The 72,089-nt window shown below is 37.9% G+C and overlaps 1 protein-coding gene and 2 non-coding genes across 3 annotated transcripts; 1 reads left to right on the forward strand and 2 right to left on the reverse strand.

Annotated features, from left to right (window-relative positions):
* Positions 1–18,752: 18,752 nt before the first annotated feature.
* On the forward strand, positions 18,753–18,860 carry LOC112711632 (small nucleolar RNA R71). Its single transcript, XR_003157560.1, has one exon. It is a non-coding gene; the product is annotated as a small nucleolar RNA R71 (small nucleolar RNA).
* A 21,267-nt stretch (positions 18,861–40,127) lies between these two features.
* Positions 40,128–40,577, reverse strand: LOC112723583 (uncharacterized). Its single transcript, XM_025775036.1, has one exon. It carries the CDS (start codon positions 40,575–40,577, stop codon positions 40,128–40,130), a length of 450 nt encoding a protein of 149 aa, XP_025630821.1.
* A 17,332-nt stretch (positions 40,578–57,909) lies between these two features.
* On the reverse strand, positions 57,910–58,017 carry LOC112715390 (small nucleolar RNA R71). The gene has a single exon (XR_003159668.1). It is a non-coding gene; the product is annotated as a small nucleolar RNA R71 (small nucleolar RNA).
* Positions 58,018–72,089: the final 14,072 nt, after the last annotated feature.

The raw sequence follows: 72,089 nt of genomic DNA on the forward strand, positions 1-72,089 counted from the left end.
AGTAGAAGAAAAGGAAAAGAGCCCATGGTGACCGAACCTCCAACCTATGATGCAAAGAAATTTAAATCTCAGTATCATGAAGAAAGATATCGTAGGCTTATGAAATCAAAGCATGTCATTCCTGATATGGGCTTCTACTTGAGGGGGGGAATATCCCATCATAAGGCAAATTACCAAGGAAAGGAGATGGGAACTTCTATGTGCACCTCTCACTGACATTAGTGCAGTTATGGTACGAGAATTTTATGCAAATGCTGTGAAAGAAAGTGCAGACAGCCCTCCTTATAAAAGCTTTGTCAGAGGTGTTGAAGTGGATTTTAGCACAGCCACAGTCATGAGAGTCCTCAGTTGAGGAAAATAACCTATGGAGAGCTTAGTTTCGAAGATAGAATGTAGGGAGAGAATGACCTTGATGAGATTCTACAGGGGATCTGTTTGGAAGGCACAGACTGGGAAAGAAACTCAAAGGGAGCCCCAAGCCACTTGAAAAGAATAGATCTCACTCCTAAGGCCAAGGAATGGTATGAGATAGTAAAGAGATCTATACTCCCTACGGAAAACACCTCATCGGTCACAGTCAAGCGAGCACTCTTGACATACTACATCCTACATGGAGGAAAAATCAACCTCTCACAACTCATAGCCGACAGTATTCAGGAGACGGCTGAAAGCACAAACAAATCAAGCAGGCTTGGTAATCCAAGCACCATTCTAAGGCTATGCAATAGGGCTGGGGTGCTCTTTGAAGATGAAGACACAGAGAGGGTAATAAGAGGAAAGGGAATCACAAAAAGAAGCATGGAAGGTGCTAGTGAAGATGATGATTTAGAGGAAGGAAGAACTCAAAGTAGAAGAAGAAGACCACAAGTGGAGGGGGATCAAGTTCCTGATGCATTGGACTTGAGTCAAATACAGAGAATAATTGAGGAAATGTCTCAACATTTCATGAGGCAGTAGGAGCAATCTTTGAAGGATAGAGAGGAAAGAGAGGCTTGGCAGTGATAAATGATGGATCAACAAGAGGCTTGGCAGCAGCAAATGATGGCCCAACAACAAGAATTTCAAACAAGAATTCTTGAAGAGCTGAAGGAATAATCAAAAGATTTTAATGAATCATATGATAAATTGTATTTGAATCAAGCTAAGTATGGGGAATATACTCACAACTTGTATCAGTGGAAGAATATACATCATACCATTGAAGAAAGTAGGCACACAAATAGAATAGAGTATGATGAGGATACACAAGCAAAGTTAGATTATTTGACCCATAGCATGCCAGCATTGAATCCACAAACCAAACCATTTGAGCAATGCCAAGAGTTAAGAGACCGTCAGAGGGCAAAGACCGAGATGCATTCATCATGGATGCATCAAAGATTGGAGGCAGCAGGACTCTCAGGTCTCATAGACTATATCTGGGATAGAAGGTGCCTTGGTGAAGAAGCTCAGGACTATTCCAAGCTCTGGAAGAGAAAGAAGAAGAAGGGAAAATCAAGCAACAACCAGGGACATAACAACTAAAAGGTGGTGAAGTTTTTTCATAATTTCAAATTAAATAAAAAAGATGTATGTCTGAAACATGATATGCCTCCAATTGCTCTTTGTTCTGCATTTTTATGTTTTGAGTAGTTAGCTTGAAAGTGATCTGCATAATAATTGTCATCCATCATTAGCTTGAGCTTTGTTTTGTTTTCTTTCTGCTTGAATAGAAGAAAAATGTTTGAATTAGAAAGTGAATATCCAATGTTGTAGAAGTGTGAATGAAAGTTGGTGGTGGTATTTGTTTGATTCAATTGTTAGCTCATAAAATAAATACTGCATAATGACACGTTCCTTGAAATATGAATTAGCTTGCTGCTATAAAGTCTGCTATTAATAGAAATCCCCTGAGAATGAATCAAAACAAAAAGAAAAGAAAAGGATAAAGCCAAGAATTGGCGAAGAAACAAACAATAAGGCTAGACACCAATAGCTTGGACCCTAGGACATATGCCTGTGGTGTTTATGTACTAGGATATACTTGGACAAGTACGAGGAGTATTTTGAAACTTGGCCACTTGAATCAACTGATTTGGGATTGCCAACCAAAAGTCCACCATCAAGAGCAACCTAGCTACAAAACACTTAGTGGTCCAAAGAGATGCTGGGCATCAATGATCCTAGGAAGAAAAGGTGAGCCATGTGTCTGTGGTGAAGGAATGTTGAGCAAAACTAAGCCTAAAGCTGCTGCAACATTTGCCACCAAGCCTTCAATGAATAATAAGCTCTTTAAGCAAATTAAGGAAAGAAAAATGAGCAAGGGAACAAGCAAAAGTGAAACATTATAGCAGCAACCTTAGTGAACCTTTGAGGAAACATATCTTATGTAACAACACTTAATAAATGAGCTATCATTGTCTGCATAAAACCCCATGAACCAAGTTCAACTATTTGCTAAATAAGGATATGCATACTTCTCTGTTTCATTCCATTTTCTCTTCTGTTTGATGCTTGCTTGGGGACAAGCAAGGTTTAAATTTGGTATTGTGATGACAAGTCATCATATGCTAGCTTTGCAAGCATTTTTCACTTGTTTCATTAGGATTTATGCATTTTCTTGCATTGTAAGTAAGTAATTTGGAGAGGAATTGCATGGTTTTATTGAATCAATCAACCATCCTTTATTTGACACAAAATCATGAGGTTTAAGCTAAAATTAATTGAGTTTTGAATGAATTTTAAATCTTGTGAATTTGGTGATACTTTGATTGGTTGTTTTGATTACTTGTAGGTGAAGAAAAGAAGAAAATAAGAAAGTGTAGCCTAAGAACCATGGCCCAAGGAAGAGAAAAGCGTGGCACATTGAAGAGGGAAAGCCATAGCACTCTCTCCAAGAGCTCAGAGCTCTCCAAAGGAGCGCTACTCAAGGCCAAGGAAGCAAAGCATAGATGTTGTGCTCTCCTTGTTAACCGAGCACCAAGGAAGCAAGGGAAGAAACTCAATGCTCGGTTAATGCCATTAACTTTATCAGGCTTGGCACAAAATAAATACAAGGTGCAATGTTGGTTAGTGAAGGCCACAAGGTTCGAACCATGCACCTAAGGGAAGGAGAGAGCGCTACTCACAAAGGAAAATAAGCCGAAATTGGCCAAAATGCACTCACAAGGAATCGAACTAGGGAACTCACACTACAAGGCTTGCAAAAGAAATTAGCTAGAGTGGTGTGGCAAGGATTCGAACTTGGGAGGTTCATGAAAGGCAAGAAAAAGGCACTACACTCCTTCACAAAGAAAATCAGTAACAAGGCTCCAAGGGGGTTCGAACCTGGAGCCTCATTAACAAGGAGAGGGATGTAGCGCTCTTGCCAATCACCTAGCGCTACCCTCCTTATTTTGCTAGCAACTTGACATGGCCAGGGAAGCTTGGCGCAACAATTTGACAAGGTCCAGGGAGAAATAGTGTGCGTACAAGACTTGGCAAGGCAGCATGGATGCTGCGCTCTTGCCAATCACCAAGCATTTCCCTGATGCGCGCCCAAGGAGTTGTGTCGCACAAAATTGGAAGGCTAGCAAAGGGAAATGCGGTGCTCTTGTCACCAACCAAGCACTCTACTGGGAGTGTGGCCCATGATAAAAAATTCAACCAAAATTCCAATTAAATTAAAATCTTCACCAAATTGAAAAGCCCACTCCAAATTCTAAAATCCAAAAATAGGAAGTGTATAAATAGAAGTTAGTTTGAGTTAGAAAAAAACTTTTGGGGGAGCCATTTTGTTATTTTCACTTTTGATCTTTTAGAGATTTTTATTTTGGGAGCTGAATTTTAGATTTTAGTTTTGGGGGATTGAGAATTGAATTCTCTTCTTCTTTGTTCTTACTTCTTCACTCTCTACTTTTTGTTTTTGAATCTCAGGTTGAGAATTGAAGGAATTCTATTTCAATCTCACCTTGAGATCTCTCTGTTTTATTTTTCTGCATAATTCAAGGATTTGTGATTTGGTTCTAAGTTTCTCTCTGATTTTCATCTTTACTGCTTCTTCAATTGTTCTTGGTTGGATCAAGGAAGGAATTGAGATCTAGACTTATTTTCTAGTCTCTTAACCCTTGAGATCTTTACTCTCTTAGTGAGAGTCTGCAATTTAAGTTTGGTTCATTTGCTGTTTGCTTCTTCAAGCAAGTTTACTCTTCTATTTGAGATCTATTTCAATTCAAGTCATCTTCTATTCTTCTACTGATTGCTGTTTACTGTCTTTTGTTTAAATTCTGCATTTCCAACTCCCTGACCCCTTTATGATTCAAGCAATTTACATTTCCTGTGATCTAAGTCACTGTCATTTACTTTACTTGTTCTTTAAGATTAAGCTCTTTAGTTCTTCTGCACTTTAAATTCTTGTCAACTTCCCCTCTCCCTTTACATTTCATGCAATCTAGCTTCTATCAGATACAAATCATTCAAATCAACTCTTGTCTGCTTGACTAAATCAGCCACTAAACTAAAATTGCTCAATTCTTCAATCCCTGTGGGATCGACCTCACTCAAGTGAGTTATTATTACTTGATGCGACCCGGTATACTTGTCGGTTAGATTCGTGTGTTGGAAATCTAATTTTCCAAAAATACACCATCAGTGTACTCTGAAGTCGCTTGATGCTAACAGCCGGGTTGGAACAACTTTAATTTTTTTTATCATCTTTACTCTTGATAATTTGTGTTAAATTTTCTTTTTCTATTCGTTAGTAAATACTGCTTTGTTTTGGAACAATATTATCCTTTTGTCCTCCTTTGTACTTGAACATACTATGCTGTTAGTATTTATTTTAGTTTTTTAGTTTTAGTTTGTATTACAACTATCTTTGGTTATAATGTCTTAACATTTATAGACCTGGTCTTATATTTTTAGGCTGGAACTTTTGTTGTACTAGCGAAAATAGCTAAAATAAATGCGGATGGTCCTTGGTGGTTGATAGAGGCCTAGAGTGGGTTCGGATTTTCACAAAATAGATTTTCGTTGCAAGTATAGCTCCAAACCAACAATTGACCCTAATCAAAATTTAATTCAAGATATTGTCACAATTTAATACAAAATTAGCCGAGAGTATTTAGACTCCCGGGTCGTCTTTCCTAGGAACTAGTGACAATAAGCGCACAATTTTGGTTGTGGAAAGCAAAGGGGGTTTTCAATAATGAAAGCAAATAATAAAGAGATAAAAGAACGAGACAAAATTTTAATTAACAAACTAATGAAGGAATTAAGGAACTATGTATGTAATATGGACAAGTAATGCTATAAAGTGTAGGAAAAATGGTTCAAAACATAAATGAAACATTGACTTGGAATGAGTTATGGAATCCCTTCTTTGCCATAACTACAACTATGATAGTTATGATGGATTAATCTCACTAAGTCAACCCTTAACATCGAAGACTAAGTCAAGTGAGCATAATTGTTATTAATCCATAAATCCTAGCTAACTTACTAATTACCTTAGTAAGAAACTAGTGTTAGTGGAAACAATAACAACTAACAACCCAAGAATTATCACTAAATATTGGATATTATAGCTCTAGTAATACATAAACTCATTTTTCCCAAGTCAAGGGGTGGAAATTTACCCCATAATCATAATTGCCATTTCATCAAACACATAGTGAGCATAATCATAAAACATGGCAAAATTGGTAAACTAATGTAAGCTATGAACCACAAATTCTCAAAATCAATAAAAGAAACTCAAACAAACATGTAATAATCATCAAACATCAAATTAACCAACTTGAAATTCAAAATTACAAAACTATGTATATATTGACAAAGGAAATTAAAATAGAAGAAGTGTAGAACAAGTAATGTAATAAAGGGAAAATGAAGGAAATACTTACAATGAGATAGCAAAATCCAAGAACAAGATTGAACTATAAAATGCTACATTCAAAACCTAATTAAAACCCTAAGAGAGAAATTTGTATGCTACACTACTCCTACTCCTACTATGCATTTTCTATCTAATCTACACACTAAAAACCTAATGCCTTCATATGAGATGTTGCCCCTTTATATAGCCTTTGATTTTAGCATCCAAGCCTTCAGAAATGGGCCAAAAGAGCCCCAAAATCACGAGCTGCGTGACTTTTTAATGAAGTCACGCGTTGGGACTTGTGCGTATGCACAGGTGTGTGTGTGCGCACACATGCTGAAATTTTCTCTTGTGCGTACGCATAGAGAGTTGTGCGTACGCACACATAGCTGTGTGCTTCTCCTTTGTTTTCTCCATGTTTTCTCCCAATTCCATGCTTTTCCTCCACTCTTATCAAGCTATTCCAACCCATTACACCTGAAATCACTCACCAAAACCATGAAGGCATTGAATGGGATGAAAGTGGGATAAAATTGATTAAATTAGGCACAAAATAGCATGTTTTCACAATTAAGCTCAATTTAGGGAGAGAACACAAAAGTATGATATTTGGATGAATAAATGTGGGTTTATATGATGAAATCCACTCAAATCAAACCAAAATATATCGTCAAATATGGATTCATCAGTGGTACTCTGCTTGTGTGCGTGGCAGAGGTGTTCAGGCAAAATCTGGGATTTACTTTTGTCAATTTTGCAACATCCATGTTACAAATGTGACTCCTAGGTATAAATATTTTCCAATGCTTCCTTTGTGCTTTATAAAATTATGAATTATTTATGCGTAGTTGTTAACCTAGGCCAGTGTTGTTGTGCATTTTAAAAAAATCCAGGTTTAGAGTGAAGGTGTTGGTTGAGGATTCCACTGGTGTTTCTATTTTTGTCCTCTTTGATCGTGAGGCAAGTTACCTACTGAATAAGACTTGTGCCCAGCTATTTGAACAACATCTTAAGGATGTTGATGTAAGTCAATTGAATGCTATATTCTTTTTATATGCTGAGTTTATTGTTAAAGATTTTTCTTATCCTTCGGTTTCTACCAATACATTTTTTCTGTTATGTCTGTTTTATATTGTTCATAAGTTGTGTTTGGCACACAGTCTCGTCCTATATTCCAAGAAATTGTTGGAAAAACTATGCTGTTCAAGGTTCTTAGTAGGCCTGTTAGGATGGAGAAATTCAAAAGGACTTATCCAATGAGGCGTGTTTGTGATGATGCTGTAATAGTTGGAATGTTTGAGCTCTCTAGTTCAGATTTGAGTCCCGAAAAGGTATAAAATGAAATTCGAACCTATTGTTTCATTTTAATAAATTCTTTCTTAAATTTTTTATTTTTTGGCTATTCCACCTTTATTCATGTCTTATATCAGATGTGCTTTATATTATCCAAGGCTGAGTTTGTACCAAAAGGAGAAGGATCATTTGGGGAACCCTCTAAGGTTACCAAATCACCAAATTTGGGATTGATTCCTTCCAACTGCTTTGTGCTCTTTGCTGGTTTGCCTCAATGTACACAAAAAGAATCAAGTGTTGTTGACTTGGGAGCTGATGAAGATGCTAAGGTTCCATGCTTCCAGTTTCTTCTATCATTTTTTCTATTTTATTTTTCACCCTTTTTTGAGTTGTGTTTAAATTGAACCTAATATGTTGTGTCATTTAATTGTGCCCTCTCCTCAAGAAAAAGTTTGTTGATGCTGTCATGGATAAGTTAAATGAAGTGGATAATTTTGAAAATTCATGTGATGAAGTTGATGAAAGTGAAGAGGTGAGTAGTGTTGCAATTTTTTTTGACAGGGCGCTTAATTTTATGATCAAGTTCCTTTGACTAGAACTCATTAATTATCTCTCTAATTAGGTTTCTATTTTCATGCAATTATTTACACTAGGAATATGTGGTTGGCCTTAATCGAGGCTCTCTTGATGCTGAGAAATATGTGAAGCCTTCATTGAAGAGGTTGAGAAGATCCTTGAGGCTGCAATTTGTTGAAGCTGATAAGTCTCGTGGCTCGGGGAATGATGGCTCCTCTAGACAGGGGGTTAATTGAGGTGGCTGCCTATGGCAGTTAACTAGAGCTACTGATTAGGACTAATCTAGGGCATTAGGTATTTTGGTTGTGTCCATGTAATAACATTTGATGCATTATTTTTTAGGCATCTTTCTCATGTAATAGATTAAGTGCTAGGGTGTGGACACAATATCATTAGCCACTAGGCAAATTAGCTATTTAGCCCTTTATGTTTGTACTTATTTCTTTGAAATTCAATAAAATGCAGTAGCCCTTTTATGATATAAAAATATCTCATTCCACAATTTAGTTTAACTTACGTGGTTTTGCTAAGTGAATGCTTTATGGTATTTAGATGACTGAATATTCATGTGTTGTTGAATTGATTTGTACTTTCTTGATATATCTATATTGAACAAGTTGGAAGTGATCTTTTAGTCATTTCTTTTGTTTGATGGATTTCTTAGGTGCATTTTGCCTAGAATGGTTAATGTAGCTTAGGTATTAAAAAAGTTCTTTCTTTTTTATCCATCACAAGTTGGAAGTGACCTTTTGGTCATTTCTTTTGTTTGATGGATTTCATAGGTGCATTATGCCTAGAATGGTTAATATAGCTTAGGTATTAAAAAACTACATTCTTTTTTATCCATCACATCTCATGCCCCTAAAGTAGGATTTTTTTTTATTAAAATTGGTAGACTATAATTGCTTAGGCAAAGAGGTCTACTTGCTAAAATGTCCTATTCAACTAGGGTAGTCTATTTCTCTTTCATATGAAACCAAAGGTTGTTCTTTTTTATTTGGTTTGGACATTCCATTTAATTATTGTTCCTTGTGTTATCATTCTTTACCAAACAATACTATGAGTGAATCATCTATAGATGCTAGAAAGAGAAGAAAATTGGCAATGAAGAAGAAAAAAGATGAGACATTTGGAATAAGAAATGGTTAGTTGATTCTTTTGTCAATTATTGTTTCTTTAACAAATGATGTATTACTTAGCTAGGGTATCTCACAAATGTTTTTATTTTTCTTTCTATTTTTTTTATATAGCTCAACCGGCCTTTTTATCTCAGAGTATGCTAACTTGTGTTGGATCAATATATACTAATGGAGGTATATACATATGTGTAAGCAAGTATGTTCAGTATGTTCTTATAAATAGTTGTTTATAATAAATGAGTATTGATATTATTTTATTCTTTAAGCTAATTTTTTATGACTACATAAATGTTCTTTGTTAGATGAAGGTGTTATGCATGATATCCTCGATGATGTATTCACAAACTTTCTTGATATTAATGACCATGTATTGTTTGCATCAAGTGAGATGAAAGGTTTGTGTTTGGTCTTAGTAAATAATGCCAAGACTTTTTCTTTCTTCTCTATGTTAATCGGTAAATTTTGTTTCCTTTAACATATAATAGAACATTAATGTTCATTATTTTATAAATAGGATACTTGGACCATGGTGATTGTAATTACACTTGCACATGGTGTGGTGCGGCTTTTGGTATGCTGAACGTGTTATCAGAGAATCTAAAGTTAGTTAACCAGTATTTTCAATGTGTTGCCTTAAAGGGAAAGTGCAAATGCCATTGTTGAAGGAGCCACCTGAATTGTTGGTTTCGCTCTTAAGTGGAAATGATCCAAGGAGTAAACATTTTTTTAAGAACATTCGGGTATATAATAATTTGTTTTGCTTTACTTCTATTGGTGGAAGGATTGACACATCTCTTAGTAATGGATCAGGTCCACCACAATTTATTCTCGGTGGCCAGAATTACCATATAATTGGTAGTTTAATTCTCGTGCCTGGGCAGCAACCGAAATTTGCTCACTTGTATATTTTTGACACTGAGAATGAGCTAGCAAATAGAGAGGGACTTTTTTGGTATGGTTTGAGTATGGTTGATGAAATCCCAATTGTTGTATTTTCATATTTGTTTTCCATTAGTTTTTATATGTTTGTACTTGACAATTGTTTTTATATGTAGCTTTAGCAGTCGTACGGGTTCTTTGGATTCAACATTAATTGAAGATTTATTGAAGATGCTTGATGAAAATAATGTTGTTGCCAAATCTTTTCGAATGGCCAAAGAGTTCTATCAGCAACGTCCTACTAAGGCTTTTTCCATTCGTTTGTTTGGACATCGAGCAGCAGACCCTCGAGTGTATCATGAGCTCACAGTTTCAAAAATTGTTGGTCTTATTATTGGGGATTTTGATGGGTCGGATACTGCACGTGATATTATTGTTGAGTGGAGGAATGGAGACTTAAAACGCATTCATGAGACACATAGGTTGTACTAGCCGTTGCAATATCACTTGCTATTTCCGTATGGCAAAGACGGATATTAGGAAGATATACCATACCGTTGTGTTAGAAGTAGAGAAAATATACCAAAAAGATAAAGAGTTTCTCTACGAGAATTTGTTTGTTTTCGAATCCAAGACCGAGAAAATGAGTTTGGGATGATACTCAAGTCTAGAAGGTTATTTCAATAATTTATTATTGATTCGTTTAGTATGGTTGAATCTCAGCGTCTTATGTATATTAGATTTGACCAGAAGAATATAAGATCTCACATCTTGCAAAGGGTTGAAGAAGCCATGGAACGAGGAGATGTTGATGCGTGTTCCATTGGAACCAGGATTTTGTTACTGACTTCTTTTATTGGGGGTAGAAGATATATGTTTAACAATTGTCAAGATGCTATGTCTATTTGCAAACAATATGGTTATCTTGATTTATTTATTACTATAACTTGCAACCTGAGTTGGCTAGAGTTTCAAAGATACACTGAACGGTCTCGTATTGCTATATCTGATCGACCTGATCTTGCATGCAGGTTGTTTGAGTTGAAAATTCAATCTTTGATGATTGATTTGAAGGATGGAGTCTTCATTGGACCTGTGAATGCGGGTAAATTTTATGTGGTTATTTCTCCTTATTTAATAATGAGTTATATATGCAAAATTAAACAAAATGACTAATAGATAAATGAATAATACAAACATTACCATAGTTATTTCTCCTTATACTTGTTCTTCTCAACAATTTTAGGAATCTTATCATGATCAATAAATAATAGATTCTGCTTTCCAGGCAAATGGAATATCAACCACTAAACAGATGGCCACTTATGATTAATATCAAATACAAATAGTCTCCAAGAATATTCACAAGGCGCTAGATAGCGACAGTCATAGAATTGCTTAATCTCATCAACATCTTGACCACCGTGTTCCTGAGTTTGTACATTTCTAATTGACGCAGTGACGCGGTCTGGTCCCTTATTTGTATATTTAAACAAATACTTGATGACGTTTGACTTGTTACAAAACTCCAAATTGATATTAGCTCGATATTTCATAAGGAGCATAGAATTATAAGGAACAACAAATCAATTATCCACATCCACACCATTTATTTTATACTTAATCCCCATATCTCGCCTTCTATATATTGGATAGCCATCCTTATCAAAACCTGTCGCGTCAACAAAATTCTTGAGATAGAATTTAGAACAGCCACCATTTCTCATGCAAGGAGAAGAAGGTCTTAATTTACCACAAGGACCATGAATCATATATTTGGTAACAACACTATACAACTTTGGAAATCTAACTGGATTCGGTAACTCAGCTTAGATAACCTTATCCATGATTTCAGCTTATTTAATATATATACATTACCATAGTTACCATAGTTATTGCTCCTACTGTTGATATTGTGCAACAGATAAATGACTTTGTTGTTGACAGTTTTCCTGGGTCTGAGAAGGTTTATTTGAGTTCTCACTCTATTTGTTGAAGTGATTGTCAAGATGAGATTGACACTGATTGGTTGACAACTGAGTTTTTGAACCAGATTACATGTTCTGGGATACAAAAACATGCTCTTAAATTGAAGAAAGGTGTTCCCATTATTTTGTTACAGAACATAGATCAAGCAAATGGATTGTGTAATGGAACTCGACTCATTGTTCAAGATCTTGGAGAGAACATTATTGTTGCTGAAATTGTGTCTGAAAGTAACATTGGTGACAAAGTTTTTATTCCTCGGATGAATTTAATACCCAGTGATCCTGGTATCCTGTTTAAATTTCAGTGTAGAAAGTTTCTAGTTAGTCTTTGTTTTGCAATGACTATTAACAATAGTCAAGGGCAAACATTAGCTCTAGTCATTATATATCTTTGAAGAGTAGTTTTTTCTCATGGTCAGTTGTATATTGCAATATCCAGAGTGACGACAAGATCAGGATTGAAGATATTATTATCTAATGAAGATGATGAAATCTGTAACCTCACGTCAAATGTTATTTACAAAGAAGTTTTTCAAAAAAATATAATTTGGTAAGTAGTTTCTTCTCTATACTATATGAATTTTTTGTTCAAAATTTTGTTAAATTCATAGAGGAGCAAAAGATGTAGAAAAATTATACAATTCTTCTGTATAAAAAATGATTTATTTTAAGCTTAGAACTTATTTGCTAAAAACTTTTTAATTGTTATATACGTTTTTTAAAGAGGCTTTTATTGTTAGGTTTTTTGTGTCAAATAATATCTATTCGCTATTTTTTTAAATGTTCATTATATATTTCTATAATATCATTTTTTTAATGAGTTGATGATTTTTTTATTCATTAGTAAATAATTTATTTTTTTGTAACAGTTAGTAGTAAACTTTTTATTAATATATTTAAAATTTAAGTTCTATTCAAAAACATTTTCTTATAGTTTTATGTTATAGGTTTATGATCTAAGTTACTTAGATATTTTTTTATTTAAATTGTATCGTATCTATTTGTTTTTTGTATATAAAAAAATTAACTCTTAAAGAATGGTGCACACGTACTAAAATTTAAGTTATTTAAATTTTTAGATGTGTTTAGATTATTAGATGTAACAAATACTCTTAAGAAAAATTATTTCGTAAAAACTGGTGCACACCTACTATTAAAAAAAATTAACTCTTAAAATTTTTAGATGTATTTCAATAATTTTATATTGTTTAATAAAAGATGAAGTAATTTTTTAAAAAAATTTACACTACAAGAAAAATACCCATTTAGCCACACTTTTTTAAGCTATATTTGAAAAACGTAGCCTATTCTATGAATAGGCTACGCTTTTCTCTGTGTTGCCTGGTGCACGAAATTGTGATCATCAATGGTGCCATCAACATGGTACGCTCAATTGCAATCTCAACTCTTTATCACAACTTCGCACAACTAACCAGCAAGTGCACTGGGTCGTCCAAGTAATAAACCTTACGCGAGTAAGGGTCGATCCCACGGAGATTGTTGGTATGAAGCAAGCTATGGTCATCTTGTAAATCTCAGTCAGGCAGATTCAAATGGTTATAAATGATTTATGAATAAAGTATAACATAAAGATAGAGATACTTATGTAATTCATTGGTGAGAATTTCAGATAAGCGTATGGAGATGCTTTGTCCGTTCCGTCTCTCTGCTTTCCTACTGTCTTCATCCAATCCTTCTTACTCCTTTCCATGGCAAGCTGTATGTAGGGTTTCACCGTTGTCAGTGGCTACCTCCCATCCTCTCAGTGAAAATATTCAACGCGCTCTGTCACAGCACGGCTATTCAGCTGTCGGTTCTCGATCATGTCGGAATAGAATCCAGTGATTCTTTTGCGTCTGTCACTAACGCCCCACAATCACGAGTTTGAAGCTCGTCACAGTCATTCAATCATTGAATCCTACTCAGAATACCACAGACAAGGTTTAGACCTTCCGGATTCTCTTGAATGCCACCATCAATTCTAGCTTATACCACGAAGATTCCGATTAAGGGATCCAAGAGATAAACATTCAAGCCTTGTTTGCTCGTAGAACGGAGGTGGTTGTCAGGCACGCGTTCATAAGTGAGAATGATGATCAGCGTCACATAATCATCACATTCATCATGTTCTTGGGTGCGAATGAATATCTTAGAACAAGAATGAGCTGAATTGAATAGAAGAACAATAGTAATTGCATTAATACTCGAGGTACAGCAGAGCTCCACACCTTAATCTATGGTGTGTAGAAACTCCACCGTTGAAAATACATAAGAACAAGGTCTAGGCATGGCCGAGAGGCCAGCCCCCATGATCTAAGATAGCATAAGACTACTCAAAGATAGCTACCAAGATGTCTAATACAATAGCAAAAGGTCCTATTTGTAGAGAACTAGTAGCTTAGGGTAGTAAATGACATAAAAATCCACTTCCGGGCCCACTTGGTGTGTGCTTGGGCTGAGCATTGAAGCATTTTGGTGTAGAGACTCTTCTTGGAGTTAAACGTCAGCTTTTGTGCCAGTTAGGGCGTTTAACTCCCATTCTTGTGCCAGTTCCGGCATTTTACGCCAGAATTCTTGAGCTGACTTGGAACGCCTATTTGGGCCATAAAATCTCGGGCAAAGTATGGACTATTATACATTGCTGGAAAGCCCAGGATGTCTACTTTCCAACGCAGTTGAGAGCGCGCGAATTGGGCTTCTGTAGCTCCAGAAAACCCCCTTCGAGTTCAGGGAGGTCAGAATCCAACAGCATCTGCAGTCCTTTTCAGCCTCTGAATCAGATTTTTGCTCAGGTCCCTCAATTTCAGCCAGAAAATACCTGAAATCACAGAAAAATACACAAACCCATAGTAAAGTCCAAAAAAGTGAATTTTAACTAAAAACTAATAAAAATATAATAAAAACTAACTAAAACATACTAAAAACATACTAAAAACAATGCCAAAAAGCGTCAAATTATCCGCTCATCAAAACACCAAACTTAAATTGTTGCTTGTCCCCAAGCAACTGAAGATCAAATAAGAATAAAAGAAGAGAATATGCAATGAATTCCAAAAACATCTATGAAGATCAGTATTAATTAGATGAGCGGGGCTTTTAGCTTTTTGCCTCTGAATAGTTTTGTCATCTCACTTTATCCTTTGAAATTCAGAATGATGGGCTTCTATAGGAACTCAGAATCCAGATAGTGTTATTGATTCTCCTAGTTAAGTATGATGATTCTTGAACATAGCTACTTTATGAATCTTGGCTGTGGCCCAAAGCACTCTGTCTTCTAGTATTACCACCGGATACATACATGCCACAGACACATAACTGGGTGAACCTTTTCAGATTATGACCCAGCTTTGCTAGAGTCCCCAATTAGAGATGTCCAGGGTTCTTAAGCACACTCTTTTTGCCTTGGATCACAACTTTATTATTTCTCTTTTTTTTTCGCATGTACTATCTTTTTTTTTTTTGAATTCACTGCTTTTTCTTGCTTCAAGAATCATATTTATGATTTTTCAGATCTTCAGTAACATGTCTCCTTTTTCATCATTCTTTCAAGATCCCACATTCATGAACAACAAATTCAAAAGACATATGCACTGTTCAAGCATACATTCAGAAGTCAAAGTATTGCCACCACATCAAAATAATTAATCTGCTATAAAATTCAAAATTCATGCAATTCTTCTCCTTTTCAATTAAGAACATTTTTCATTTAAGAAAGGTGATGGATTCATAGGACATTCATAACTTTAAGGCATAGACACTAAGACACTAATGATCATAAGACACAAACATAGATAAACATAGGCATAAAAATTCGAAAAATAGGAAATTAAAGAACAAGGAGATTAAAGAACGGGTCCACCTTAGTGATGGCGGCTTGTTCTTCCTCTTGAAGATCTTACGGAGTGCTTGAGCTCCTCAATGTCTCTTCCTTTCCTTTGTTGCTCCTCTCTCATGACTCTTTGATCTTCTCTAATTTCATGGAGGAGAATGGAATGTTCTTGGTGCTCCACCCTTAGTTGTCCCATGTTGGAACTCAATTCTCATAGGGAGGTGTTGATTTGCTCCCAATAGTTTTGTGGAGGAAAGTGCATCCCTTGAGGCATCTCAGGGATTTCATGATGAGGAATTTCCTCATGCTCATGTCTATGAGTGGGATCTCCTGTTTGCTCCACCCTTTTCTTGGTGATGGGCTTGAGGTCATGCCTTCTTAGTTGAACCGGCTTCCCTCTTGAATCTCTCTTCCATTGAGCGCCCTCTTCACAAATATCTATGAGGACTTGGTCCAACCTTTGATCAAAGTTGACCCTTTTTGAGTTTGAAAGGGACCTCGGGGATCACCTTCTTCATGGCGACAACTTCATAGAAGCGGTCTTGATGCACCCTTGAGATGAATCTCTCCATCTTCCATGACTCAGAAGTGGAAGCTTTTGCCTTCCCTTTCCTCTTTCTAGAGGTTTCTCCGGCCTTAGATGCCATAAATGGTTATGGAAAAACAAAAAGCAATGCTTTTACCACACCAAACTTAGAAGGTTTGCTCATCCTCGAGCAAAAGAAGAAAGAAGAGAGTAGAAGAAGAAGAAATAGAGGAGATGGAAGTGGCTTTGTGGTTCGGCCAAGGGGGAGAAGTAGTGTTTAGGTTGTGTGAAAATGAAGGAGTGAAGATGGGTTTATATAGGAGTGGAGAGGGGTTGTATGGTTTGGCCATGTATGGGTGGGTTTGGGAGGGAAAGTGGTTTGAATTTGAATGGTGAGGTAGGTGGGGTTTTATGAAGGATGGATGTGAGTGGTGAAGAGAATAGTGGGATTTGATAGGTGAGGGATTTTTGGGGAAGAGGTGTTGAGGTGATTGGTGAATGGGTGAAGAAGAGAGAGAGTGGTGGGGTAGGTGGGGATCCTGTGGGGTCCACAGATCCTGAGGTGTCACAGAAAATTTATCCCTGCACCAAGTGGCGAGCAAAAATGCTCTTTATGCCAATTCTGGCGTTAAACGCCGGGCTGGTGCCCATTTCTGGCATTTAACGCCAACTTCTTGCCCTTTCCTGGCGTTTAACGGCAGTCTATTGCCCCTTTCTGGCGTTAAACGCCCAAAATGGTGGCAGACTGGGCGTTAAACGCCCATTTGCTGCCTTTACTGGTGTTTAAACACCAGCAGGATTTTCCTCCAGGGTGTGCTATTTTTCTTTCTGGTTTTCATTCTATTTTTGCTTTTTCAATTGATTTTGTGACTTCCCATGATCATCAACCTATAGAAAACATAAAATAACAAAAGAAAATAGATAAATATAACATTGGGTTGCCTCCCAACAAGCGCTTATTTAATGTCAGTAGCTTGACAGTGGGCTCTCATAGAGCCTCACAGATACTTAGAGCAATGTTGGAACCTCCCAACACCAAACTTAGAGTTTGAATGTGGGGGTTCAACACCAAACTTAGAAGTTGGTTGAGGCCTCCCAACACCAAAGTTAGAGTTTGACTGTGGGGGCTCTGTTTGACTCTGTTTTGAGAGAAGCTCTTCATGCTTCCTCTCTATGGTTACAGAGGGATATCCTTGAGCCTTAAACACATAGGATTCTTCATTCACTTGAATGATCAATTCTCTTCTGTCAACATCAATCACAGCCTTTGCTGTGGCTAGGAAGGGTCTGCCAAGGATGATGGATTCATCCATGCACTTCCCAGTCTCTAGGACTATGAAATCAGCAGGGATGTAATGGTCTTTAACTTTTACCAGAACATCCTCTACAAGTCCATAAGCTTGTTTTCTTGAATTGTCTGCCATCTCTAGTGAGATTCTTGCAGCTTGTACCTCAAAGATCCCTAGCTTCTCCATTACAGAGAGAGGCATGAGGTTTATGCTTGACCCTAGGTCACACAGAGCCTTTTTGAAGGTTATGGTGCCTACTGTACAAGGTATTGAGAACTTTCCAGGGTCCTGTCTCTTTTGAGGTAATCTCTGCTTAGTCAAGTCATCCAGTTCTTTGGTGAGCAAAGGGGGTTCATCCTCCCAAGTCTCATTACCAAATAACTTGTCATTTACCTTCATGATTGCTCCAAGGTACTTAGCAACTTGCTCTTCAGTGACATCTTCGTCCTCTTCAGAGGAAGAATACTCATCAGAGCTCATGAATGGCAGAAGTAAATCCAATGGAATCTCTATGGTCTTAGTGTGAGCCTCAGATTCCCATGGTTCCTCATTAGGGAACTCATTGGAAGCCAGTGGATGTCCATTGAGGTCTTCCTCAGTGGCGATCACTGCCTCTTCCTCCTCTCCAAATTCGGCCATGTTGATGGCCTTACACATTCCTTTTGGATTTTCTTCTGTATTGCTTGGAAGAGTACTAGGAGGGAGTTTAGTAACTTTCTTACTCAACTGACCCACTTGTGCCTCCAAGTTTCTAATGGAGGACTTTGTTTCAGTCATGAAACTTTGAATGGTTTTGATTAGATCAGAGGCCATGGTTGCTAAGTCAGAGTGGCTCTGCTTAGAATTCTCTGTCTGTTGCTAAGAAGATGATCGAAAAGGCTTGCCATTGCTAAACCTGTTTCTTCCACCATTATTGTTGTTGAAACCTTGTTGAGGTGTCTGTTGATCCTTCCATGAGAGATTTGGATGATTTCTCCATGAAGGATTATAGGTGTTTCCATAGGGTTCTCCCATGTAATTCACCTCTTCCATTGAAGGGTTCTCAGGATCATAAGCTTCTTCTTCAGATGAAGCGTCCTTAGTACTGCCTGGTGCAGCTTGCATTCCAGACAGACTTTGAGAAATCATTTTGACTTGTTGAGTCAATATTTTGTTCTAAGCTAATATAGCATTCAGAGTATCAATCTCAAGAACTCATTTCTTCTGATTCGTCCCATTGTTCACAGGATTCCTTTCAGAAGTGTACATGAATTAGTTATTTGAACCATTTCAATGAGTTCTTGAGCTTCTGCAGGCATCTTCTTTAGATGAAGAGATCTTCCAGCAGAGCTATCCAATGACATCTTGGACAGTTCAGACAGACCATCATAGAAGATACCTATGATGCTCTATTCAGAAAGCATGTCAGAAGGACACTTTCTGATCAATTGTTTGTATCTTTCCCAAGCTTCATAGAGGGATTCACCTTCCTTCTGTCTGAAGGTTTGGACTTCCACTCTAAGCTTACTCAATTTTTGAGGTGGAAAGAACTTTGCCAAGAAGGCATTGACTAGCTTTTTCCAAGAGTTCAGGTTTTCTTTAGGTTGTGAGTCCTACCATATCCTAGCTCTGTCTCTTACTGCAAAAGGGAATAGCATAAGTCTGTAGACCTCAGCGTCAACCCCATTGGTCTTGACAGTGTCATAGACTTGCAAAAATTCAGCTAAAAACTGATGAGGATCTTCCAATGGAAGTCCATGGAACTTGCAATTCTGTTGCATTAGAGAAACTAATTGAGGCTTAAGCTCAAAGTTGTTTGCTCCAATGGCAGGGATAGAGATGCTTCTCCCATAGAAGTTGGGAGTAGGTGCAGTAAAGTCACCCAGCACCTTCCTTGCATTGTTGGCATTGTTGTTGTTTTCGGCTGCCATATCTTCTTCTTTGAAGAATTCTGTTAGGTCCTCTACAGAGAGTTGTGCTTTAGCTTCTCTTAGCTTTCGCTTCAAGGTCTTTTCAGGTTCAGGGTCAGCCTTAACAAGAATGCTTTTGTCTTTGCTCCTGCTCATATGAAAGAGAAGAGAAAAAGAAAATATGGAATCCTCTATGTCACAGTATAGAGATTCCTTGAGGTGTCAGAGGAAAAGAAAAATAGAAGGAAGAGGTAGAAGAATTCGAACTTAGAAAGATAGAGTTCGATAGAGTTCGAATTGTACATGTTAGTCCATAAATAGAAGGATGTGAGAAGAGGGGAAGAAATTTTCAAAAATTAAAGTGAATTAATTAAAAGAAATTTTGAAAAATGGTAATTGATTTTCGAAAACCAAGAGTGGGAAAGAAATTAAGTAATTTTTGAAAAAGATTTTGAAATTGGAAATAAAAAAGATATGATTTGAAAATAATTTTGAAAAAGATGTGATTAAGAAGATATGATTGAAAAGTTATGGTTTTAAAAAGATATGATTGAAAAATAATTTAAAAAGATTTGATTTTTAAAATCAGTGACTTGGCTAACAAGAAAAGATATGATTCAAACATTAAACCTTTCGCAACAGAAAAAGGCAACATACTTGAAATGTTGAATCAAATCATTAATTGTTAGCAAGTATTTTTGAAAATGGAAAGAAATTGATTTTGAAAATATATGATTGGAAAGATATGATTTGAAAAAGATTTGATTTTGAAAAATTATGAAAACTTGAAAAAAAAATTGAATTGAAAACAAAATCTTCCCTCTTGTGCCATCCTGGCGTTAAACCCCCAGAATGGTATACATTCTGGTGTTTAACGCCCAAATTGCTACCGTTTTGGGCGTTAAACGCCCAGCCAGGCACCCTGGCTGGCGTTTAAACGCCAGTTTTCCTTCTTCACTGGGCGTTTTGAACGTCCAGCTTCTTCTGTGTAATTCCTCTGCTGTATGTTCTGAATCTTCAATTCTCTGTATTATTGACTTGAAAAGACACAAATTAAAATTTTTTTTTGGATTTTTAATGATGAGAAAAAATCAAAATGCAACTAAAATCAAATAAACAATGCATGCAAGACACCAAACTTAGAAGTTTGTATACTACTGACACTAACAAATTGAGAATGCATATGAGAAACAACAAAACACACAAAACAAGAGAATTTAAAGATCAGAGCAAGTAAATCATCAAGAACAACTTGAAGATCAATGAAGACAAATGAATGAATGCAAGAAGAACAGAAACATGCAATTGACACCAAACTTAAAATGAGACATTAGACTCAAACAAGAAATATTTTTGATTTTTATGATTTTGTAATTTTTTTGGTTTTTTTTTGAAAATTATATGGAGAAGAAAATAAAGAGATTCAAAATTTTTAATAAGAATTATAGGAATCATGCAATGTTAGTCTAAACCTTTAGTCTAAAGGAATTAGACATGGCTAGCCAAGCTTCAGCAGGACATTGCATTCAAAAGCTAAATTGATGAGAATCAATCAGCTTTGGTGATGATGAAAACATCACCTTGAAACACTAGAATTCATTCTTAAAAATTCTGAAAAATACCTAATCTAAGCAACAAGATGAACCGTCAGTTGTCCAAACTCAAACAATCCCCGGCAATGGCGCCAAAAACTTGGTGCACGAAATTGTGATCATCAATGGCGCCATCAACATGGTACACTCAATTGCAATCTCAACTCTTTATCACAACTTCGCACAACTAACCAGCAAGTGCACTAGGTCGTCCAAGTAATAAACCTTACGCGAGTAAGGGTCGATCCCACGGAGATTGTTGGTATGAAGCAAGCTATGGTCATCTTGTAAATCTCAGTCAGGCAGATTCAAATGGTTATAAATGATTTATGAGTAAAGTATAAAATAAAGATAGAGATACTTATGTAATTCATTGGTGAGAATTTCAGACAAGCGTATGGAGATGCTTTGTCCCTTCCGTCTCTCTGCTTTCCTACTGTCTTCATCCAATCCTTCTTACTCCTTTCCATGGCAAGCTGTATGTAGGGTTTCACCGTTGTCAGTGGCTACCTCCCATCCTCTCAGTGAAAATGTTCAACGCGCTCTGTCACAGCACGGCTATTCAGCTGTCGGTTCTCAATCATGTCGGAATAGAATCCAGTGATTCTTTTGCGTCTGTCACGAACGCCCCACAATAGCGAGTTTAAAGCTCGTCACAGTCATTCAATCATTGAATCCTACTCAGAATACCACAGACAAGGTTTAGACCTTCCGGATTTTCTTGAATGCCGCCATCAATTCTAGCTTATACCACGAAGATTCTGATTAAGGGATCCAAGAGATAAACATTCAAGCCTTGTTTGCTTGTAGAATGGAGGTGGTTGTCAGGCACGCGTTCATAAGTGAGAATGATGATGAGTGTCACATAATCATCACATTCATCATGTTCATGGGTGCAAATGAATATCTTAGAACAAGAATGAGCTGAATTGAATAGAAGAACAATTGTAATTGCATTAATACTCGAGGTACAGCAGAGCTCCACACCTTAATCTATGGTGTGTAGAAACTCCACCGTTGAAAATACATAAGAACAAGGTCTAGGCATGGCCGAGAGGCCAGCCCCCATGATCTAAGATAGCATAAGACTACTCAAAGATAGCTACCAAGATGTCTAATACAATAGCAAAAGGTCCTATTTGTAGAGAACTAGTAGCTTAGGGTTTACAAAGATGAGTAAATGACATAAAAATCCACTTCTGGGCCCACTTGGTGTGTGCTTGGGCTGAGCATTGAAGCATTTTGGTGTAGAGACTCTTCTTGGAGTTAAACGCCAGCTTTTGTGCCAGTTTGGGCGTTTAACTCCCATTCTTGTGCCAGTTCCGGCGTTTTACGCCAGAATTCTTGAGCTGACTTGGAACGCCTATTTGGGCCATCAAATCTCGGGAAAAGTATAAACTATTATACATTGCTGGAAAGCCCAGGATGTCTAATTTCCAACGCAGTTAAGAGCGTGCCAATCGAACTTCTGTAGCTCCAGAAAATTCACTTCGAGTGCAGGGAGGTCAGAATCCAACAGCATCTGCAGTCCTTTTCAGCCTCTGAATAAGATTTTTGCTCAGTTCCCTCAATTTCAGCCAGAAAATACCTGAAATCACAGAGAAATACACAAACTCATAGTAAAGTCTAGAAAAGTAAATTTTAACTAAAAACAAATAAAAATATAATAAAAACTAACTAAAACATACTAAAAACATACTAAAAACAATGCCAAAAAGCGTACAAATTATCCGCTCATCATTGCCTTTTTATAAGAGAAAAGGTTACACAATTGTGGCATCATTTAAAAATTGTAGTCTTAGGTATTATAGAAATCACTTATAAAGCGTAGCCGTAGGTTGATATCTATGGGTTCACTTTTTGTATCAAAGATAACGCTTTTAGAGGGTAGCATATTTGTTAAGTTTTGGGTGCGTTTTAAAAGTATTTCCTATGACCAAATGCCCAACACTTAGTCATTTTTTTCCCTTTTCACCAATATACCCACCAACGTAACACTTCACTCTCACCAGGGCACCAAATCAGAGAAGAACTCACTCTCACTACCAACGCTTTGCGCCACTCAATCCCAAATCGGAGGAAGTTTTTGCCGTCACCACTTACCACGCACTACTCGCCACTCCACCAGAACCATAGCTCCTCTTCCACACTCACTGCTCCTCTTCTTCACTCACCACTTGAGAACCATCGCTCCTCTTCATTGCGTGCTCGCATCGGGAAGAGTCTGCAGTCAGCATCGTCGTCCCTTCGCTCACCATCGTCGAGAAGGTATGTATTCAACTTCATTTGGTTCTAAAATTTAAGAGGGTTCCAATTTTAGGGTTTACATTTTGGGAGTTTGGCTATTGTTACGGCGCAGGTGAACTCGTCTCCCTTTTCAGTTGTCAGGCTCCTTCTTTGTTCTTCATCAAAGGTTGTTATTCCATCCATCTTATATATTATTGTTTTTATTCTATACTAATTGATTCTTACGATGTTAATATTAAGATTGATTGTGCTCTGCTTTTGTTCTTCCCTCTTATGTGGGGAATTTCATTGTTGGTTTCATTCTTACCGTCACTCACTCACTCGCTAATTAATCTTTGTATTTCCTTGCTTTGAGAGCTAATTAATTTGCACAAGTGACTATGATTAATGAGTCTCATGGATTTACAACTCACGGATTCCCAAACACAAGATTGGAAAGATAACTAAGTGCTGTCATTCCATCCTCAGATGATTTAAACAAAGTGACGAAGGGTTATAAACAAAAACATATTAACCACATGCATTTAAACAAAGATAATTAAGTCTCCTTTGGTCTCCCTCTACTATCTGGTCTCTTGTGCTTGTGCTTTCACTAATTTGTTTATTATGCTTGAATCTGCTTTGAATTTGCCTTCTTATCTTTTAATCTGCTTTGTTAAGTTTTGAATCCGCTCTGCTATAGCATAAAATATTACCATATGATTCAGGCATTCAATGTTATTTTCTTAATTTACTATGTTATGCTCTGTTCTAACCTCCTTGAATTCTTCGATTTTTGTTGTTGTTGTTGTAACACCCTACCACACAGAGTCTTATGCTTAAGTCATAAAATAGAGGTGGTGAGGTATTACAACCTCTATAAATAAAATTCAGTATATATAGTAGTATAAAAAGGTTTATAACGAGGAGCCTTTGAAGAAAAAGGGATAAATCAAAACCATTAAATCAAAAAGCGCAACACTCCGATCGATAATGTAAATGAAACAGATAAAGGATAAGCTAACATGAAAGGATGTACAGAAGAGTGCCAATAATACATATATCAAGGCTCCGGACTCGGTTTGTGAAATTAACCAGTCAGAGCATAACAGTATACACACACACACACACACACACACACACACACACACACACACACACACACATATATATAAGAACTATCCAAAATTAAACCCCAAAAAGACAAAATACAGGACCTAATTTTCCAAAATAACCTCTAAGAGGAGATAATACAAAATATATATATACAGTGGAGAATATAGTATCTAAACAAGTACAAAATGATCAAAATAAAATCCCAAGATATTAAGGATCTCTGGCAAAAGGAAGTCTCCAGCATGCCTTAGTGAGGAGCCTCACGTCCTACATCTGAAAATCATAAAATCCGCATGGGTGAGAACCGGAGGTTCTCATTATGGTAACGGTGCCCAAAATATCTAACATGTAATGTCCTGGGAAAGCCGAAGGCAATCCTAGAACTTTTAGATTATAATCAAAGTGCATAAACATGCTAAACCATAAGAAACATAAATAGGCGACTAACTTAAGTATCTTCAGACTAACTAACATCACCTTTCCATGTCTTGCAAACCTCCCTACTGCCAACAGTAACAGAGATGCAAGCACAAGTAAATCAAGCAAGGAATGTACAAGTAAGAAGCAGATAAGACAATTAAGCAATTAGCAAGTAATAATGCAATCAATTAGGTAATCAAGACAATTCACATATAATGCATATGATGCATGCCTGTCCCAGTGGCTGATGAGTCTCATCTGTCGGTTATAAAGCCAGCCCGACAAGTCCTGGTAGCTAACAATTGGACTGTCCCTCTGTCGTGCATCCCCAACTTGAGTTATCTCATAACATAAACATCATATATATATATCCAACACCCTCACTGGTGTATATTTATGGGGGCGAGCATATCCGGAACTTTCACAATGTCCGGCTACACTTACGACATAGGGTCAGGAGAGTATCGAGTCTACGTGGTGGCTAGTGATAAACCCCAATTTTGTGGTTTATCTTGTGTTGAATTTAGGGGATTTTATCAACTTATCTCACATTTATTCACTAAAATAGCATGGTTTTGTAAACTCTCCCTAATTTTTGCTTAAGAGTAAAAACAGGTTTTTTATGCCCAAAAATTGATAAATTTAATTCACTTTAATTCTATTCAATGCCTTGATATGTTTGTTAAGTGATTTAAGGTTTAGAAGGCAAAGATTGGATTGAAGGAATGAAGAAAAAGCATGCAAAAATGGAGAACTCATGAAGAAATGATGGAATTGCTAAGTTGTCAATCTTGACCTCTTCGTACTAAATCGATCATAACTCTAGTTATAGAGGTCCAAATGAGGCGTTTCTAATTTGGTTGAAAAGCTAACATCCAATGCTTCAAAATGATATAAAATTTGCCATAGTTGCCCGGCGTTTAAGGATGCGTATGCGTCATTCCACGCGCACGCGTCGTAGGATCAGCGTGACTCACTAAAAGTAACTCGTGCCCAGCAATTTCTGAAGCATTTGGTACCAATCCATCTCATTTCTGGTGCTATTGAACCCAAGGATTGGAGGGGAATGAACCAAGGAGTCATATTTTAGTTTTCATCATGTTGTATGTTAGAATTTTAGAGAGAGAAGCTCTCCTTTATCTCTAGAATTTAGGTTAGTTTAGGTTTAATCCCCTTAGATTCAACTTTTAATTCTTGTTTTGATTTAGTTTTCCCTTTTAATTTTTTGTTATTACATCTTTGCTCTTCTACTTTTACTTGTCATTTCTTATTTTGCTCTCTTTTATGTTGATAAATCATTGTTGGATCTTCATTCCTTCTAATGAAATTTTATGTTTCCATGTCTTCTTTTATGTTTATCTTCGTTGCTATTGTTGAATTCTTGCTTATGTTAGTCATGGATTTTGTTAATTCTTGTATTTTGTGATGTTTACTTTTATTGCACTCTAGGTGTTTGATGAAATATTTGCTCTAGTTTTTGAGTACTTTTCTTTACTCTTGGCCTAGACTAAGGGAATTGAGTGACCTTGAGTCATTGAGTCTTATTAAATTGGTGATTTGAGAACCTTTAGTGGTAAATTTGATAACCATTGACACTAGCCTACTACTAAGTCAATTGGTAGCTAGGTTAGGACTTATGGATTGATATTGATCAAGCTTAGTTAACATACTTAATGCCTTGAAGTAGACATTATACTTACTTCGAACATAGGAGTAGACTTAATGGGTTGGTCTCTCATAACTGTCAATATATGGTTTGTAGACAAGGATGCTGATCTCAATTACCTATGTCTAGCCAAGAGTTCTTCTCGTTTATTTTATTAGTTCTTCTCATTTTACTTTCTTGTCATTTATTTTTCTTGCCAATTATAAATCAAACCCCCTTATTCCTTTATAGCCAATAATTGAGCACTTCATTGCAATTTCTTGTGAGACAACCCGAGGTTTAAATACTTCGGTTAATTTTCATTGGGGTTTGTACTTGTGACAACCAAATTTTGATTGGGAGGATTGTTTGTTGGTTTAGAACTATACTTGCAACGATATTTCATTGAGAAATTTCTTTACCAACACAATAATTCCCTCTTCATCAAGTGGCGCCGTTGCCGAGGAATTGCAATGGTGTTATATTATTGGCTATTGTGAATATTGTGAATATGTTTGCCTTTTGCTTATTTGTTAGTTTTTGTTAGCTTTAGGACTTTGTTGCTTGTTTTTATTAGCTTTGTTTTATTTGCTATTATGAATTCTTACCCCTTTGGCTATAATTTTGGCTCAAATTATGTTGTAGGAAATGGAAACTATAATGATAATATGCATCAAGGATGGAACAATCAAAGGTGGGAGAAGCCTCAAAGGATTGATCAACCTCCTTGGCAACAACCTCCTCCGATCCCTTATAGGTATAATTCTACTCCTAATGAATATCAATCTAATGGATGTGGTGACCCTCATTGTGGTTGTCAACAACCACCACCATATGCTTATGAACCATCCCTCAACATGACTTTGAACCACCTTACTCACAAGGCCCCTACCACCAAACACCTCCTTATGACCCTAACCCATATCTACCAAACCAACCACCATATGAGCTATACTTAGAGCCACCACCATTCCAACACCAATACTCCCATGAACCACAATTTTCTCATACACCACCTCAAAAATTTTACCAATATGAACCACCTTCCAACTACAATACCTTTCCCTCAAATAATGAACCTTCCCTTCTACCACTGCCCCCCAATGAAGCCCTCATGCTAGAACTAAGAGATATTGGCTCTCATATCCAAAGACAACAAGAGGGGATAGAAAAGGAGTTTAAGGAGCTTGAAGCCAAGATGGCCACTATGAATGAAGCCATTAGTCACATAGCCTTCTGCCTAAGCCTATATGATCAAGGCACTCCCATTGTTGAATGTGGAGGAGCAATCAAGGAGCAGAGTGAGGAAGTGAGTTTGGAGCTTCAAGGTGAAGAAGAGGAGTTGAAGCAAGAGTTGACACAATGGGAGAAAGTTGAGACAATTGAGCCGGAAGAAGTGGTTAAAGACCTAGGAGATGTTGGATGTCCATGGGAATGTAGAATCAAAGAGCCCTCTTCCAAGAATCTTGACATTGATGTTGAGGAAGGTGTGCAACCTCCAAAGCATATCATGATTGAAGATTTTGAAGAGAATGATCAGGAGATGGATTCAATCATTGATGAATTCTTATGTACAATTGAATCTTCCCTCATTGGGCTTGACATGGAGATTAAAGAAGAAGATACCTCACCTCCCATACCCTTGGCGAGCAATGAAGAAGAGATTGAATTGGAAGGAAGCTACCAAGAGGAAGAAGTTAAGCAAGAAGCAAGCTCCATCATTGAAGACAACTCTACACCAAGTGACATTGGTGACCTTGTTGAATATTCTTCCAATGGATGTGAAGTTGATGTTGAAGTGGACTTCACACAACCTCCAAAATTTGATATGATTGATGATGATGAGGAGTTGGAAGAAGTTGACAAGCAAGGAGAAGTTGAAGGAATTTGTCAAGAGGTGGAACTCATCAAGGAAGAGCATAAGGAATGACACTTGCAAAACCATTAGAGGTATCTCTTCCTAAGTCACCATCCAACATAACATTCAAGTGGGTAAAATTCTTATCCCTAAGCTTTACTTTCTCACTTGAATATGGTTTGATTGAAAATGATGGTCAACTTAGAGCTCTTTGTGGAGTTAAGAATGGGAGAGAATTGTGTAGTGGTTGGAAAAACAATGTTGGGCTCATTAAGGTTGAACCCTGGTGCACGGAATTATGATTCACACTTTTCACAACTCCGGTACAACTAACCAGCAAGTGCATTGGGTCGTCCAAGTAATAAAACCTTATGCGAGTAAGGGACGATCCCACGAAGATTGCTGGCTTGAAGCAAGCTATGGTCATCCTGTAAATCTTAGTCAGGCAGATTCAAATGGTTATGAGATTTGATAATTGAAAGACAAATAAAACATAAATTAAAATAAAGATACTTATGTAATTCCTTAGTGGGAATTTCAGATAAGCGTTTGGAGATGCTTTGTTGCTTCTGAACCTTTGCTTTTCTATTGTCTTCATCCAATCATGTGTGCTCCCTTCCATGGCAAGCTGTATGTTAGTGGATCACCGTTATCAATGGCTACCATCCATCCTCTCAGTGAAAATGGTCCAGCTACGGTTTCTGTACGACTAATCAACTGTCAGATTTCTCGTCTTGGATGAAAAATACCAGGCACAGCTACCGCATGGCTAATCATTTGTCGATTCTCACTTGTGTCAGAATAGAATCTCTCTATCCTTTTGCACACTGTCACTGCACCCAATATTTGTGAGTTTGAAGCTCGTCATAGTCATCCCATCCCAGATCCTACTCGGAATACCACAGATAAGGTTTAGACTTTTCGGATCTCAGGAATGCTACCAATTGGTTCTAGCCTATACCACGAAGATTCTAACCTCATGGACTCGGTCCGTGGATCAAAGACCCAAGAGACTATACTCCAAGTGTTGTCCAATGACTACGTTGAACATCATGTAGACCACTTGTGGTTGTCAGGCACGCGGATCTTTGCTAAGCGAGTAACAAAGATAGTGGGTGATTGTCACGAATCACCCCTTCATTCTGACTTAACTGAATTAAGTACGAGGGTATATCTTGGAGAAGAAGTAAGCGTGAATTGAAAGAGAAACAATAGTACTTGCATTAATTCATGAAGAACAGTAGAGCTCCGCACCTTAATCTTTGAGGTTTAGAAACTCCACCGTTGGAAAATACATAAGAGAAAATAGCCTAGGCACGGCCGAGAGGCCAGCCAAGCATAAAGTTGATCAAAAGATCAAAAGATGATCCAAAGATGAAATACAATAGTAAAAAGTGCTATTTATACTAAACTAGTTACTAGGGATTGTATAAAATAAGTAACTAAGTGCAAATAGTGCAAAAATCCACTTCCGGGGCCCACTTGGTGTGTGCTTGGGCTGAGCATTGAGCTTTACACGTGCATAGACTTTTTCTGGAGTTAAACGCCAGCTTGGATGCCAGTTTGGGCGTTTAACGCCAACTCTGGTGCCAGTTTGGGCGTTTTACGCCAGAAAAGGGTCTCTGATGGGTGTTTGAACGTCAGTTTCGGCTATCAAATCTCAGGCAAAGTATGGACTATTATACCTTGATGGAAAGCCCAAGATTTCTAATTTCCAACACAATTGAAAGCGTGCCAATTGGGCTTCTATAGCTCCATAAAATTTACTTCGAGTGAAGGAGGGTCAAAATCCAACAGCATCTGCAGTCCTTTCTCAGCCTCTAAATCAGACTTTTGCTCAGGTCCCTCAATTTCAGCCAGAAAATACCTGAAATTGCAGAAAAACACACAAACTCATAGTAAAGTCTAGAAATGTGATTTTTGCATAAAAACTAATAAAAATATAATAAAAAGTAACTAAAACATACTGAAAACTATGTAAAAACAATGCCAAAAAGTGTATAAATTATCCGCTCATCAAACCCTCAAGGCATATATACCATGGTTGGAGGAATGTTAAATTGTATGGGTCTAGGAGGAGAATTTGGTGCCTTAAGGATAATTCTATGTACCTACCACCCAATTAGAATCAGATGATCAATTAGAAGATGTGTGTGAAAATAAGATATGGGATCCCGGATCACAACACGAAGACCAATTTTGGGAGCTCATATCTTGGGAAGAACTTCTCCCAAGCTTGGTGAATATGGTTGGAAGTTCTGACAACCAATTGAAGAGCAAGCATTATTGGAGGTTCAAGGATGAATACAAGCATAAGCCACCTTGACAAGGAGCCTCCCAAATGTCCAACTTAAAGACTTAAACTAAAAGTGCTAGGTGGGAGACACCCCACCATGGTAAACACTTCCCATTCTCTTGTAAATATAATCAATGAATGAATTGAGTTGCCATTGTAGGTAGTTTTTCTTATTTTTTATACTCTTATACATTTTGCTTTTATTGATAGGTTGTTTGTTAAATTCATGTTTTGATTAGAATAGTTGTTGTATTTTCCTTGAAGTGTAAGTTTTGTGTGTTTTGTATTTGAAAATTTTCAAAAACTAAAAAGATTTATTGTTAAATATGATTTTTGATTGTTTTAGAATGCTTGTAGATTAGATAACTGCCCTGTTTCTGTTTTCATATGTTAAAAAAATGGCGAGCCACACGTAAGCGTGGCCGACGTGTATGCGTCGTATGCCATCTTGGGACTCCCGGTATAAAAACCCGAGAGTTGTGCAAAACTGGCACTGGAACTGTGTGTTTAGCACAATCTAGATCCACGCGTTCACATGGGTGATGCTTACGCGTCACCTGGACTTTATGCGTTTCACGCGTACGCGTGGGCGATGCTTACGCATCACTTGTCTGTCCCGCCTCTCACGCGCACGCATGGGTAACGCTTACGCGTCGCCTTCCACGCCCTGTTTTCCCCTATTTCTGCCCTGTTTTCGTCCTCCCTTCTTCTCTTCTTTTCCTTCTTCTTTCTTCTTTCTCTTTTCTTCTTCTTTCTTCTTTCTTCTTCCCTCCTTCTTCTTTCTTACTTTCTTACTTTTCTCTTTTCAAAATTCCACTTCTCATTTTTCATAATTTTTTATTTTCTTTTATCTATTGCATTTACTTATTCTCATCCATTGCTATTTAATTTTGTTTTTTTAGCTTGTTCTTATTTTTTTCTAAGTTTCTTATTTTAATAATGGTGTTGATTTCTCTTACTCAATTGTTGAGAATTTCTTGGATTGTTTTGGTTCTTTTTGACTTGTTTGGTATTGTTGGGTGATGAAATTTTTAAGTCAATGCTTAGTCTTTGATGACTCTTGCATTCTTTGTGCATTGACATGAACTTTTAATGTCTCTCATCATCCACTCTTTCTTGTTTGAACTTGATGCTTAACATGCTCTTCATGGCATTCCCTTGTGCTTTGATTTTACTCTTGCATCAAGTAGTGGTTGATATGCCTTTGCTTATATTGCTCCCTCACCTACATGCGTAGCAAACATGTAGTGAGAACCTTACTCTTATCTAGCATTATCCTGCGCTTATGTTCTACTGCTTTGATATCTTTGTTGTAGGCTTAATTTACTTTCTTTTTCTTTCCTTTTAGGTTGGCCACCGTGAAGGAAAGGAAAAGCTTCTAAATGGGGCAACAAACAAGTCATCCGCACAACCTTTTGAAGAAGCTCATCAGTTGTTTCAATCCGTCCACCTTGCTCTTCTTTGTATGCACCAAGGACAGTGCAATCTTTAAGAGTGGGAAGGTCATTCGACTGATCTCCGTGGGTAACAATTTTCTTTTTCAACACCAATGTTAGTTAGTTGTTGCATTGCATGATAGCTTGCATGTTAGTTAGAATCTGTACATATTTCACCACTTCTTTTTATGTTAGGACTACTTGGTTAGGGAGATGATTTCTTTTCCAGGAAAGCTGTTTTTAGGGCACCCTACCAATTTGAAATTTTTTTTTGTTAAACTTGTTTGAAGAATTTATTTTAGAACATGGTTTTTGAGCTAAGAACACAAGCACGTGAGATTTGAGCCTTAGTGTGTGGTTACATCATATAACCAGTTATTTTCATTCTTGTGTGATTATTCTCTTTTTATGATTGTAATCTTTGATTTGTTTGATTCTATATGTCCATTATTCCAGGTACACATGCACTTATATAATTGAGGACATCATTTCATTTAGCTTACTTATCCAAATAGCCTACCTTTCATCAAACATTGTTAGCCAATTTTGAGCCTATTTAATCCATTTTGTTCTTAATTGTAGCACATCACAAGCCTTAAAGCGAAAAATAATAAATGTCCCTAAATTTGGATCTTTGATTAGCTTAGGCTAGTAAAGGTGTGTATCATTTGGGTGTGGGAAATTTGGGAACATTGGCTAAGGTAAAAATGTACTTTGTATTTTTATTGAAAATATTGGGAATTTGGTACATACTCATGTATTAATTATGTTTAAACCATATGCATTGATACTCTTGTATATAATTTATTGTAAAAAAAAGAAAAAAATACAAAATAAAGAAAAATATAAAGAAAAAATAGAAAAATAAAAAAAATATATAAAAATATGCAATAAAAAGGGGATAAAAATGCCCCAAAGCAAAGTAATAATAACAATGCATATGGAATGTGAATTAAAGAGAATGCATGAGTATGTGAAAAAGTGGGAATCATGGGTAGCTAGGTATTGTATTATAATTGTATAGGTTGTTATATCTGTTAGGTGAGAGCTTAAGTTAATCAAAGATTCAAATTTCAAGCTCACTTGACCATATGCATCCTTACCTTTACCCTAGCCCCATTACAACCTAAAGATATGCCCTCATGATGAATGTATGCATGCATTGAATAATTGTTGATTGTTAGATGATAAACAAATCTTAGAAAGCATGATTAGAGGAGAATTGAGTGAATCAACCCTATACACTTGAGCGACTATAGCGGATACACTTCCGATGAGGGTTCGATGCTCAATTCCTTGTTCCCGGCTTTCATGAGCTCTCTTCTTGCAAGTTTGTTTACACTTCATTTTGATATTTGAATTGGTGGGATTCATAAATCATCATACTACTTAGCCCTACATGTGCATATGTGTACTTGGAGATTGATTTACTTTTAACTTGCATGTAGTTGCATTCATGTAGATAGGTGCATATAGTATATTTGCATTGAATAAATGTTCATACCCCATTTTTAGTCTTTCTTGGTTTAGCATGAGGACATGCTTAGTTTAAGTGTGGGGAGGTTTGATAACCCCCAATTTTGTGGTTTATCTTCTGTTGAATTTAGGGGATTTTATCAACTTTTTCCATATTTATTCACTAAAATACATGGATTTGTAAATTCTCCTTTAATTGTGCTTAAGAGTAAAAACATGTTTTTTTAGGCCTTTAAATTGCTAATTTATTTCACTTCAATTTCATTCGATGCCTTGATATATTTGTTAAGTAATTTCAGGATTAGAAGGCAAAGATTGGGTTGAAGAAATGAAGGAAAAAACATGCAAAAAATGGAGAACTCATGAAGAAATGAAGGAATTGCTAAGCTATCAATCCTGACCTCTTTGTACTAAATTGATCATAACTTAAGCTACAGAGGTCCAAATGAGATGGTTCTAGTTGGGTTGAAAAGATAACATCTGGGGCTTCAAAATAATATAAATTTTGCCATAGTTTTCTGGCTTTTAGGGATGCTTACGCATCGTTCGACGCTCACGCATTGCAGGATCAGCGTGACTCACTAAAGGCAATTTGTGGCCAGCGATTTCTGAAGCATTTTGGTCCCAATCCATCTCATTTCTGATGCTATTGAACCCAAGGAATGGAGGGAAATGAACCAAGTAGTCATAGTTTAGTTTTCATCATGTTGTAGGTTAGAATTATAGAGAGAGAAGCTCTCGCTTCTCTCTAGAATTTAGGGTAGTTTAGGTTTAATCCCCTTAGATTCAACTTTCAATTCTTGTTTTGATTTAGTTTTTCCTTTTTATTTTTTGTTATTAAATCTTTGCTCTTCTAGTTTTACTTGTCATTTCTTATTTTGCTTTCTTTTATATTGATGAACCACTGTTGGATCTTGATTCCTTCTAATGAAATTTTATGTTTCCATGTCTTCTTTTATGTTTATCTTCATTGCTATTGTTGAATTCTTGCTTATGTTAGTCATGGGTTTTGTTAATTCTTGCATTTTGTGATGTTTACTTTTATTTCACTCTAGGTGTTTGATGAAATGTTTGCTCTAGTTTTTGAGTAGTTTTCTTTACTCTTGGCCTAGGCTAAGGGAATTGAATAACCTTGAGTCGTTGGGTCTCATTGAATTGGTGATTTGAGAACCCTTAGTGGTCAATTTGATAACCATTGACACTAGCCTACTACTAAGTCAATTGGTAGCTAGGTTAGGACTTACAAATTGATGTTGATCAAGCTTAGTTGATGTGCTTAATGCCTTAAAGAAGACATTATACTTACTTCAAGCATAGGAGTAGACTTAATGGGTTGGTCCCTCATAATTATCAATATATGGTTTGTAGACAAGGATAGTGATCTCAATTACCAATGTCTAGCCAATAGTTATTCTCCTTCATTTTATTAGTGCTAATCATTTTACTTTCTTGTCATTTATTTTTCTTGCCAATTATAAATCAAACCCCCTTATTCTTTCATAGCCAATAATTGAGCACTTTATTGCAACTCCTTGTGAGACGACCCGAGGTTTAAATACTTCGGTTAGTTTTCATTGGGGTTTATACTTGTGACAACCAAATTTTGATTGAGAGTATTGTTTGTTGGTTTAGAACTATACTTGCAATGAGATTTCATTGAGAAATTTCTTTACCAACACAACAATTCCCTCTTCATCAGCTAGCCACTTCTTTCACCCAGGAAAACTCGTATCTCAGATAGGTGGAGTGCAAACAATCACAATATTCAACCATTCAGCATATATGCATTTAAATCACAGCCATATATTAACATTCATCTCAGCCATTCGGCTCACAATTCACAATTCATAATTAGGCATAATCATCATCACACACGGCCATCCGGCTCATATCACACTCAGCCATTCGGCTCATATCATATACAGCACTCCACCATCCTTACCAACAGCTCCTTTCATCACACACATCATAACATCCCCTTTCTTCACCCACAAGTTACCCTCTCCCCTAGCTTACTCTCATTTGCTAGGCATTCTATATCAATTTAAGATTTACGGAATGAAATTGATGGTTTATAAGTGTGAAATAACACCTTAGAAGGTTACAAGCATGTTGGGAATGCGAAAGACTTGAAAACAAAAGCTTTAGAAAAGAACTGAGTCGCGTGCGTACGCACAGGGGTGTGCGTGCGCACTCCCAAAAGTATTTTCAAAAAGTTAAAGTTCCAGGGTTGAGTGCGCGCACAAGGTGTGCTAGCACCATCAACCAAATGGCATTCCCAATGTGTGCGTGCACATAGGCCTGTGCGTATGCATAGCTCGCAATCCTTCGTTGGTTGTGTATACGCAAAGGTTCAAAATTCCACGGGGTGTGTGTGCGCACACAAACCAGAAATCACAAATTCTGCAGAAGTTGTAGAATTCAGATTTTTTGCCCGAACTTCCAACGATCATATCTCCTTCCACAAAAATCAGATTTCCACCAAATTTGAACCATTTTAAAGCTTATGAAATCATCTTTCAATTGAAAAAGAATCATCAAATTCCAAAAACCATAACTCAAGATATGATCCGTTGAAGTTCATCAAAATTCCACTTTTACCAAAACTTATAAACTCCCAAGTTTTGAATCATATTCTTACCAATCCATCCCAAATCAACCCAAAACTCAACCATTCCAATCATTAGTTATTTCCAAACCTCTTTCAATCATCAACTCATCAATTTCCACCATATATAACCAAATCTCACATAATAAATCAACATTTCATATCCCAAACTCCAAATAAACATTCAATGTATCAATCACCATATATATATATATATATATATATATATATATATATATATATATATATATATAACAAGTTCATTCCTCAAATCATGCTCACCAACAAAATCCTCAACTCTATCATCAATCCAACATATTAATCCACATCACATACCATATTTCGTACTTCACCAACCAATACAGCCACACACAATCATTTACACCATCATTCTAAAGCCCTATCCTAGGGTCACTAGCCGACGTTTTCACAACTACATTACATTTTAAATACAGAAAACCGAAACTATACCTTGGCTGATTCCCGCTTAACCCGGAACACTCTTTAATTAAACTCCTAAGGTCTCCAAAACCTCACCAGTAGATTACCAAGCACAAAATCTCCTTTCCAATCTTTCTAAAACCACCAATTAAGCTCAAATACACATATATTTAATACCTAAGCTATAATATCACACCAAAACACAATAACTCAATACCCAATACCTTAAATTCACATTTTCACTAGGGTTTGAGATCTCTTACCTTATCCAAGGATCAAGGGAGCAAGAACAAGCTTTTCCCTCAAGCTAATTTGATCCTACAACACAAGGAGCTCACAAATTTCAACATCTTTGCCCAATAAATTTGAAATCATGGGCTGGGATTCGAAGAAAGAAGTGTGGCTTACCTCAAGAATGTTTGTGTGGGTTTTGTAGAGATCGACGCTGCGGTTACTTGGCCGTAAATAGTGCGTCAATCGGAGCTCCGGATCAAAAGATATTATTAATGGAAGGTTGATGTGAATAGGAGCAAGGGTTCATGTTCTTCCTTCCTCCCCCAAGTGTTTCAACGTGTGTGTTTAGAATGGGGGGAAGAAGAGTTGTGCCTTTCATTAAATGGGGTATTGGGCTGAACCAAGGGCGCAATACGGGTTCGTTTGGCGCGTTTGGCCCATTCGGCCCAATCTTAGGCGATTTCTTTAAAATTGGTGTCAAAATTCTCGTTTTAAATTTCTCTATCACATTAAACCATAAAAACCTCATTTTCTCATTTTCTAGAATATATTTTAATTTATGGGTTAATTAGGCATTAATTAACCGCGTTTTACAGTTCTTGTGACCTAATTGGGAATTTTGCCAACAAAATTCGAATTCAGTTACCTGAGAATAGGTGTGGGTAGTCCGCTCACATCTCTGACTCAGGTTTCCAAGTGTGCTCCTCAACACCGGCTCGAATCCATGCCACTTTCACTAATGAAACCTCTTTTCCGTGCAACTTCTTAATACTCGTGTCATCATTCCTGACCAGAGTCACCGGGAGAGTCAAATCATCTTTTAACTAAAACGATTCAGGTTCTAACACATGGCTAGCATCAGAAGTATACTTCCAATGCTACAACACGTGAAATATGTCGTGCAGATTCAAATGGTGAGGTGGTAGAGCCATCCGATACGCCACCGGTCCAACTCTCTCAAGAATCTGAAACAGACCGATGTATTGAGGATTCAGTTTCTTCGTCTTAATCTCTCTACCTACTCTTGTTATCAGAGTAACCTTAAGGAAAACATGGTCTCCTTCCTCAAACTCAAAGGGTTTCCACCTCTAATCAATGTAACTCTTCTGACGGCTCTGAGTAGTGAGCATCCTATCTCTGATTTTCTTAACTTGCTCGGTAGTTTCAGCTATCAATTTCGGCCCTAACAAGCTCTTTTCCCCGGTTTTATACCATCATAGCGGAGATTGGCATTTATTCCCATACAAAGCCTAGTATGGAGCCATTCCGATGCTCGCATGGTAACTATTTTCATACGCAAACTTCACTTGCGGCATATACCGATCCCAACTCGCCGGTTGGTCCAAAACACAAGCCCTCAACATATCTTCTAGGGTTTGGATTGACCTCTCAAATTGACCATCTGTTTGAGGATGGCAAGCTGTACTTAAGCTCAAACGGGTTCCAAAAGCTCTCTGAAATACACCCTAGAACCTTGAAGTGAAACGGGGATCTCTGTCAGAAATTATAGTCGTAGGCACACCATGAAGTCTTACAATCTCCTTTATATATAGGCGTGCTAACTCCTCAAGGGTATAGTTCATCCGAATGGGTAAAAAGTGAGCCGATTTCGTCAGCCGGCCCACAATTACCCAGATAGCATCAAAACCGGTCCTAGTCCTCAACAATCCCAACACAAAATCCGTCGCAATGCTCTCCCACTTCCATTGCAAAATCTCCAAGGGCTGCAATGTCCCAGAAGGTCTCTGATGTTCAATCTTCACCTTTTGACAAGTTAGGCACTTTGAGACATATTCCGCCACATCATTCTTTAAACCAGGCCACCAAAACATAGCCTTTAAGCCATGGTACATCTTAGTATTCCCAAGGTGAATAGAAAATCTACTTTTATGTGCTTCCTTTAATATATCTTGCCGTAAAGTCTCAACATCTGGCATAATGATCCTACCCTTGAATCTCCATAACCTATCAGATCCCATGACACTCTCCACTACTTTCCTTGTTAAATAGCTGGTAACACCTTTGGTAACACATCATCATTCTGATGAGCCTTTAGGAGCTCGGATTTAAAATCACTTAAGATATGTAATTGGTTCAAACACAGAGTTCTGGCCACTTCCTGAACACCAACCTTCAGAATTTCGAATGCTCTAAGCAACTCCTCTTCTCGAAGCATCATCCAAGAAGTATACAAAAATTTCTAACTTAGCGCATCTGCTACGACGTTCGCTTTCCCAGGATGGTAATTCAACTCAAAGTCGTAGTCTTTCAATAACTCCATCCACCTCCTCTGCCGCATATTGAGCTCTTTCTGATCAGAGGTATTTCAAGCTCTTGTGATCAGAGAAAACTCAGAACTTAACTCGATAGAGGTAATGCCTCCACACCTTTAGCGCAAACACAACCATAGCGAGTTCCAGATCGTGTATTGGGTAATTAACTTCGTGAGGTCTCAACTGCCATGAGGCATATGCCACCATATTCTGGTGCTGCATTAGCACGCACCCCAAAACTTTAGTGAGGCATCACAATATACCTCAAATGGTTCATTCAGCTCGGGTAACACCAACACAGGCGCGGTAGTCAACTTTTGCTTCCACGCTTGAAAACTCTCCTCGCACTCAGAAGTCCAAACAAACGGTACGTCTTGGCAAGTTAGCTTGGTCAACGGCAAAGCTATCTGCGAGAAGCCTTTGATGAATATTCTATAGTAGCCAACTAAGCCCAGAAAACTCCTTATCTCAATCACTGAGGTCGGTCATCCCCAGTCCATCACTGCTTCCACCTTAGAAAGATCCACTACTATCCCCTGTTTACTCACCACGTGACCTAGAAACTTGACCTCACTCTTCCAGAATTCACATTTAGATAACTTGGCGTACAATTTTCTCTCCTTCAAGAGTTGTAACACGGTTCGCAAGTGCTCGACATGCTCTTCTTCGATCTTAGAATAAATTAGTATGTCATCAATGAAGACGACAACAAACTTATCCAAGAATGGGCTGAAGATTCTGTTCATGTAGTCCATAAATGATGCAGGAGCATTTGTCAACCCAAAAGACATTATAGCGTATTCGTAGTGACCATAACGAGTTCTGAAAGCGATCTTAGGGATTTCCTCAACTCTCACTCTTATCTGGTGATAACCGGATCGGAAATCAATCTTGGAGAAAACCCTGGCTCCTTGTAACTGATCCATGAGATCGTTAATCCTTGGCAGTGGGTAATTATTCTTTATTGTGACCTTGTTCAGTTGTTTGTAATCCATACAAAGCCGCATACTCCTGTCTTTCTTCTTCACCAACAATACTGGTGCTCCCCACGGAGAAATACTAGGGCAGATAAAATGCTTGCTTATTAAGTCTTCCAACTGAGTCTTGAGCTCGGCCATTTCCAAAGGCGACATTCTATAAGGGGAAATCGAGATTGGCCCTATTCCCGACACCAACTCAATTGTAAACTCAGCCTCTCAGCTAGGAGGGAATTCTTTAATGTCATCAAGAAATACCTCAGGAAATTCACAAACAACTGGGATTTACTCTAAGTCTTGTTCCTCACCCGACACATTCGCAGCTAACAGCATAACACCTTGACATTCCTCCCCTGAACAATTTACTACCACATAGTTCAAGTAGCAACCGTTCACCACAACCGGCCCTTCCGATCTTTCCGGCATGAAATGCAACGATTTCTCAAAGCAGTTTAACAAGACACAATTCTTAGATAACCAGTCCAATCCCAAGGTAAGATCAAGACCGGTCATCGGCAAAAAAATCAAGTCATGTACAAAATCACGCTGCTTGACCCTAAATGAAACTTGAGAATATCCTAGCCTAGTTACCATGACTTCATGGGTGGAATTATACACCTTCAAGTCATAGCCTAAAACCACAATCTTCAATCCTAACTCACTAGCCTTCTTAAATGCAATGAATAAATGTGATGCTCCAGAATCAAACAAGGCATTTAAAATCTGACCAGCCATTTCACAATTACCTCGAATAAGTGTCTCTGATCCCTCGGTACCCACAGCTGAAGTAGTAAACACCCGACCAAGCTATTGTACTCTCCCAGCACACTGTCTCTACTTTTCCAGATAGTTTGAGGCTTTATGCCCCGGCTTCCCACATGAGTAACACAACCCCCATCCAGGCTTGCACGGAACACCAAGATGGTAACTCCCACATCTAGCACACGCCTGCTCATTCTGAGGCTGCTTCCCAAATCTCCTCCTCAGAGCATTGTTGTTGTTAGGCCTCCTAAAGTTGTTCTGACCCTGAGTCCTCTGTGGTGCAAAACCTCCCCACTTGAAGGGCAGACCTCTAGGAGCAAAACTCTTCCCTCAGTTCAGCGGAAATAATCCCCTCTGGCTTCCCCTTTCTGTAGCTGCCTTCTTCACACACTCTTCGGCAACTCTGCTCTTGTTCACCAACTCAGAGAAAGTCCTTATCTCCATAGGCCCTACTGAGCTGCAGATGTCGCTTCGGAGCCCTCCTTCATACTTGATACACTTCCACTCCTCAAAGTCTTCCAAAGCTCCTTGACACATACAGGAGAACCTAAATAACTCCTCAATTTGTCTGTGTACTCAGATACAGCCATAGTTCCCTACTTCAGCTGCAGTAACTCCAATTGCTTTGCCGTCTGGGCAGAATTCAGAAAATACTTCTTGTAGAATTCCACCTGGAAGTCATCCCAGGTGATAGGGTCATCGCCCTGCTATATGAGATGTTGGGTTCCCTGCCACCAATGCGACACTTTTCCGGTGAGCAGATAAGTAGCAAACTCGATGCACTATTCCTTAGGCACTGAAGAACAAAACTCTCGCGCGATCTAGAATTTCCACAAATAAATTCCCGTTGTAAGTATAGCTTCAAGACCGACAAGATTTCCTTTCTTACAAACGTTTTGGTTGTCACAAGTAACAAACCCCTTTGAAATTGATAACCGAAGTATTTAAACCTCAGGTCGTCTTCTCAAGGAATTGCAGGGAAGTATAATTTATTATTGGATATACAAAGGTATATTTTGGGGTTTTGAAAAGGTTTGAACAAGAAAAATAGATTGCAGGAATTAATAATTCAATAACAATAAATCACTTGGCAAGGTATGAAAACTAGAATTCATATCCTAGTTATCCTTATCAGATGTGATAAGAATTGGGTCTTAATCCCACTTAGTTATCCCTTATTAAATAAAGGAAAGTCAAGTGGACTAATTAAAATGATCTTTGAGTTTCAGTCAACTTTTAGAGCGATCCAAATTAATTAGCAATTGCCAAATTCAACCACTGCTGAGTTTGATAACTCAAGTATTACCAATTAATTAACCAAAGCCAAAAGGGAAAATAAATCATAAATAAAGTAGAACAATCATGAGTCTGAAATACCTCAAATTATATTAACTAAGAAAATCCTAACATGAATGGTTCATAAGCCAATTGGGCGACATCAATCAAATACACATAAAAGCATCAGAATAAATAAAAATAAAAATAGAAGAGAAACATAAATTATTGAACCTGGTATGAAGAAACAATCCTAATGACTAAAAGAAATCCTAAATCCTTTAAGAGGAATCCTAATACTAAATCCTAAGAGAGAAGAGGGAACCTCTCTCTAAAAGCTACATCTAAAAACTCAAATTGTGAATTATGATCTCCTCTCCTGAGTCTCTGCATGTTCCCTGACTTCAATCTGTGTTTCTGGGCCAAAATTTGGGTCAAAATGCAGCCCAAAACTGTCTCCAGCATATTCTGTAATTTCTGCAGATTGCGCAGGTCACGCATACGTGTCATTCACGTGTACGCGTCATTCAGCATTTTCCTTGCCACGCTTGCACGTCAGGCACATGCTCGCGTCGTTTGCACGAACTCCAATCCACGCGTACGCGTCAAGCACGCATATGCATCACTGTGATTTTGTCTGATTCGTGCGCACGCGTCAGCCATGCGTGCGCGTCGCTGTCCGCTGGTTGTCTCCTTTACTTCTTGCGCTCCTTCCCTTTTTTTGCAAGCTTCCTCTCTATTCTCTAAGTCATTCCTGCCCTATGAAGCCTGAAATACTTAACACACATATCAAGGCATCGAATGGTAATAAGAGATGATTAAAATACACAAATTAAAGATTCTAGGAGGCAAGTTTTCAATCATAGAATAATTTGGGAAGGAATTGCAAATACATGCCAATCATATGAATAAGTGGGTAAAGACTTGATAAAAACAACTCAATTAAACACAAGATAAACCATAAAATAGTGGTTTATTAGGCACCAACTACACTTGCAGTGCGCGCTCCATAGCTTGAAACTAAGTGTGGGCTTCCGTCGAATTAATGGTTCCCTTAAGCTTTGGCGGATTGACCTTCAAGAAGGTTGCCAACGTTATTGGACCTTGAGTCCCGTTTCTTCTATTCCCCTCATTATTATGGTTGTTCATCTGCTGTCTGAGTGCCTTAGCAGTGGCCGACATTGTAGCAGCCATATTCTGCAATGCATCCATGAAGTTCACGGGGTCATTCGGGTTAGTTTTCGGCCCATAAGTACCGGCACGTCCTCTCCCACGGCCTCGACCGCATCCACGAGGCGCCATCTGGTTCCTATACACACCAAACAATTGATATCAAGTTGATTAGTCTCAATATTGGAAGTCTAGTGCTCAAAGTCCCAAATGCATGCTCATGAAATTTTATGCCAGTTATATCAGTCAAATATCCTAATAGCACATAAACACAACCACAAAGAATGCACAGAAGCATAGTCAGTTCGTCCTTCAGGCTCTGTAGGAACAAACTGCTTTGATACCATAATGTAACACCCTACCAAACAGAGTCTTATGCTTAAGTCATAAAACAGAGGTGGCGATATATTACGACCTCTATAAATAAAATTCAGTATATATAGTAGTATAAAAAGATTTATAACTAGGAGCCTTTGAAGAAAAAGAGATAAATCAAAACCGTTAAATGAAAAAGTGCAACACTCTGATCGATAATGTAAATGAAACAGATAAAGGATAAGCTAACATGAAAGGATGTACAGAAGAGTGCCAACAATACATATATCAAGGCTCCGGACTCAGTTTGCGAAGTTAACTGGTCAGAGCATAACAGTATACATATATATATATATATAAGAACTATCCAAAATAAAACCCAAAAAAGACAAAATACAGGACCTAATTCTCCAAAATAACCTCTAGGAGGAGATAATACAAAATACATATATACAGTGGAGAATATAGTATCTAAACAAGTACAAAATTATCAAATAAAATCCCAAGATAATAAGGATCTTCGCTAAAAGGAAGTCTACAGCATGCCTCAGTGATGAGCTTCACGTCCTACATTTGAAAACCACAAAATCCACATGTGTGAGAACCAGAGGTTCTCAGTATGATAACGGTGCCCAAATATCTAACATGTAATGTCCTAGGAAAGCCGAAGGCAATCCTAGAACTTTCAGATTATAATCAAAGTGCATAAACATGCTAAACCATAAGAAATGTAAATAAGTGACTAAATTAAGGATCTTCAGACTAACTAACATCCCCTTTCCAAGTTCTGCAAACCTCCCTACCGCCAACAGTAATAGAGATGCAAGCACAAGTAAATCAAGCAAGGAATGCATAAATAAGAAGTAGATAAGACAATTAAGAAATTAGCAAGTAATGATGCAATCAATTAGGCAAACCAGAAAATTCACATATAATGCATATGATGCATGCCTGTCCTAGTGGCTGATGAGTCTCATCTGTCGGTTATAAAGCCAGCCCGACAAGTCCTAGTAGCTAACCATTGGACTGTCCCTCTGTGGTGCATCCCCAACTCGAGTTAACTCATAACATAAACATCATATATATATATATATATATATATATATATATATATATATATTCAACACCCTCACCGGTGTATATTTACGAGGGTGAGCTCATCCGAAACTTTCATAGTGTCCGGCCACACTTAGGCCCCGTTTGTTTGATGTCCGTGTCTTGCCAAGACATAAACACGGTTGGACGTGTCTATTGTTTGGTTTGTGAGACACAAAAATAAGAAGGAGACGCTTAAACACAAGCATAGACAAAATACATGTATTTCATGTCTCAGTAAAATGGCGAGACACGAATTTTTGGTGATGGACACAGATCTGTATTCTTTTTTTTAGACTATTTTATCCTCATTCATTTTCTGAAATTCCAGATATCTCCCTTTTTTCTTACAAACCCTAACGAGTGATTTCTTCTGCAATTGTTCTGCACCATTGAAGCTGTACCTCCGCCACACATCCTCTCCGTTTCCCACTGACTCTCCTTTCTGATTACTGCGTGCTATGCTCCGGTTGCGGTGAGCATGTGTTGCTACTCCACCGCCTTTGCCTCTCCATCCCGCAGCCGCATTAGCCTCCTCCTAGCTGTGCTTTGCCTTGTTGCCTCTAGTATTTTCCTCTTGTGATATATTTTTTTTAATTTTGATTATTGATAAGATGTGTTATTATTTATTGAGTGCTATTCTAGTGTTTGGGTATATAGCTAGTCGGATTGTAGGTACACCTAGGATTTCTTTATAATTACTCATTTTATTTTCATCTTAATTCTTCAACAGACAATGGATAATTTCGGTGGTGGTTGTTTCAAAGTATTTTGAAGTTTGATAAGTTATTTTCCTTAATCAAAGAGGAAAAATAATGGAAAAAGCCATGTGTCTAATTCAAAGAGGGAAATTTATTTGTATTGTGTCTATAAAATTGGTTATTAATCTACTCACTAAGTTGTTGATCAAATTTTTTGTATTATGTGTTGTAGAAATTGAATAAGTTGGATGATAATTTTTTGTAGAAATTGACATGTTAATTTATAAGCTTGGATCTTTTTTCATTGTGATAGTAGTCAGAGTCAATTTTGTCTTAGAAAGTTATCAATCACCTATCTCAAAATATTATTTCCTTTCATTTACTTAACAAAATTACATATTAAAACTCTTAATTATTTTTAGCTCATATTTTTATTGATACGTATTTAATTAGATTTCAATCATGTCTTTTCTATTTTGTTCATCGCTACTTACATATGCTTATGTAATGAGTGTTTTCCCTATTTTTAGTTTAATTGAGCATCTTTCCTATTTGTACAAATTATTAGAGTTCTCCATTTATGTATTTACTTGTTATTGTTTCTTAGGAAGTGATGATGGATCGTTCTAAACAACTTAAGCTATGTGTTGGATATTACTGGATTATGAGAATGCAAATTGACACATTAATGCTGCTATTTTTAGTTACTTTATATATGTATATTAGGAATAGAAGGCGAGGTCATTCTTTGATTGGTCAAAAAGTGAACACACTGCCATTAAGGCGAGATGCATTAGATAATATCGTTGGAGAAGGTGGAGATAGAAATTGAATATAGGAGTTAAGATTGAGTTTAAATTCATTTGCAACTTTATGTGAATTGCTACAAGTTCAAGGTGGATTAGACGAAGACGGTCATGTTGGCATAGGTGAGCAAGTAACTACTTTCTTAATCATATTAGCTCACCATGCGAAAAATCGCGCCTTACAAGTTAGGTTCTATAGGTCTGGTGAAACTATTAGTAGTATTTTCACAAGGTATTGTGTTCGATTTTACGTGTCTAAAGTATCTTATTTGCAAAGGCAGACCCTGTACCAGAAGATTGTGTAGATCCCAGATGGAAATGGTTCAAGGTAGGCTGTGTGTGTAGCTCTTACTTTTATTGGTCAAGTTAACTCTGCGTGTAATAACTTTTTTTTTCATTTGATAGGGTTGTCTAGGAGCATTAGATGGAACTTACATAGATGTCACATGTAACACCCCAATTGGCCTAAGCTTTCCCTCGCGTCGTAAAGCAAAGATTAATCAAGGACTACGACAGTTCTAAGCTCATACATCTGATATATAAAAGGAATAATATTATCTAGAAGCTTGATGACAAGTCATCTTATGCTAGTTTTACAAGTATTTTTCACTAGTTTCATTAGGTTTTATGCACTTTCTTGCACAATAAGTAAGTAATTGGAGTAGCTTTTTATGATTATCTTGAATCAACCAAACATCATTTATTTTACACAAAATCATGGGTTTTATGCTAGAATTGATAGATTTTATAAATGATGCAAGGATCTAGTGATTTTGGTGGGACTTTGATTAGTTGTTTGGTTGTTTGTAGATGAAGAAATGATGGAAAAGAGGAAAGAAGGATTTTTGGGCACACTTTGAAGTTTGAGCATGCTTTGGACCTTAGGCCACGCTTTTCAAAGCATGGCCCATGATAGTAAAAGCATGGCAATCACCAAGGCTCACAAGGGCTAGCGCACAACCAAGGAAACCAAGGAAGGGTAGCGCTCAAACATTATAGCGCAGCGTTCACTCTAGTAAACGTTTTTGAGCACTCCATCAAGATGCACCAAATGGTGCAGCAAAAGCCAAAGGGTAGCGTTTGAAATAGTGAACGCCACTTTCACTCCTTCCACCTTTATCGTGGATTTAAGCTTCGAGGAAGGAAGCTCACAAGGAGAGTTCGAAGGTTGCAACGTAGCGCTCGAAGAGGGAGCATTAAGGGAGCTGAGCGCGCATCAAGACAAGGAAGGGTAGCGCTCCAAAATTTGAGCGTAGTGCTCCCTTTAGCCAACGTTCTCGTGACACTCTTGGCAAGGGAGCAAGGCCCAAGTGTGCAACAATGGAAGGGGCGTTCAGTAAAGTGAACGCCACGTTCACCAATGTGAACGTTTTCGGCCTCTTGGCGAAGGAAAGTAAAGGGTAGCACTCACCAAATATGCGCTGGCCAAGGTTCGAAGAGGGAGCATGCACCATGAAGAGCATAGCGCTCAATTAAGGAAGGCTCAGTATCAAGTGTAGCATTCACAATTTGAACATAGCATTCAAAGAGTGAACGCTAGGCAAGAAGGCTCAACACGTGACAAGGTACATAAGGCAAGAGTGAACACCAAGTTCATTAAACTCAACGGAGCGCTCCACTAGAGCATGCCTTCAGTCCAAATGAACCAAAGCCAACCGGACCCACCTTTCTTCAAATCCAAAATCAAACGATCCATTCCAAGATCTGAAGACCAAACATAGAAAGTGTATAAATAGGATCAAATTCAATTTGTAAAGGACCTTTAGCTCATTTTTAGTTTTTCAGTTTTAAATTTTCATTCTGAATTTGGGGAATTGGGATTTAATCTTGTTTTCTTTCTGTTTGTTCTTGCTTCTGTAACTTCTATTTTTTGTATTGGGTTTTTGAATTCAAATTGAGGAACTCCATTGAATTTCTTGATCTGAGAATCATCTTTGCTTTCCATTCATTTAGTCTTGAGAATTGGAGAATTGGATCAAGATCTTCTCTACTGTTTTCATTTTCATTTCTTCTGCAATTTCTTTTCTGTTTGGTCAAGGGAGTGATTGAGATCTAGATCTGCCTTCTGATCTCATTGCTCTTCTTCGATCTTCTGTTTCTCTTTAAGAATTTTATAATTGAGCTAAGTTTTCTTGCTGTTTGTTTTTTCAAGAAAATTTCCATTTCTGTTTGGCTACTGAGCTAAATCTCTTCATCTCATAGCTCTCTGGTTTACTTTAACTTGCATTTCCTTGTTCAATTCTGAATCCGAGCACCCAAATCGTTCTATTCTTCAAGAAATTTACATTTCTCAGTAATTTAAATTCAGCAATTTATATTTCTTGCACTTTAAGTTTCAGTCATTTATATTTCTTGCAATTTAACTTTCAGTTCTTTTACTTTCTTGCACTTTAAGTTTCTACAATTTTACTTCTTTTGTACTTTAGTTTTTATCCAATTTACATTCTGCACTTTAGTTTACTTGAAATTTCACTTCTATTGATCAAAATCACTCAAATCATCAAATATTTGCTTAATTAAATTCATCACCTAACTAAAATTGCTCAATCCATCAATCCTTGTGGGATCGACCTCACTCTTGGGAGTAATTACTACTTGATGCGACCCGGTACACTTGTTGGTGAGTTTGTGTGGAATCGTTTTTCCCTCATCAAATTTTTGGCACCATTGCCGGGGATTGATTTAGATTGACAATGATTAAGTAAGGTGATAATCTAGATTAAGTACTTTTTCTTTTATTTTTTCTTTCATTTCTGTTAAGCACACTAACTCTTTGAATTTTTGTTTAAGCTAACCTTAACATAACTCTAGCAACAGAGTGGATTGTGTTTCTTGGTTTCTGGTTTTGTGTGTATGACAGAAGCAAGGAGAGAGGTCTTCACCTCTGGTGATATTGATGAAAGAACTCTTCGAAGACTAAGAAGAGAATCCAGAGGAAAGGGAGCCATTAGTGGAGAGGAATCAAAGGAAGAGAACTAGGAGATGGAAGGAAATGCTCCAATCCACAAGAGGGAGTGGCTGACAACAATGGCCAACCTCAAAGGAGGGTTCTAGCCTCTTATACTTTTCCTAATCCAAGGCACTATGGGAGTAGCATTGACGTTAGGATTTTTGCTGGTAAAGAATTTGTAAAAATATAGTCGCGTTGTGAGGATAGATTCTAAACCAACAGAAAATCCCTTCGTACAAACGTTTTGGTTGTCACAAGTAACAAACCCCTTTAAAATTGATAACCGAGTATTTAAACCTCGGGTCATCTTCTCAAGAAATTGCAGGGAGGTATGCTCTTATTATTGGTTATGAGTCTTCTAAATTGGGGGTTTTTAAAGTGAGGAAGGAGTATGTTGAATGACAAGTAAAATAAATAAATAACTGTAAAATAAACTCTTGGCAAGATATGAGAAATTAGAAGTCCTATCCTAGTTATCCTTATCAGGTGTGATGAGAATTGGGTTTTAATCCCACTTAGTTATCCTTTACTAAAGCAAAGGAAAGTCAAGTGGACTAATTAGTTTGATCCTCAAGTCCTAGTCAATCCCTGTGGGAAGACTAGCTTTAGAGCAATCTAGATCAATTAGAATCTGGCAATTTCAACCACTACTAAGTTTGAAAACTCAAGAGTTACCAATTAATCAACCAAAGCCAAAAGGGAATAAAATCTACTTGAATGAAAATAATTTGGATAGAGCCCAAGCATCAATAACATATAAGTCTGAAATACCTCAATTTATATTAAATAAAGATGTCAATTCTAACATGGACAATATTCATAAGCCAATTGGGCGACATAAATCAAACACAAATAAAAGTATCGGAGTAAATAAAAGTAGAAGAGAAACATAAATTATTGAACCTAATACGATGAAGTAATCTTAATGACTAAAGAAATCCTAATCCTAAAACCTAAGAGAGAGGAGAGAACCCCTCGCACTAAAAACTACATCTAAAACCTAAAATTGTGAGTAATGATTGAATGATTCCTTCTGCTCCACTCCCAGCCTCTAATTTGTGTTTTCTGGGCCGAGAACTGGGTCAAAAATAGCCCAGAAATCACTCCTAGCACTTTCTGGTCCGTACAGGTCGCGGCAAAGTGACGCGGAGGCGTCATACACGCGTTTGTGTGGAATGAGATTCGCAAATGCAATGCATCCGCGTGGAGCGCGCTTTCGTGTCACCTATCTGTATGGCCACTATGGCAAATTATATATCAAATCGAATCCCCGAATGTTAGATTTCCAACGCAACTGGAACCATCTTATTTGGATCTATGTAGCTCATGTTATGACCATTTGAGTGCGAAGAGGTCAGGTTGGACAGCTTAGCAATTTCTTCAACTTCTTGTATTCCTTCCACTTTTGCATGCTTCCTTTCCATCCTCTAAGCCATTCTTGCCCTGTAATCCCCTGAAATCATTTAACACACATATCAAGGCATCGAATGATAATAAGAGAGGATTTAAATAAAAGAAAATAAAAGCCAAAGAAGCATGTTTTCAGTCATAGCACAAAATCGGAAGGAAAATGTAAAACCATGCAAATCATATGAATAAGTGGGTAAAGAGTTGATAAAAACCACTCAATTGAGCACAAGATAAACCATAAAATAGTAGTTTATCAACCTCCCCACACTTAAATATTAGCATGTCCTCATGCTAAGCTCAAGAGAAGCTATAAAGGAGTGAATAGAAATGATAGAGAGTATGCAATGCAACCTATCTATGCGGATGCAACTACATGCAAAATGTTTCTACCTACTTGGTTAAAAGTAAATATGTTCTTCAATACAAACTTGAATCAAATTCCACTAATTCAAATTACACAATAAAAGATAAGTAAACTTGTAAGAAGACAGCTCATGAAAGTAGGAAACATGGAATCAAGCATTGAACCCTTACTGGTAGTGTATATCACTCTTGTCTCTCAAGTGTATAGGGTACTTCACTCTAATCTTCTCTAATCATGCTTTCTAAACTTTGTTCTTCAGCTAACCAATCAACAAATATTTAGTATACCAATGCAAACATCATGAGGTCTTTTCAAGGTTGTAATAGGGCTGAGGTAAAGGTGAGGATGTATATATAAGGCTAAGTGAGCTAACAAAGTGAATCCTTGATTAGTCTAAGATCTCACCTAACATATACATACTTTATACAATTTAAAATGCTTTACCTAGCTACCCAAATTTTTCCACTTTTGTATTACATGCTCATGTATCGAACTTATTTTTGAATTTTGTCCCATGTGCATTGATTCTTTTTATTTTGCATTCGGGGTAATATATTTTTTTTGTATTCCTTATTTAATTACTTAATAATAAATTTTTTTCTTTTTTTTTGTCAATGCACATGGTAATTTAATTATTTTGATTTCATATGAGCATGCTTCCCAAATTTTCAAATAACTTATTCAATTTAATTTCCTTTTTTCCTATCATCCCATGTTCCCATAAAATTCCCCACACTTAAATTTTACACAATATCTATCTTAAGCTAACCAAGGATTCAACTTGGAGTTTTTTTATTTTGTTTTTCTGCTTAAGGCTAGTAATGTGGTTATAAAACGGAAGGGGATTAAAAGGCTCAAGGGAGCTAACAAAGATGATTTAAAGGGTAGTTTTATTTGGGATAAGTGAGTAAAAATTCAAATAATGGCCTCAATCATATGCAAGTATGTAAATATACTAAATAATGGACATATAGACTGGAACAAAATAAAGATTACAATCATAGAGAAGAAAACACACAAGAATAAAAATTTATGGTTAACTAATGTAACCATGCAATTAAGCTCAAAATCTCACGGGTTGTGTGTTCTTTAGCTCAAAAAACCATGTTCCAAATACAACTTCCAAACAAGTTTAACACAAATTTTTCGATTTAAATTAGTGAAATACTATAAAAATTTCTTGAAAAAGAAAATATTACTTCAACCAAGTAGTAACTAAATGCATAAAATCAAACAAACATGCAATCAAATACGGAAATGCAACAATGAACAAATTAACATTGGTGTTAAAAAAGAAGTAACTAACCCACGGATCGGTATCGACCTCCCCACACTTAAAGATTGCACCGTCCTTGGTGCATGCTAAGATGTACAAGTGGACGGGCAGCTCCAACTGATGTTTTTCTCTATAGATTGTGCAGAGTGACTTGTTTGTCTCCTCATATAGAAGTTCTTCCGTTTCTCTCTCTTTGTAGTGGCCATCCTAAAAGAAGAGAAAAAGGAAGGAACGTAACCCAAAAAAAAGATAAAAACATAAATAAAATATGGGTGTTAATGCCAAATAATAAAGGTCTCAAGTACATGGTAGCTACAACATGCAAGTGAGAAAATAGTAAGAACAAATGGCATATCAATAGTGCAAAAAGTGCAACAAAGGGAAAGAGAGTGTGGGTAATGCAAGATAGTGTAAGTACGTATCAATGCAAAAGGAATATCAGTATTATAAAAATAGCATTGATTTATGAATAATAATATCCAATCAGAATAAAACAAGTCATGAAGCACAAGAATAATTCAAGAAAAGATGCAATAGTTGAAGAAGAGAATTTTAACACCAATGGAAAAGAAAAAGAAAGTAAGAAATGAGGAAGAAAGAAATAAGAAGGGAAAGAAGAATTAGGATTTGGGGAAGAAAAGATAAGATATTTGGCTGATTTGGATAAGCTGTGCAGCGCAGGCGACGCGAGCGCGTGGATAGCGCTTCGATGAAGTGACGCGAATGCGTGGGTCACGCGTTCGCGTCAAGTGATTTGTGCTAGTGGCGCGAGTGCAGCTTCGCGTTCGCACAACTCTCTGTTTAAATGCATTTTGCCAAAAATCTGGGTGATGCAGTCACGTGGTTGACGCGATCGCGTGGATGGCCTAAATTTGAAAACGGCGCGGACGCGTGGGGCACGCGTACACGTGGTAGGGCTTGTGCTTCTAGCACGAGTCCAGCACAATTCTAGCTCAACTTTCAGCCATACACCCTTTTTACGTCGATTTCAGGGCACGCGTTCGCGTGGGTGACGCGGACGCGTGGGAGGCATTTTTCCCACATGATGCGGACGCGTCAGCGACACAGTCGCGTGGATCAATTTGTGCCAAAGGCACGCCTCTAGCCATGCTCTCGCGTGACTCTCTGTTCAATTTATTTTCTTCCTAACGCACCTATGACGCGGACGCGTCGGCGACGCTGTCGCGTCGCGTGCGAAATTTTTTTAAATGCAGTATGCAGAATGCAATGTTTAATATGAATGTTATGCAAGTATGCATGATTCCAGGTTCAATCAAAACTCAAAAACAAACGAAACATACTAGAATTAAAACTGAAAGAGGAACGATAATACCATGGTGGGTTGTCTTCCACCTAGCACTTTTAGTTAAAGTCCTTAAGTTGGACATTCTGGTGAGCACCTTGTCATGGTGGCTTATGCTTGTACTGATCCAGGAATCTCCACCAGTGTTTGGAATGCCAGCATCCTCTGGGGACCCAAACAAGGTACGCAAAGCCCTTAGGTGAGTTCAAAGAGGCTTGCAGGCTCCCGGAGTGTTGAATGGTAGAATAGATTCCATGATCCCAAATTCTACTTTTACACGCGTCTTTGTCTTGGTCTGCATTTTTCCAATCGGGTGATAAGTAATCCGAATTCTCACTACAGTGACCAAACAGCATCTGAGATCCTTCCAATTGAGCTTGACACCAATTCTTGCACCTCAAATTGAAGTGTGAAACCTTAGTGAATCTTGCATACCAGATCTGAGTGCAAGTCTTTTCCTATTTGCTTTTAAAGCTGCAAAGAGCTCTAAACTGGCCATCTGTCTCAAGTAAACCATATTCAAGTGGAAAAGTAAAGATGAAAGTCAAGGATTTTACCCACTTGAAGTTCGTATTGGGTGGTAATGGCCGTGGGATAAGTGTTTCCGGTGGTTCTGCAACACTTACTCCCTTGTGGTCTTCAGCGAATTCCTCCACTTCTTGGAAATTTTCTTCCAATTCAACCATGTCTTGATCAAGGTCACCGATATCTTCATCACTCGAGTCATAATTGGGAGGTTGAGAAAAATCGACCTCTGCATCATCTTCGTATTCACTTGGGGAAGATTCTTCTCTCTCAAAGAATTCACTTGCGGATGCAAGAGCATTACTAGGAGAACTTGAGTGGTGACTATCATCATCGAGAAAACTTGAGTTTTGGGTCATTCCGTCCAGTTCCTCATTGAGGAGCGGATAATTTATACGCTCTTTGGCATTGTTTTTAGTGTATTTTTAGTATGTTTTAGTTAGTTTTTATTATATTTTTATTAGTTTTTATTTAAAATTCACTTTTCTGGACTTTACTATGAGTTTGTGTGTTTTTTTGTGATTTCAGGTACTTTCTGGCTGAAACTGAGGGACCTGAGCAAAAATCTGATTCAGAGGCTGAAAAGGACTGCAGATGCTGTTGGATTCTGACCTCCCTGCACTCGAAGTGAATTTTCTGGAGCTACAGAAGCCCAATCGGCGCACTCTCAATTGCGTTGGAAAGTAGACATCCTGGAATTTCCAACAATATATAATAGTCCATACTTTGCCTGATATTTGATGGCCCAAACCGGCATGCCAAATCAGCTCAAGATTGCCCGGCGTTTAACGCCAGAACTGGCACAGAAATGGGAGTTAAACGCCCAAACTGGCACAAAAGCTGGCGTTTAACTCCAAGAAAAGTCTCTACACATGAAAGCTTCAATGCTCAGCCAGAGCACACACCAAGTGTGCCCGGAAGTGGATTTTTATGTCATTTACTCATCTTTGTAAACCCTAAGCTACTAGTTCTCTACAAATAGGACCTTTTGCTATTGTATTAAAAATCTTTTGATCACTTTAGATCTTAGGATCATCTTTGAACGTCTAGTTCTTAGATTATGGGAGGCTGGCCATTCGGCCATGCCTAGACCTTGTTCTTATGTATTTTCAACGGTGGAGTTTCTACACACCATAGATTAAGGTGTGGAGCTCTGTTGTACCTCGAGTATTAATGCAATTACTATTGTTCTTCTATTCAATTCAGCTTATTCTTGTTCTAAGATATTCATTTGCACCCAAGAACATGATGAATGTGATGATTATGTGATGCTCATCATCATTCTCACTTATGAATGCGTGCCTGACAACCACTTCCGTTCTACATGCAAACAAGGCTTGAATGTGTATCTCTTGGATTCCTTAATCAGAATCTTCATGGTATAAGCTAGAATTGATGGCGGCATTCTTGAGAATCCGGAAGGTCTAAACCTTGTCTGTGGTATTCTGAGTAGGATTCAAGGATTGAATGACTGTGACGAGCTTCAAACTCATGATTGTGGGGCGTTAGTGATAGACGCAAAAGAATCACTGGATTCTATTCCAACATGATCGAAAACCGACGGATGAATAGCCGTGCTGTGACAGAGCGCGTTGAACATTTTCACTGAGAGGACAGGACTGTAGCCATTGACAACGGTGATGCCCAACATACAGCTTGCCATGGAAAGGAGTAAGAAGGATTGAATGAAGACAGTAGGAAAGCAGAGAGACGGAAGGGACAAAGCATCTCCATACGCATATCTGAAATTCTCACCAATGAATTACATAAGCATCTCTATCTTTGTTTTATGTTTTATTCATCTTTTAATTATTAATCCTCCATAACCATTTGAATTCGCCTGACTTAGATTTACAAGATGACCATAGCTTGCTTCATACCAACAATCTCCGTGGGATCGACCCTTACTCGCGTAAGGTTTATTACTTGGACAACCCAGTGCACTTGCTGGTTAGTTGTGTGAAGTTGTGATAAAGAGTTGATATTGCAATTGAGCATACCATGTTGATGGCGCCATTGATGATCACAATTTCGTGCACCAAGTTTTTGGCGCCGTTGCCGGGGATTGTTTGACTTTTGACAACTGACGGTTCATCTTGTTGCTTAGATTAGGTATTTTTCTTCAGATTTTTTAAGAATGAATTCTAGAGTTTCAAGGTGATGTTCTCATCATCACCAAAGCTGATTGATTTTAATCAAATTAGCTCTTGAATGTAGTGTCCTGCTAAAGCTTGGCTAGCCATGTCTAATCTTTTTAGACTACAACTTTAGACTAACATTGCATAATTCCTGGAATTGTTATTAAAAGTTTTGATCCTCTTCATTTTCTTTTTCCACATAATTTTCGAAAAAAACCAAAAAAATTACAAAATCATAAAAACCAAAAATATTTTATGTTTCTTGTTTGAGTCTAGTGTCTCATTTTAAGTTTGGTGTCAATTGCATGTTTCTGTTCTTCTTGCATTTTTTCGAATTCATTCATGTGTCTTCATTGATCTTCAAGTTGTTTTTGATAATTTCCTTACACTGATCTTTAAATTCTCTTGTCTTGAGTGTTTTGTTGTTTCTCATATGCATTCTCAATTTGTTAGTGTCAATAGTATACAAACTTCTAAGTTTGGTGTCTTGCATGCATTGTTTATTTGATCTTAGTTTCATTTTGATTATTCCTCATTATTAAAAATCCAAAAAATTTTTAATTTGTGTCTTTTCAAGTCAATAATATAGAGAATTGAAGATTCAGAACATTTAGCAGAAAAACTACACAGAAAAAGCTGGGCGTTTAAAACGCCCAGTAAGGAAGGAAAACTGGCATTTAAACGCCAGCCAGGGTGCCTGGTTGAGCGTTTAACGCCCAAAAGGGTAGAGTTTTGGGCGTTAAACGCCAGAATGGATACCATTTTGGGCGTTTAACGCCAGGATGGCACAAGAGGGAAGATTTTGTTTTTAATTCAAATTTTTTTTTAATTTTTCATAATTTTTCAAAATCAAATCTTTTTCAAATCATATCTTTTCAATCATATATTTTCAAAATCAATTTCTTTCCATTTTCAAAAATACTTGCTAACAATTAATGATTTGATTTAACATTTCAAGTATGTTACCTTTTCTGTTGAGAAAGGTTTAATGTCTGAATCATATCTTTTAAATTTCTTGTTAGCCAAGTCATTAATTTTAAAAATCAAATCTTTTTAAATTGTTTTTCAATCATATCTTCTTAATCACATCTTTTTCAAAATAGTTTTCAATCATATCTTTTTTATTTCTAATTTCAAAATCTTTTTCAAATTTCACTTAATTTCTTTCCCAATCTTAGTTTTCGAAAATCAATTACCATTTTTCAAAATTTCTTTTAATTAATTCACTTTAATTTTCAAAAATTTCTTTCCCTCTTCTCGCATCCTTCTATTTATGGACTAACACTCCTCCTCAATGCACAATTCGAACTCTATCTCTCTTGATAAGTTTGAATTCTTCTACCTTCTCCTTCTATTCTTCTTTTCCTCTGACACATCAAGGAATCTCTATACTGTGACATAGAGGATTCCATACTTTCTTGTTCTCTTCTCTTTCATATGAGCAGGAGCAAAGACAAAGGCATTCTTGTTGAAGCTGACCCTGAACCTGAAAGGACCTTGAAGCGAAAGCTAAGAGAAGCTAAAGCACAATTCTCTGTAGAGGACCTAACAAAAATATTCAAAGAAGAAGACATGGCAGCCGAAAACAACAACAATGCAAACAATGCAAGGAAGGTGCTGGGTGACTTTACTGCACCTACTCCCGACTTCTATGGGAGAAGCATCTCTATCCCTGCCATTCGAGCAAACAACTTTGAGCTTAAGCCTCAATTAGTTTCTCTAATGCAATAGAATTGCAAGTTCCATGGACTTCCATTGGAAGATCCTCATCAGTTTTTAGCTGAATTCTTGCAAATTTGTGACACTGTCAAGACCAATGGGGTTGACCTTGAGGTCTACAGACTTATGCTATTCCCTTTTGCTGTAAGAGACAGAGCTAGGATATGGTTGGACTCATAACCTAAAGAAAGCCTGAACTCTTGGGAAAAGCTAGTCAATGCCTTCATGGCAAAGTTCTTTACACCTCAAAAATTGAGTAAGCTTAGAGTGGAAGTCCAAACCTTCAGACAGAAGGAAGGTGAATCCCTCTATGAAGCTTGGGAAAGATACAAACAATTGATCAGAAAGTGTCCTTCTGATATGCTTTCTGAATGGAGCATCATAGGTATCTTCTATGATGGTTTGTCTGAACTGTCCAAGATGTCATTGGACAGCTCTGTTGGAGGATCTCTTCATCTGAAGAAGATGCCTGCAGAAGCTCAAGAACTCATCGAAATAGTTGCAAATAACCAATTCATGCACACTTCTGAAAGGAATCCTGTGAACAATGGGACGAATTAGAAGAAAGGAGTTCTTGAGATTGATACTCTGAATGCCATATTGGCTCAGAACAAAATATTGACTCAGCAAGTCAATATGATTTCTCAAAGTCTGTTGATGAGCGGATAATTTATACGCTTTTTGGCATTGTTTTTAGTATGTTTTTAGTATGATCTAGTTAGTTTTTAGTATATTTTTTATTAGTTTCTAGTTAAAATTCACTTTTCTGGACTTTAATATGAGTTTGTGTGTTTTTCTGTGATTTTAGATATTTTCTGGCTGAAATTGAGGGCCTTGAGCAAAAATCTGATTCAGAGACTAAAAATGACTGAAGATGCTATTGGATTCTGACCTCCCTGCACTCAAAGTGGATTTTCTGGAGCTATAGAAGCCCAATTGGCGCGCTCTCAACGGCGTTGGAAAGTAGACATCCTGGGCTTTCCAGCAATATATGATAGTTCATACTTTGCCTAAGATTTGTTGGCCCAAACTGGCGTTCAAAGTCACCATTAGAATTCCCAGCGTTAAACGCCGGAACTGGCACAAGAATGGGAGTTAAACGCCCAAACTGGCATAAAAGCTGGCGTTTAACTCCAAGAAGAGTCTCTACACGAAAAATGCTTCAATGCTCAGCCCAAGCACACACCAAGTGGGCCCAGAAGTGGATTTTTATGTCATTTGTAAACCCTAGACTACTAGTTCTCTATATATAGGAACTTTTTGCTATTGTATTTTCATCTTTGGATTATTTTAGATCCTTTGATCATCATCGGGAGATCTTTGAATCTTTTGATCATTGGGAGGATGGCCTCACGGCCATGCCTAGACCTTGTTCTTATGTATTTTCAATGGTGGAGTTTCTACACACCATAGATTAAGGTGTGGAGCTCTGCTGTACCTCGAGTATTAATGCAATTACTATTGTTCTTCTATTCAATTCCGCTTGTTCTTGTTCTAAGATATCACTTGTTCTTCAACTTGATGAATGTGATGATCCGTGACACTCATCATCATTCTCACCTATGAACGTGTGCCTGACAACCACCTCCGTTCTACCTTAGATTGGGTGGATATCTCTTGGATTCTTTAACCGGAATCTTCGTGGTATAAGCTAGAATTGATGGCGGCATTCAAGAGAATCCGGAAGGTCTAAACCTTGTCTGTGGTATTTTGGGTAGGATTCGATGATTGAATGACTGTGACGAGCTTCAAACTCCTGAAGGCTGGGCGTTAGTGACAGACGCAAAAGAATCACTGGATTCTATTCCAACCTGATTGAGAACCGACAGATGAATAGCCGTGCCGTGACAGGGTGCGTTGAACATTTTCACTGAGAGGATGGGAGGTAGCCACTGACAACGGTGAAACCCTACATACAGCTTGCCATGGAAAGGAGTAATAAGGATTGGATGAAGACAGTAGGAAAGTAGAGAGACGGAAGGGACCAAGCATCTTCATACGCTTATCTGAAATTCCTACCAATGAATAACATAAGTATCTCTATCTTTATCTCTATGTTTTATTCATCATTCATAACCATTTGAGTTTGCCTGACTAAGATTTACAAGGTGACCATAGCTTGCTTCATACCAACAATCCCTGTGGGATCGACCCTTACTCGCGTAAGGTTTATTACTTGGACGACTCAGTACACTTGCTGGTTAGTTGTGCGAAGTTGTGTTTATGCCATGGTATTGAACACCAAGTTTTTGGATTCATCACCGGGGATTATTTGAGTTGTGTAAAGTATTGATCACAATTTCGTGCACCATCTGTCTGGAATGCAAGCTGCACCAGGCAGTATGGTGCACGAATTTGTAATCCGTACAACTAACCAGCAAGTGCACTAGGTCGTCCAAGTAATACCTTACGTGAGTAAGGGTCGAATCCCACGGAGATTGTTGGTTTGAAGCAAGCTATGTTTATCTTATTATTCTTAGTCAGGATGCCAACAACAGTGTTTTTCAAGTTCAGTGAAGAAAGGGAAAAGGGCATAAAATAAATACTTGTTATGCAGTAATGGAGAATATGTTGGAGTTTTGGAGATGCTTTGTCTGATTTATTCCTGTAATGTAATATTTCATCCATGGAAAAGTGCAAAGTTCCCTCCATGGCAAGCTGTATGTAGGGTGTCACCGTTGTCAATGGCTACTTCCCATACTCTTAGTGAAAATGGTCCAAATGCTCTGTCACAGCATGGCTAATCATCTGTCGGTCCTCAATCAGGTTGGAATATAATCCAATGATTCTTTTGCGTCTGTCACTAACGCCCAGCCTTCAGGAGTTTGAAGCTCGTCACAGTCATTCAATCCCGGAATCTTACTCGGAATACCACGGAAAAGGTTTAGACTTTCCGGATTCTCATGAATGTCGCCATCAATCTAGCTTATACCACGAAGATTCTGATTAAAGAATCTAAGAGAAGCTCATTCAATCTGATGTAGAACGGAGGTGGTTGTCAGGCACATGTTCATGGATTGAGGAAGGTGATGAGTGTCACGGATTATCACCTTCTTCATAATTAAGTGCGAATGAACATCTTAGATAGGAACACACACGTTTGAATGGAGAAATAGAAACAATTGCATTAATTCATCGAGACGCTGCAGAGCTCCTCACCCCCAACAATGGAGTTTAGAGACTCATGCCGTCAAAGTGTATAAAATTCAGATCTGAAAATGTCATGAGGTACAAGATAAGTCTCTAAAAGTTGTTTAAATAGTAAACTAGTAACCTAGGTTTACAGAAAATGAGTAAACTAAGATAATTGGTGCAGAAATCCACTTCTGGGGCCCACTTGGTGTGTGCTGGGGCTGAGACTAAAGCTTCTCACGTGCTTGGGCTGTTTCTGGAGTTGAACGCCAGGTTGTAACGTGTTTTGGGCGCTGAACTCCAACTTGTAACCTGTTTCTGGCGCTGGACGCCAGACAGCAGCATGAAACTGGCGTTGAATGCCAGTTTACATCGTCTATCTTCGCGCAAAGTATGGACTATTATATATTGCTGGAAAGCCCTGGATGTCTACTTTCCAACACCATTGAGGGCGCGTTAATTGGATTCCTGTAGCTCCAAAAAATCCATTCCGAGTGCAGGGAGGTCAGGATCCAACAGCATTAGCAGTCCTTTTTCAGCCTAACTCAGATTTTTGCTCAACTCAATTTCAGCCAGAAAATACCTGAAATCACAGAAAAACACACAAACTCATAGTAAAGTCCAGAAATATGATTTTTGCCTAAAAACTAATAATATTTTATTAAAAACTAATTAAAACATACCAAAATCTATATGAAATTACCCCCAAAAAGCGTATAAAATATCTGCTCATCACAACACCAAACTTAAACTGTTGCTTGTCCTCAAGTAACTAGATAAATAAAATAGGATGAAAAGAATTTAAGAAGTAATAATATCTTAGAGTTTTAAATGGAGCTCAGATTCTTATTAGATGAGCGGGGCTTGTAGCATTTTGTTTCTGAATAGTTTTGGCATCTCCCTCTATCCTTTGAAATTCAGAATGATTGGCATCCATAGGAACTCAGAATTCAGATAGTATTATTGATTCTCCTAGTGTAGTATGTTGATTCTTGAACACAGTTACTTTATGAGTCTTGGTCGTGGCCCTAAGCACTTTGTTTTCCAGTATTACCACCAAATACATAAATGCCACAGACACATGACTAGGTGAACCTTTTCAAATTGTGACTCAGCTTTGCTAAAGTCCCCAGTTAGAGGTGTCCAGAGCTCTTAAGCACACTCTTTTTGCCTTGGATCACGACTTTAACCACTCAGTCTCAAGTTTTTCACTTGGACCTGCATGCCACAAGCACATGGTTAGGGACAGCTTGATTTAGCCGCTTAGGCCTGGAACTATTTCCTTGGGCCCTCCTATCCACTGATGCTCAAAGCCTTGGATCCTTTTCACCCTTGCCTTTTGGTTTTAAGGGCTGTTGGCTTTTATTCCTTTTCTTGATCCAATGATTTCTTGTAAATTTTTCTTTTTTTTTACTGCTTTTTCTTGCTTCAAGAATCAAATTCATGATTTTTCAGATCATCAATAATATTTTTCGTGTTCCTCATTCTTTTAGGAGCCAATATTCATAAAATTCAAGATAAAAATTATACACTGTTCAAGCATTCATTCAAAGAACAAAAAGTGTTGCCACCACATATAGTTAATTATAATTTTTATTATTAAGAACTCGAAAAAAATAAATTACTTCTTTATTCTAATTATCTACTATTTTATTCATGCCTGATGATGATGAGAAAAATAAATTATAACTTAATTGGAAATAAAACCAGAATAGATATACTAATTACTACTTACACTACTATATATATCTCCTAAGGTAAATTTCTATAATAACACTATCACAGAGTTAAACCTAAAATTAGAACTCAACAACCTGTGTTTTGGGAAGTAGATGTTCCTCTGATCTGTGGGGTACTTGGTCCTTCAAGGATTAATTTCTGGCGCTTCAGCTCCCTTAAATCACGCCCTTGCTCTTCCTGTTCCTTAAGCAGTTTGCAAAGCATGCTACTTTGATTGTTCTGTTCTTCCTTTATTTGGTTCATAGCTTCTTGCAATTTGGAAATAGATGCCTCAAGATGTTCCCAAAATTCGAATTGAGGAAGTTCTGGGAGGACTTCCTGTGCTCTCCTCTTGATTGGATCATCCTGCAGCTGTTGTCTTTCCATTGATATTTTAGTGATTGGCCTTTCAACTGAGATATACTCTGTTATTCCCATCTTCACTCCAGCATCTCTGCAGAGCATAGAAATTAAGCTTGGATAGGCCAATCTGGCATCCTTGGAATTCCTGTTTGCTATTTTGTATACTTCACACGAGATCAGTTGATGGACTTCTACTTCTTTTCCCAACATGATGCAGTGAATCATCACTGCTCTTTTAATAGTAACTTCAGAACGGTTGCTGGTGGGCAATACAGAACGCCCAATGAAATCCAGCCAGCCTCTGGCTACTGGTTTGAGATCTTCTCTTTTGAGTTGATTTGGGATGCCAGTCGTGCTGGTGGTCCACCTGGCTTCAGGGTTGCATATATCCTCTAGAATCTTGTCCAAGCCTTTATTTACCCTCATCATTCTCCTATTAAAGGAGTCTGGGTCATCTTTCAGTTGAGGGAGCTTAAAGATCTCCCTGATTTTGTCAGGATGGGTATGAACAATCTTTCCTCTGACTAAGGTCCGATGATCATAGAGGGCAGCTCCAATTATTCTTTGCCTGTCTGTCTGCCATAGATTTGCATAGAACTCCTGAACCATATTCCTTCCCACTTTCGTTTCAGGATTAGCTAGGATTTCCCAGTTCCTGTTTCGAATTTGTTCTTGGATCTCCGGATATTCATCTTCTTTCAGATCAAACTTGACTTCCGGGATCACTGATCTTAGACTCATTATTTTGTAGTAATGGTCTGAATGTTCTTTAGTTAAGAACTTCCCTTGATTCCAAAGTGGCTTTGGAGTATTCTCTTTCTTGCCTCTTGGGTTGGGTTGTTTTCCTTTAGGGGCCATGATCAAAGTGAGGGCCATGATCAAAGTGAGAATGTTTTTGTGATCACGGATAAGCACACCAAACTTAGAGGTTTGCTTGTCCTCAAGCAAGAGAAGAGAGAGAAGAGGGATAGGAGGAGAGCAAGTGTGGAATGGTGGATGATGAGTGGGGCGCCGAAAGTGAATTTAAAGGGAGGGGGTGGGTGTTCGAAAATAAGAAAAAGATATAAGATAAGAGATATGATTTATAAAAGATAAATATGGTAAGAAAAGGATATAATTTTTAAAAAAATCTGAAATAAATCTAAATTTTTAATTTGAAAAAGATATTAAAAGATAATTAAATTTTGAAGAACCTAAAAAAAAGAGTTGGATTGGATTGGAAATCATCTGTCTTTTATGGATGAAGATGCATGTAAAATTTTTGAAAAAGGGATTTCAGAAATTAGAGATTTTAGAAATTAGGATTTAAAATTTTTGGAATTGAAGGATGATATTTGGAAACATGTTTATGCAAGAAATCATGAATTGAAACATAAAAACTAGAAAATTTTTGAAGAAAAACGAATTTTACCTCCTCCCCACCATCCTGGTGTTAAACGCCCAACTGCTGCATGTTTTGGGCGTTTAACGCCCAATTGTTGCTTCTCCTAGGCGTTCAACGCCCAGCTGTTGCTTCTTTCTGGCGTTGAACGCCAGGAAGTCCTTTGTCACTGGGCGTTTTTCTGAACGCCCAAGATGCTATCAATCTGGCATTAAACGCCCAGAAGGTGCTTCTTTCTGGTGTTCAACGCCCAGAAGATGCTCCTTTCTGGCGTTTAACGCCTAGATGGCTACCCTTACTGGCGTTGAACGCCCAGTGGGTGCTTCTTTTGGGCATTCAACGCCCAAAACATTTCTTACGGGTTTTTTTCATGCCAGTGAGCTTCCAAATTTCCCTGTAACTCTGTGAATTCAATCAATTGCTATTTTACCTTTTGAAGATACTCTGACATATATCTGTAAAAATTAATTAATTAGCAGAAACAAATAAAATTAAATTTTGTGAATGGCTGGGTTGCCTCCCAGCAAGCGCTTCTTTAATGTCGTTAGCTGGACTATTACTGAGCTTTTAATCAAGTCTCAGTTTTGAGCATTCTTGCTCAAAATTGCTTTCAAGATAATGTTTAACTCTCTGTCTATTTACAATGAACTTTTTGTTATATTCATTATCCTGAAGCTCTACGTATCCATATTGTGATACACTTGTAATCACATATGGACCTCTCCACCGGGATTTTAATTTCTCGGAGAATAATTTGAGCCTAGAATTAAATAGCAGAACTTTCTGCCCCGGCTCAAAGACTCTGGATGACAATTTCTTATCATGCCATCTTTTTGCTTTTTCTTTGTAAATTTTTGCATTCTCGAAAGCATTGAGTCTAAATTCCTCTAGCTCATTTAACTGGAGCAGTCGTTTTTCTCCAGCTAACTTGGCATCAAGGTTTAGGAATCTGGTTGCCCAGTAGGCCTTGTGTTCCAGTTCCACTGGCAAGTGACATGCCTTTCCATACACAAGCTGGTATGGAGAGGTCCCTATAGGGGTCTTGAATGCTGTTCTGTATGCCCACAGAGCATCATCCAAGCTTCTTGCCCAATCCATTCTACGGTTAATTACAGTCCGTTCCAGGATTCTTTTGAGTTCTCTATTTTAGACTTCAGCTTGCCCATTAGTCTGTGGATGGCATGGAGTGGCTACCCTGTGGCTAACTCCATAACGAACCAAAGCAGAGTAAAGCTGTTTATTGCAGAAATGAGTGCCCCCATCACTGATTAATACTCTAGGGGTACCAAATCTGCTAAAGATGTGTTTCTGAAGGAATTTTAACACTGTTTTAGTGTCATTAGTGGGTGTTGCAATAGCCTCCACCCATTTGGATACATAATCCACTGCCACTAGAATATAAGTGTTTGAGTATGATGGTGGGAAAGGTCCCATAAAGTCAATTCCCCATACATCAAACAACTCAATCTCCAAGATCCCTTGTTGAGGCATGGCATAACTGTGAGGCAAATTGCCAGATCTTTGGCAACTGTCACAATTAAGTACAAACACTCGGGAATCTTTATAGAGAGTAGGCCAATAGAAGCCACATTGGAGGACTCTTGTGGCTGTTCGCTCACTTCCAAAATGTCCTCCATACTGTGATCCATGGCAGTGCCATAGGATCTTCTGCGCTTCTTCCTTAGGCGCACATCTACGGATTACTCCGTCTGCACATCTCTTGAAGAGATATGGTTCATCCCAAAGATAGTACTTTGCATCTGTGATCAATTTCTTTGATTGCTGCCTACTGTACTCTTTGGGTATGAACCTCACTGCCTTGTAGTTTGCAATATCTGCAAACCATGGCACTTCCTGGATGGCAAAGAGTTGCTCATCTGGAAAGGTTTCAGAAATCTCAGTAAGAGGGAGGGACGCCCCTTCTACTGGTTCTATTCGGGACAGGTGATCTGCTACCTGATTCTCTGTCCCTTTTCTGTCTCTTATTTCTATATCAAACTCTTGCAGAAGCAACACCCATCTTATAAGTCTGGGTTTTGAATCCTGCTTTGTGAGTAGATATTTAAGAGCAGCATGATCAGTGTACACAATCACTTTTGATCCTACTAAATAGGATCTGAATTTGTCAATGGCGTAAACCACTGCAAGTAGCTCTTTTTCTGTGGTTGTGTAGTTCTTCTGTGCGTCATTTAGAACACGGCTGGCATAGTAAATGACGTGCAGAAGCTTGTCATGCCTTTGTCCCAACACTGCACCAATGGCATGGTCACTGGCATCACACATCAGTTCAAATGGCAATGTCCAGTTTGGTGCAGAGATGATTGGTGCTGTGACCAATTTAGCTTTCAGAGTCTCAAATGCCTGCAGACACTCCTTATCAAAGACAAATGGCGTGTCAGCAGCTAGCAGGTTACTTAGAGGTTTGGCAATTTTTGAAAAATCCTTTATAAACCTCCTATAGAATCCTGCATGCCCCAGAAAGCTTCTGATTGCCTTAACATTGGCAGGTGGTGGTAATTTTTCAATTATCTCTACCTTAGCTTAATCCACCTCTATTCCTTTATTCAAAATTTTGTGCCCAAGGACAATTCCTTCAGTTACCATAAAGTGACATTTTTCCCAGTTTAAAACCAGGTTAGTCTCTTGGCATCTCTTTAGAACAAGTGCTAGATGGTCAAGACAGGAGCTGAATGAGTCTCCAAATACTGAAAAGTCATCCATGAAGACTTTCATAAATGTTTCCACCATATCAGAGAAAATTGAGAGCATGCACCTCTGAAAGGTTGCAGGTGCATTGCACAAACCAAATGGCATCCTTCTGTATGCAAATACTCCAGATGGACATGTGAATGCCGTTTTCTCTTGATCCTAGGGATCCACTGCAATTTGATTATAACCTGAATATCCATCCAGGAAGCAGTAGTATTCATGACCTGCTAGTCTTTCTAGCATCTGGTCTATGAATGGTAAAGGAAAATGATCCTTTCTGGTGGTTGTATTGAGCCTTCTATAATCAATACACATACGCCACCCTGTAACTGTTCTTGTAGGAACCAGTTCATTTTTTTCATTATGAACCACTGTCATGCCTCCCTTCTTAGGAACGACTTGGACAGGGCTTACCCAAGGGCTGTCAGAAAGAGGATAAATAATCCCAGCCTCTAGTAATTTAGTGACTTCCTTCTGCACCACTTCCTTCATGGCTGGATTCAGCCGCCTTTGTGGTTGGACCACTGGCTTGGCGTCACCCTCCAATAGGATCTTGTGCATGCATCTGACTGGGCTAATTCCCTTAAGATCACTGATGGACCACCCAAGAGCTGTCTTGTGTGTCCTTAGCACTTGAATTAGTGCTTCCTCTTCCTGTGGCTTTAAGGTAGAGCTTATGATTACAAGAAAGGTATCACCTTCTCCCAGGAATGCATATTTTAGGGATGGTGGTAATGGTTTGAGCTCGGGTTTAGGAGGTTTCTCCTCTTCCTGAGGAATTTTTAGAGGTTCTACTATTCTCTCTGATTCCTCTAGCTCTGATTCGAGACTCTCAGCCATATTGATCTCTCTTACCAGAGAGTCAATAATATCAACACTCATGCAGTCATTTGGGGTGTCTGGATGTTGCATGGCTTTGACAACATTCAACTTGGGGAACAAGATCCTGGTAAATTCTTGATATCTTGTACCATAGGCACCATGACCTTTAAGAAGGCTCTGTGTAACCTGGGGTCAGGTATACATCTTATGCCACTCTCTGTAATGGAGAAGCTGGGGATCTTTAAGGTACAAGTTGCAAAAATCTCATTAGAGATGGCAGAAAAGTCAATAAAACAAGCTTATGGATTAGTAGAGGATGTGTTAGTAAAGGTTAAAGGCCTTTACATCCTTGCTGATTTCGTAAGCTTAGACACTAGGAAGGAGGAGGATGAATGCATCATCCTTGGAAGACCCTTCCTAGCCACAGTAGGAGCTGTGATTGATGTTGATAGAGGAGAGCTAGTCCTTCAATTGAATGGGGACTACCTGGTGTTTAAAGCTCAAGGATTTTCCTCTACAACCATAGAGAGGAAGCATGAAAAGCTTCTCTCAATACAGAGTCAAACAGAGCCCCTACAATCAAACTCTAAGTTTGGTGTTGGGAGGCCACACCCAAACTCTAAGTTTGGTGTACCAAACTCTAAGTTTGGTGTTGAGAAACCCCCACATCCAAACTCTAAGTTTGGTGTTGGGAGTCTACAACATTGACCTGATCACCTGTGAAGTTCCATGAGAGCTCACTGTCAAGCTACTGACATTAAAAAAGCACTTATTGGGAGGCAACCCAATTTTTATCTATATATATTTTTATTGTTCTTTTATGTTTTATTAGGTTCATGATCATGTGGAGTCACAAAACAATTACTAAAATTGAAAACAGAATCAAAAACAGCAGAAGAAACAGCACACCCTGGAGAAAAAGCTCAGTGGCGTTTAAATGCCAGTAAGGAGCATCTGGCTGGCGTTCAACGCCAGAACAGAGCATGAATCTGGCGTTGAATGCCAGAAATAAGCAGCAGTCTGGCGTTTAAACGCCAGGATTACACCCTGAGGAGAGTTGGCATTAAACGCCAGAAACAAGCATGGAACTGGCGTTTAACGCCAGAAACATGCTGCAGACTGGCGTTGAACGCCCAAAATAAGCATAGAGCTGGCGTTCAACGCCAGAAACAAGCATCAATCTGGCGTTAAATGCCAGGATTGCATGCAGAGGGCGTTTTACACGCCTAATTGGTGCAGGAATAATAAATCCTTGACACCTCAGGATCTGTGGACCCCACAGGATCACCTCAGGATCTGTGGACCCCACAGGATCCTCACCTACCTCAACTCACCTTCTCTCTTTTTCACACAATCCAATAACACTCTTCCCCAAAAACCCTTCACCAATCACCTCAATCTCTCTTCCCATTATATCTTCACCACTCACATCCATCCACTCTTCCCCATAAACCCCACCTACTTTCAAATTTAAAATCCCTTTCCCACCCAAACCCACCCTAATGACCAAACCTACTACCATCTCCCTCCACTATATAAACCCCTATATCCTTCTTCATTTTCACACATCACAATTCTCTCTTCTCCCCTTGACCGAAACACAAACCTCTCTCCCTCTCCTCCATATCTTTTTCCTCTTCTTCTATTCTTTCTTTTCTTTGCTCGAGGGAGAGCAAAATTCTAAGTTTGGTATGGTAAAATCATAGCTTTTTTGTTTTTCTATAACCATCTATGAACCTAAGGCCAGAGAAACCTCTAGAAAGAGGAAAGGGAAGACAAAAGCTTCCACCTCCGAGTCATGGGAGATAGAGAAATTCATCTCAAAGGTCCATCAAGACCATTTCTATGAAGTTGTGGCCAAAAAGAAGGTGATCCCTGAGGTCCCCTTCATGCTCAGGAAAAATGAGTATCCGGAAATCCGACATGAGATCCAAAGAAGAGGTTGGAAAGTTCTGACCAACCCCTTGAACAAGTCAGAATTTTAAAGGTTCAAGAGTTCTATGCCAATGCATGAATCACTAGGAACCATGATCAAAGTATGAACCCGAATCCAAAGAATTATCTTACAATGGTTCAGGGAAAATACTTAGATTTCAGTCTTGAAAATATAAGGTTAGCATTCAACTTGCCTATGATGCAAGAAGATGCACGCCCTTACACTAGAAGGGTCAACTTTGATCAAAAGTTGGACCAAGTCCTTATGGACATATGTGTGGAAAAGAGACTCAAAAGGCAAGCCGGTTCAATTGAGAAGACTGGACCTTAAGCCTGTGGCTAGAGGATGGTTGGAGTTCATCCAACGCTCCATCATCCCCACTAGCAACCGATCCGAAGTTACTGTGGATCGAGCCATCATGATCCATAGCATCATGATTGGAGAGGAAGTAGAAGTTCATGAAGTCATCTCTCTTGAATTCTACAAAGTAGCCGAAAAGTCCTCCACCATGGCAAGGCTAGCTTTTCCTCATCTTATCTGCCGACTATACTACTCAGCTGGAGTTGTCATAGAAGGAGACACCCTCATTGAAGAGGACAAGCCCATCACTAAGAAGAGGATGGAGCAAACAAGAGAGGCCATCCATGGATCTCAAGAGATGCATGAGGAAGTTCATCATCAAGAAATCCCTGAGATGCCTCAAAGGATGCACTTTCCTCCAAACAACTATTGGGAATAACTCAACACTTCTCTAGAAGGATTGAGTCATGATATAAACCAATTAAGGGTGGAACACCAAGAGCACTCCATCATTCTCCATGAGATTAGAGAAGATCAAAGAGCTATGAGCGAGGAGCAACAAAGGCAAGGAAGAGACATAGAGGAGCTCAAGGACATCATTGGTCTTTCAAGAAGATGACGCCACCATCACTAAGGTGGACTCATTCCTTAACTTCCTTGTTCCTATTTCTCTGTTTTTCGGTTTTAAGCTTCATGTTTATCTATGTTTGTGTCTTTACTACATGATCATTAGTGTTTAGTCTATGTCTTAAGGCTATGAATAAATCCATAAATCCTTCACCTTTCTTAAATGAAAAATGTTTTTAATACAAAAGAACAAGAAGTACATGAGTTTCAAATTTATCCTTGAAATTAGTTTAATTATATTGATGTGGTGACAATACTTTTTGTTTTCTGAATGAATGCTTGAACAGTGCATATTTTTTATCTTGTTGTTTATGAATGTTAAAATTGTTGGCTCTTGAAAGAATGATGAACAAGAGAAATGTTATTGATAATCTGAAAAATCATAAAATTGATTCTGGAAGCAAGAAAAAGCAGTGAAAAAGAAGAAGCTTGTGAAAAAAAAGGTGGCAAAAAAAATTAGAAAGAAAAAGAAAAAGCAAGCAGAAAAAGCCAATAGCCCTTAAAACCAAAAGGCAAGGGTAAAAAGGATCCAAGGCTTTGAGCATCAATGGATAGGAGGGCCCAAGGAAATAAAATCCAGGCCTAAGCAGCTAAATCAAGTTGTCCCTAACCATGTGCTTGTGGCATGCAGGTCCAAGTGAAAAGCTTGAGACAGAGTGGTTAAAGTCGTAATCCAAAGCAAAAATAGTGTGCTTAAGAGCTCTGGACACCTCTAACTGGGGACTTTAGCAAAGCTGAGTCACAATCTAAAAAGGTTCACCTAGTCATGTGTCTGTGGCATTTATGTATCCGATGGTAATACTGGAAAACAAAGTACTTAGGGCCACGGGCAAGACTCAGAAAAGTAGCTGTGTTCAAGAATCAACATACTTAACTACGAGAATTAATAACACTATCTGAACTCTGAGTTCCTATAGATGCCAATCATTCTAAACTTCAAAGGATAAAGTGAGATGCCAAAACTGTTCAGAGGCAAAAATCTATAAGTCACACTCATCTAATTAGAACTAATATTCATTGATATTTTAGGATTTATAGTATATTCTCTTCTTTTTATCCTATTTAATTTTCAGTTGCTTGGAGACAAGCAACAATTTAAGTTTGGTGTTGTGATGAGCGGATAATTTATACGCTTTTTGGCATTGTTTTTAGGTAGTTTTTAGTAGGATCTAGCTACTTTTAGGGATGTTTTCATTAGTTTTTATGCTAAATTCGTATTCCTAGACTTTACTATGAGTTTTTGTGTTTTTCTATGATTTCAGGTATTTTCTGGCTGAAATTGAGGGACCTGAGCAAAAATCTGATTCAGGCTAACAAAGGACTGCTGATGTTGTTGGATTCTGACCTCCCTGCACTCGAAATGAATTTTCTGGAGCTACAAAACTTCAAACGGTGCGCTCTCAACCGCGTTGGAAAGTAGACATCCAGAGCTTTCCAGCAATATATAAT

This window comes from Arachis hypogaea, chromosome 1, assembly GCF_003086295.3.
Source record: "Arachis hypogaea cultivar Tifrunner chromosome 1, arahy.Tifrunner.gnm2.J5K5, whole genome shotgun sequence".
Classification (NCBI taxonomy): Eukaryota; Viridiplantae; Streptophyta; class Magnoliopsida; order Fabales; family Fabaceae; genus Arachis; species Arachis hypogaea.

Excerpts from the sequence above, each read along its gene's own strand:
- LOC112723583 (XM_025775036.1), bottom strand. The coding sequence starts at position 40,577 with ATGGCTGGTCAGATTTTAAATGCCTTGTTTGATTCTGGAGCATCACAT.